The following is a 72,089-nucleotide window of genomic DNA, read 5'->3' as shown; positions in this document are numbered from 1 at the left end:
ACTTACATATCTCCTCTGAGACAGGCGCCATGTCCCTTTTGAGACAGGTAAGCCGCCAGACAGCCGCACGGGTTTAGACTGGTTTGTCCGCCCGAACCCCGCACTGTCCTCACCGTACTCATCCACGCTTTCTTCCGTTCCAACTCATTTAGCTACTTCCCTCCTCTACCTCGATCCCAATCCCTACCTCGATCCCAATCCCAACTCCTCCTCCTGTTAGAACAATTCCCTCTATCACTCCTTAGACTCCTCCCACAGCGACTTGGAGAACAATCAGAGGCGCATGTGGTAGGGCAAGTAGCAGAACAGTTACTCCTCGAAGTGGAGCTAGAAGCGGAGGCGATAATAACAGTTCGGGCGAGCTCGATAGGGAGAACTCAAATGCCTTCCTTTATTTATAATAAACACATAATAAATGCGTATTATATATGATATAATAAACATTACAATATATTTTTTAGTATGTTACACATAATTGCTACGTATATAACGTGATAAATGTGTTTATAATATGATAAACCTTCTCTTAGAACATGATAAACTCTCAAACAACGTGAGAAAGTAGGATAATTGATATAAAATAAAAAAAATAAAATACAATTTACTGTCAAGAGTATAGAACCCTTTATATGTATGTTAATACTGAATCGTAAACATTAAAGATTTTTTTAATTGTGAAATAAATTATAAATTATGTGAAATTCAAAATTTTTCTTTCTCACATTGTATATATGGTAAATTTACCACGTTATAAGAGAGTATTATCACGTTGTATATATGTTTATCATATTTATAAATATGTTTATCACGTTTTATATGTGGCAAATACGTACGTTACGTACTAAAAATATTACATAATATTATACAATGTAATAAACGTACAATAAACGTGCAATATATAATATAATAAGCATTAAAACATATTTTTAGTACATTATATACATAAGTGCTACGTATAAAACGTGATAAATGTATCTATTACGTAATAAACCTTCTCTTATAACGTGATAAACTCTCATATAACGTGGAAAAATAGAATAGTTGATATGAAATAAAAAAATAATTGAATTTACTCCTAAAAGTATAGAGTTCTTTTACATTTACGTTAATACTGAATCATAAACAGTAAAAGTTCTTTAAATTATGAAATAAATTATATGTTACGTTAAATTAAAAACTTTTCTTACTCATGTTGTACGGTAGATTTAACACGTTGTAAGAGAGTATTATCATGTTGTAGATATGTTTACTACATTCATAAACATGTTTATTACGTTTTATACGTAGCAAATCTGTATATTACGTACTAACATATCATATAATATTATACAATATAATAAACGCGTATTATATGACATAATAAATAGTAAACATATTTTTTAATATATTATAATATATTTAACAAGTTTATAATGTCACAAACATGTTTATAATGTGATAAACTTTTTTTATAACGTATTAAACTTTACTACAACGTCATAAATTCCACATAAGATAAGAAAGAAAAAATGAAAATAATAAAGTTCTAAAAATAAATATACAATTACTCTTGAGGCAAAAAGTTCTTTTTAAATTGATATTATTATTGAATAGTCAACATAAAAGATTCTGTAAATTACGTATATGAGAAATACGTAAAACTTTCTCCCCCATGAAAGTAGTAGAAAAATTTTTAAGCTAGTCTTAGATGTTTTAGGTTTTTACGTCGGGTGAAAACGTTTTAGAGTTTTGATTATATAAAAAAAATATGTTTACCCAGTATCGTCTTATGATTGTTTTTAATTATTATTATTTCTTTAACATCGCTTTGATAAAACTTATATATTATTTTTTTAATTCTCTAAAATTAAAAAACAATTCCAATACCCACAGTTTGCCGGCTCACCGGACACCCGGCCGGACCGGGACGTTTCAACACTCGGCACGATCCGGTATCGGAAAGCCGGGCACCGAACTGTGCTGGACCGGGCGTAGTTTCAGTTCCGGCCTACACCGGGCCCTGCCGGGTAAGGTAAATTTTGATTCGGAATTATGCCCCGCTGGAAAAAGAAATTAAAAAAGGAAAAAAGATTATATCTAAAAAATTTTTTTTTTAAATAAAAAGTTTTAATTAAATTTAATAGATTTAAAATTTATTAAAAAAAAATTTAAGTAAATTTTGAATAAACAAATTATTTTTTTAATATATGTATGTCTTCCGTTTATTTTTTTTTTTTCAATGATCCCGTATTTTCATTTAAATTGTGACTCTTAAGGTGTATTTTATTTAATGTTAGTGGGAAAAGGTGCTAGTGAATTTGTAAGTTTGGGTGTTTTTTTTTTTTTTTTTTCCTTTTTTCTTTTTTGGGTGTGTTTAGTTTCTGTGTTTAATTGGGCGTATGCTTGTGGTGCGTGCTCAGGCGTATCTTTAGGAGGTTATGATCGATCATGCGCCTCTCTATGTGGCACTTGACCTCGTGGCTGAGCTGGGGCAGCCAGAGCACGCGGCGACGCCCGCAGGCGTGCTGGCGCTGGAAGCGCTTGGGGAACCGCGGGCGTATGAAGGGCCAGGGCGGGTGGTGGCGCTCCATGCTGAGGCTGAGGCGGCACGCCACGTGGGGCTTCTCCGAATAGCTCAGGCGTATTAGGGGGCGGCAATCGTAGCGGCAATCGCGATGGCAAACCGAGCAGGGGAGGAGGCTCGAGCGGTGCATTTTGGGGACGCGGAAAGGGTGGTGGGGGCTCGGGTCGAGCCCGGGGAGGCAATTGAGCAGCAGGTAGTGGCAATCGCAGGGCTTGTCCTCGAAGACGTCCCTGCACGGGAGCCCCTCCAAAGGGGGGCGCTTCTTGCCCTCGGGCAACCGCTGCGGTAATGGCAATGGCAATGGCAATCAAACCCACTGCCGCAACCACCAGGGCGGCTCCGGCCACTCCTTCCCCTCCAACAACAACAGCTGCCGCGGCAAGGGCCGCGGCGGCGACTGGCTCTGGGGCGGCAACTTGCCCTCGTGCCGCGGCAACCCCGCGCGCTTCCCCTCGACCGGCAACTGGCGGCACAACAGCTGCTAGGGCCTCTGCTACGCGCGGCTGCCCAAGCGCGGGGGGTCGTGCAGCACGTACTTCTTCGACTAACCCCCGACGAGGCTGCGGCTGCGGCTGCGCCGCCGCAGTAGACGGTGCAGCCTGCTGCTTCACCTCCCCCGTCGGCGTCGTGGCCGCCGCCTACGGCTGCACCGTCTCAGGAGGCGGTACAGCCTACCGCTGCACCTCCCCCGCCGACTCCGTAGCTGCCTCTGCCCTTGGCCCCCTGGCCAAAATGCTCGCCTACGCAAGCGCCAGCGCCGCTGCCGCCGCCGCTCTCATTCCTCCTCCTCCTCCTCCTCTCACTTCTCTCCCCAACCAAACTCCCAAAGGTAACCCTTTCAAATAATATATATACTTCCACACTCATATATATTCGCAAACCGAAACGCACGCGCACACACATCATTCGAATTAAAACCCACACCATGTTTCGAAACAAAATCTCTCGCACACAACATATATACCCTTCGATCCCTAGCATATATATATATGTACGTACGTACCCCACTACTCCACCTCAACCTCACCAAATTCACAAAATCAACATCACACAAAGTTAACACCCACCTCAAAATGTTATTAAATCTGGATGAGGTAACCTTAATTTCTTCTTTTCCTCTCTCTCTCTCTCTCTCTCTCTCTCTCTCTCTCTCTCTCGCGTTAGATCCAAAAAACAACATAAACCAGTTCGATATTATGATGATCAAAGGTTTGATAACGACTCTAAAATGAACCTAAACATTTGAAACTAATTAAACAAAGTCACCCGCGAATTTGAAAATCTACAAGGTTCGAATCGTGGTACTAATCGAAGACAAAGGGTGTAACCGGTTTTTAGATTTAATTAATTAATTAATTGTACGGTTAAAAATCACAATTAAAGATCGGAGCATAGTTGTACGGTTAAAAATCACAAAGATCGATCGGAGTATATATAGTAGGTAGGTTCCTTGTTTGTAAATACATATATGAGGCTATGCCTTTTTTCCAATTTTGGAGATTAATTTGAAATTCGTTAAAAATCTACCTAGGAGATAAAAAAAATTAAATTAAATGTGGGAGAGATGAATGATTGCCAGCCTAGCTGAATCAAATAAGACAATCATTAAAACTATTAAAACAATCTTAGTTTTGTTTGTGGGAGACCTCTAGCTAAGTGCACTCGTTTTTAACGAAATCACTTTTTTTTTTTTCAATGTACGTATAAAGCAATTCACAAACTAAGGTTATCTTAGAGGTTTTAATGGTCATCTACCTCAAGTTAGTTTACTGACCATTTATCTCTTTCACGTTTAGTATGGTTTTTTTTTTTTTTCCCCAGTTAAAGTTTTAACTTATTAATTATTATTATTATTTTGCGTCTCTTATCTCTTTATTTACCTCCTTGTTAGGTTCTAGCCCGTAAAGTGTAATTTTTAAATTTTGTGATTAAAATTGAGATTAAGTACGTAATATATCCTTAAAGTCTGAACTTTAAATTAAAATGAAGTTTTTAATTAGTCCTGCCCCACGAAGTTTTCACTTTGAGTTGACTTTAAACTCTTGATCATAGTATTAACCACGGGTTAAACAATAAAACTGTGTAATAGACACTTTAACGTGGTGTTCTCGAATTCTTTTATGATACCATATATTTCGTACCTATATATACCGATCGACAACACATAATTGATAATTCGTTGACTTTCAAACAATAAAAGGAGGTTTAAGCCGTTGCTGCGTGGACCTTACGGCTTATACTTTTTCGTAACTCAACGGAAATGTCTCAGCCGCTGCTTTGTTCATTCTCACTGCTGAGCATGAGTTTCTTGCTCGATTAAAGCCACTGCTTTATGAGATTAGACGACCGAAGTTCCTTTAACTGGACTCTGCTTTCCGCTTTAATGTCTTTTATAGGAATATTTAAAAACGAAAAACAGAAACAAAAAAAAGACTGAGAATGCTTCGATGTGAAACCCGAGAATTTTAAAGTCTTTATAAAATCCCCATGCCATAATTACACCACTTCTATTTTATTTTTTGTATCGGGAATGAAGAAGATATTTATTTTTTTTTTTTAAAATTATATAAAGATAGTAAAACTCATGTTTAATATTTTGTTAACTTTGGGTGGACTTTACATTTAATTAATCCTACAATGTGCGAACGCCGTAAAAAACTCTCTCCATCGTACAGTATGCGAAGCAAATTTGAAATTGACTTTTACACTTAATTAATCCTAAGCTTGAACCCTGAAGCCTATGGTTAGTAATTTAGGAAACGAAGAACGCCGTCCCTGCCAGCCAATTATTGAACTTTATAATTCTTTCTCTTATTTTACATCTAAAATTTTTTTGTCTATACATCTGATCCCAAAGGATATTAAATAAGATATAGCTTTTGAATCACTTTTGGTTGTTGTACTGGCGTATCGCGTCACCTAATCGCGCAGACTGAAGCCTAGTCTTCCAGCACCCAAGCTGAGGGTGACACCAGCGTCGTAGAAGAATAATCCGAAAAAACTGGTAAAAATTGATGTAACAGAAGAATTGCTACTTTTTTTATATATATACTATTATTGATTTAACTTAAGAAGTGTTACAACTAATAAAAGAAATTATATTATAGTTAGTAAGAGAGGAACTTTTAACAAACAAATATTCTCTTTAGATAGGTAAAATTAATTTTCTTTACAATAGATATGTGGCTTTTTCAACCCTATTTAGTGTGTGAAGTGATCAGTAGATTTTTAAATATATGAAAAAAGCTAAAAATCATAATTTTTTCATCTCCACAATATTTTGATCACATAATTATACCTGATCACAACTTGGGCGTAAAGCGACGCCTATCAAATTTGCGATTATAAAACTACACTTAAAATTATACCAAAACTACGATTATAAAACTATACTTACAATTATATATTAATGCTTTTTCCTCTTTTCCTTCTTTTATTTTTATAGTTGTGTATAAATACATTCTCCTACATTTTCTTATCATCAGTTCTAACTAAACGGTATGTTTTATTTTATCTTACTGTTGTTTTATATATTAATACTTAATACGTTTGTATATAAATCGAACTAACTAATGATTAATAAAATTATATATATATATATATATTCATTAAACCTAACTATTGTTTTATATATTAATATATTATACGTTTGTATATAAATCAAACTTATCGATGATTAATAAAATTATATCTATATATATTCAATCTTCGTCATATGTTATACCTTACGGACGTTCTTCACATGTTGTGTGGTATATGTAACAGTGGGCTTTTATGCTGTCATTCTACGAAGGTTGGCTTTTTTGATTAAAAAAGTGAAGGCGTAATTCTACATAACCAATTTATATTGAATTTATTATATACTTTTATTCTTCCCTACTGTTATCCACTTTTTGTTATGTTAGTGAGGATGTAAGCTGTAATTAACTGTGTTTGAATAAAAATTTTAATTTTGTATTTTATTATATTGTGATTAGTATCAAATCTTTATCTCATTATTGATTGATTATTTGAAGTATATCTTGTGTAAAAATTATACTATTTGCATTCTTTAGTCGTCGTAATTAACAGTAAAGTGAACAGAAGTAAATCACTTCGAAATAGTTTACACGTTTAGTCAAACTTCGTAAATTTTGTTTAATAGAATATATATTTGTTACAGTAATGTATACTTTTATTTAGTTGTGATCTGTAATGTATTCCGCTGCAGAAAAAAATCCAACTTAAAGTAGATTCAGTCGTCATCTAACATGTCTCGATAAAATTGTTTTAATATATTTTTAATCTTCTTCAATATGTTTTAATGATATTGATATTTTATATATCTTCAATTTTAATCTTATTTAATATGTTTTAATGATATTAATATTTTATATATCTTCAATATCAAAATAAAGAAACTACTTTAGTACCGAGGACCACTACGGAGAAGTTTATTCAGAAGTGCTTAAATAAACAACCATCGTCTACTTAGTTCAACGAGAAGTGTAAGTTGTTTATTTAAAAACAACGTTCCCAGAAGGGAGAGTACAGGTTTAAAACTCATTTTTAAAAATTGTAAAATTTTCTTCCCTCTGAACTGGATTTAAAGCCACACAGCCCATGTTGAACGTTCTACACTAACAGTGGTTATTAATAAAAATGATTTCCCTCTTCTCATTTAAATAAATTTGGTTCATTTTACCGATCTAAGACTAGGCCTCTTGTTTGGTTTAGAACACGTTTGAAAGGCTTCTATCATTTTAATATGTTATAATAAAAGTTGTTATCATAAATTAGATATGGATAAAAGTCATTTATGCAATTTGTTATAATTAAAAACACCTTGTTTTAATGAGTTATAAAACTTTCATTTAATTTTTTATAATAGTTCTTTTTATTCTTGGTACCTTACCCTCAAACTAGTAAAAATGGTGTTAACTTCGTCGTTTTTCATATTGGTTGAAATCCGTCAAAACGTGTGGTGGTCATCTCTCTTGTTAAGTCATTAATCTCGTTGATACTCATTTGAAGTTGTCGATTATTTCGTTCCCTTCTTATTATGTCATTCATTTCGTTTTCGTACTCATTTCAACTTATCGATTATAATCCGGTTGTGGGAAAAAAGGGGTTTACGTACATTCTAATATTAAACTCTGTTTAAACTCGTTGTTATCTACCTTAGGATCGACTCAACAGCAAAATAATGTTAAGTCGTACGTTTATATATGGATAAGAAGAAAACCGTTATAGTATCGGGCTTTTAGTGTCGTACTCTTCCGTCTCAATATCTTCGTTTTGTTCACGTGCCATTTTTGGTGTTTTTATAATCATCTTTTATATTGAAATTCGTTCCTTTATCCAACGTATGATAGTTACCTGTGTGGTTCGTATTTAAATGTAACTTGACTTATAAGGTCTCCAAAACCTCTTCCGTGATTGGGTATTGAATTTATAATTTTCTTTTTCAGTTTCTAACCTTTTATATTATCTTATATGCTTTAAACTTTCGGTTTTTGACGTCATCCATGTTGTTAGTTTTATGTTGAAATTTGTCTGGTGGTGTATCAAAATTCGGTTTTATATTTAGACTTTACTCACCGCTTATTAAAACCTTTCCTGTTGTGTTTTTAGTATACACGTACGTACTAGTCCGTGTTTTACTCGTCGTCGTTTTGTACAGTGAAAGGAAACTTGCAAGCTGTTAATTAGGTTCCCTCGGCTACATGGTAAATTACCTAGTCAAATACATTATCCACCTTGCCCTTGGTTCGCTAATTAATGTCGTACCGTGAGAAGTTACCGTGCCCTATAGACATGGGCGAGCCAGTGCTTGAGTAAATAAACATGTTCTCATCACTGTATTGTTAGGAAGTGTTTCAATATGAGTACTTGGTTCAACAACATGACACGTTTATTGTGTTGTATGAGATATCGATCTACTAGTATATCTAAAAATATTTTCTATGATAGTAGCATTAATTGTAGAAATTGAACGTTTAGTTTAAGAAGGTGGTACGAGAATTATCATTCCACTCGTCGTAGCACAAGTCGACGTTGTCTACACCTCCTAACGCTGGGGGGTTGTAGCATGTTAAAATTGATATCTAAGTAAGACACCTTAGCCTTCTAGATATATACGCTCCATTCATGGAAAACGTCGCCCCGAGTGTTGTGTGACGCCACAAAAGTATACATCGACGAGTATTTAGAGTGTGTTGTTAGTTTCTTTTCTTTCAACCTGACAGCTGTATCTTCTTTGACGTTTTCTTTTTCCGACTTTTTTTTCTCTCCCTTCCCCTCCTTTTACTCTTCAGTAATTTTCATATCTCTAGTCTCACTTTTTTATAAATCATTTTTAATATTCTATTCTTTTCCGTTTCTGTCCAACCGGTTAAATAAAGCATTGTAATTTATAATTAATTTATACCTCTATTTTCTACGTCGATATTCTTTTATTAGCTTTGTTTTATAACCATTTGTTTCTTCAAAACCATCCTTCCTTCTTTTTTCTCTTACGTCCTTTTAATTCTTCTGCACCGTCGTAGAAAAATTTCTTTTCATAGTGATTGAAATATGTTACCTTCAGAGTACATCATCCAAACTAGGTAATAACTTTCATCCCTTCGTATATATAGTTTCATTCTTTGTTGTTGTAGATAGATTTGTTTTTTATTGTCTTATTTTATTAGATATTCCGAGTCTATTACATCCGTTTATTAAATACAGTACATTTCTGCGTACGTCGTCCCAACAAGAAAACGACTTTTATTCTTTCGTGTCGGGTATGTCAATCCCTACTATATGTCAACACATGTAGTGACGACTAATTAATTTGTCATCGTTCACCAACGGAAACTCTTCCGGGAGATATGATGAGAGACAAGGGACCGTTGAAGATAAAACCCGAAAGAACGGATAGTAGTGACGGATTTTTTAATCCGTCTTGGATTTCGCCGTCATATCTTTCTTTTTTTTTTTTTTGTAACGTTTAGAAATCTCTTGATTTGTTGTATACGTTCTCATTTGTAATTTCTTAATCTTCTCGATTCTTGTCAACCTTCTTTCCGTTTAAAGGTTATAGCTATTAACTCTCGAGTTTTTAATTATTTTATTTCTTTTTTATTAAGTCGTATCACTCTTGTTAACTTCGACTTTGTAATTTGACATTTCTTTTATTCTTTCATTTTCTAAGTTGGTCCTCTTTCATTAACTTTACTTTTGTACCTATTATTTCCTTCGGTTTTTTATTACATTTTTCATGACGACTTTTAACCCTATTTCTTTTCGGATACCTTTCTTTTATTCTTTTACATCGTCGTATTCATTAGACATTCCGAGTCCATTATATCCGTTTATCAAATACGATACTTTTTTCCGTACGCTATCCTAACTAGGTAGTCACTTTCTTGGTGGGGGTTCGGGTCAAATTTTTATCATTCACCAACGGATACTATTCTGGCGGGTTTGAAGATAAGTTATAAAACGAAGGAAATAAACAAGTACGGACGGATAGTAGTAACGGATATTCTGGCCGTTCTTTACTTTTATCATTCACCAACCGATATTATTCCAGCAGGTTTCAAGATAAGTTATAAAACGTGGGAAATACGTACGGATAGTAGTAACGGATCTTCTGACCATTCTTTATTTTGTCGTCAGTATTTTTTTACTCCGGAGTTTAGAAATCGCTTCGTTTGTTATTACTTCTCTTTCATCCTTCTCTTTTTAGTTTCACGCCTTTCAGTCGCGTTCAAGCTTTTCTGTTATTTCGCTTTCAGTACGATTCCTTATGTCCTTCTTTCTTGTTTTTTTAGTGTCAATCTTAATTTTTAAATGTTAATCATCTCAAATTGTCTTTGGTTTGTTATTCTTAGTATTTTTAGTCATTTTTACCGGATATTTCACTTCAGGACAGTGCGGGGCCCTAGGGAAAGTCAAATTTTCTATCGCCTTTTCGCAGACTTTAAAAAAAAAAAAAAAAAACTTTTGAACTGGGGTCTCATACGGTCTAGGCGGTGTTTATGTCCTTTAGGTGACAAGTGTGCCTGTCTCAGAGGGGACATAAACGTGCCGCAGCGTGCTCATGTTCTCATGTCGTCCTATGTTGGTGGTGATCTACTTATATTTCTATTGATATGTAAGTATGTAAGTGGTAAGTGTAGTGTCAAAATGTAAGTTACAAATTTGTCTTTAGGTGCTTTTTAGGAAAACTTTTGACACAGGATGTGCCTTTGGAAATAAGCAATTTTTGCGATGGTGCTCCCCATCTTTTGGAAAATGAAATGTTTTAGGTCTTTAGGCAAATAATGTAAGTGCTTTTAGGTGTAAAAGTTTACATTTACTTATGACTTGGTATATTCGATTGATAGTTGTCTTTATTATTCCCATTATTGATTTGGCTTTATTGGACCCAGCCTCCGAGATAGCTGGCGATGCATAGAGTGCAGAGCAGAGTTGGGAGTGGCGGGCGCTATGGACTTTTTCACCCCCTCCACTCTTGTACATTTGTACAGAGGGGAAGGTCACCCATGGCGTTCGGCTTCTTCCGCTCCTCATGAGTGGCCTAGTCCTTCTCTATTTGTTGTCATACCCATTCATTTCTGTCATCGTTGCTATTACTTGCTTACTCTATATATATATATATATATATATATATAAATTTATAAATTTTTTTAATTCAATCTAAATTGTTATTTATTTTTATAAAAATTTAAAATATATAAATAATTTTTAAATAAGTTCAATTATTTGTATTAAATATAAATTTTAATTAAGCTGAATAAAAGAATTATTAAAAATATATAAAAAAAAATAAGGAAGGAAATTTAAAAATGAAACATAAAAAAAGTGAAAAAAATAAAAAATAAAAGGATAAGTGTAGTGTTCCAGAACTTTGGATAGGATTGGCTTCAGTGTTAGTGACCGGTCGACACATCTGGAGAGTGTCGGACTGAGTCGGAGTCGTTTCTGTGCGAAATGGATGCAGAAATGGACTCGGCACACTCAAATAAGCAAAACTGGAGTTTTGCCAGATTCGGGCGCCTAGAACAGGTTTTGGGTCGCCCAGAAGTTGAGTACAGATTTGATCAGAACTGGAAGCCAATTCGGATCCATGTTTCGGGCGCCCAGAAGTGGGTCCGGAAATTTCATATCATGAATATCGTTTGTGTTGACACGTGGCTGGTGGTAGGTGAGTTCCGCCGAAGCCGGATTCGAGCGCAGCACACCGCGGGCGGAGGAATCGAAGGAGAGCATTTGTGCAGGCTGGAAGTTCTGGGCGCCCAGAACTAGGTTTAGGGCGCCTAGATCTCGGATTTTCTGCAGGGACATTATATTTCAGCAATTGTTCCTGAGGGTTTTCTGACCACTCTAGCACCCTATAAATACCTGGTATACGTCCCTTTGCTGCTCTTTTCCTCCCTTCTTCACAGAGAAGTTGATTTTAGCATCTTAAACCCTCGGATTGTCACAAATTGCAACAAACTTTCATTGATTTAGCTTGGTAGGTGCTGATCCTGCAGTTTTCCAGCGACGACCTTCGGTGTTTTGGCTTGTGTGCGACGTAGGAGCGTCGGATTGCAGCGAAACTTGGTTCGTTGGATTCAGGACTTCGAGAGGAATCCACGAAGCCCAAGATTTCTGAATTTGGTGAAGGTTAGCTTAGTCGAACTCCAATTCTTCTCTGCTGCTGTTGTATTGAGCAGATTTTCGAGTTTTTGAGTTTCTCTTGATGTAATTCTTTGAAGGGTCTGGTTTTGGAGCTGAGCTTGATACTCCAGTTTAATAACCTAGTATTGGATCTTTAACTCAACCAAATTGGAGTTTACAAGGTAAATTTTGCATTTCCAATTTGGTTAAATTAAGCTTAAGTGCTGAAATTGGTGCTAAGTGATGGATTTCCATGTATAGAGCTTGGAGATAGCTTGATTACTGGTCTTGGAAGAGTTCGGTTGATCCAGCAAGGGTTAGTATTGGTTCGAGGCCTCTTCGCTGCCAAGGATTTAGCTTTACAGGTGGGTTTCATCGGGTTTACTCCTAAGTAGAGATTAGTAAACATGTATAGTTCTGATTGTTTATACTTTGTACTAGCTTAAATTCGTTGAGTAGCTTATTGACTGAAATCTGAATTTGAAGCATGTTTTAGAATCTAGTTAAAATATACATATTGAACTTGGAAATTGAATTAGGAGAAAACCGGCGATTTGGACCCGTCATATTATTCTACTACCTGATTTAGCTCTAGGAGCCGTGGTTTGATTGTATCACCGCTGTTTCAGCGCGGTAGATATCTGGAGTAGTTTAGAATGCATTTACACTCGTACTGGGACGCCGAGCTTATTTTTACAGCAGAGTCTAGACTGTTTCGGGTTATCGGGTGCCGTCGGGGTGGACGGTGGACCCAGATTCCTGTTTTTGGTATCAGATTGTGCCAAGGGCACGTGGGTTCGGTTCCTTGAGCTGTTTTGACCCTAGTTACTTATCTTTGGCTTGTTAAAGCCTGATTGATCTCGACAGAGATACGCTTGCATACTCGGTTGGGTAGCGCCCACGAGTGCCGCTCCGGAGTCAGACTTTGTACGTTTGCGTTGTTGTCGTTCGTGCAGGTTGGACTTGCTCTCCATGGACTATTTAGTGTGGAGGTAGCTGGATAGTCGCAACCCGGCGGGACGGGTGTGTTCACAGTCCCAGGGACTGGTATGATTACAGTCCCTATTCGAGATTGGGTCTGAGTTGACACTGTTCTACAGTTGGTTAGATTAGAGCATGATAGTATAGAGGTAGATAGCTGTAGATATGTTCCAGCTTTCCTCACTATTTCTTACTTACCCCTGTAGACTTAGTGGGTGGACCGATGAGTTGAGGGCGGTACCCACTAAGGACTACTTTTTTTTGTAGTAGTTCTCACGCCCAGTTTGTTTCCACTGTTTTGCAGAGTCATCGTCTTCGGCTACTGCTGTCGCTGATTTTGATCGTGGCAAGGGCATCGCGAGTTCGAGCCCTTCCAGTCGAGTTGCTGAGCTAGAGGAGGACCGCTGCAGGTAGTGTAGTTTTGGTTTATACATACAGATGTTGTACTTTCACCAGTGCGAGTGCTTTTGTATTTGGATCTTATGTATGTATAGAACCACAATTTATATATGTATTTTGTTCTCTTCTCCTAGCTGCTCTATACTACTGTCTGTAGTGTTGTATGATTACGGGTACTTTTACTTTTCGCTTCGTATACAGAGAAAATATCTATGTATACGGCGGGTCTGTTAGCGAGCCCGGGGAAACGAGTAATCCGGGGCATGACAATTAGATAGATAAAAGAAGAATAGAGGCAAAAATATAAAAACAATAAATCATTTTTTCCTAAAATTATACATAATTATAATAATAATTATAATATATATAATTATAAATATAATTATATATAATTTCTTATTAGTATGATTTTTGTCTTTATTTTGTTTAATCTTTCTTATAATTTATTTTTATATTTTTATTACAGCAATAGTTGTTTATTTTTTAGTTATTTTTTAATATAATTTTTTGACTCTTTTTTTTACTATTATTTATTTTATTTATATATTTATTTCTACGGAATCATTCCGCCGCAACGTGCGGATCCTTCACTAGTAAATATACGAAAAGAGAGTTTGTTACAGGTGGCGGAAGAAAGCGGGGGTGCGGGGGCGGGCGGGGAGTGGGAAGGAGAGGGTTGGGGGGTGGGCCCAGGCGGGTGGGGCCTACCTTTCTCATATTTTTTATGTTTTTAATTTTTATTTCTTTTCTATTAATTTTGAAGAGCAGATTTTTTAAAAAAAAATCTAATATAACTTTTCTCTCTTATTATAAAATTTTAAAATATATGCGTACTTTTAAATAGTTTAGATTGTATGTATTAAATATAAATTTTAATTTTATAATATCGATCATTTAGATATAAATTGTATAATAAAAAATAAAAGAGCAATGGATGAAGTTTAAGTTAACTATTTATTTAATAAATTTAGTTGCGAAAATTACATGAAGTACTAATTAAATTTGTAAAACTAAACAATAAATTCAAATTTTGAAGTCAAATTATCATTAACTAACTCAAATCTAACATATGAAAAGATTAGATTGTAAAAATAAAATTTTGAAAGGTTGGATAGTTGATTCAAAATCTTTCATAGTTTAGAAAAGTTCTGTACGTTTTTACTTTGATTTTAATATTAAACTTCAATGCTATGTTTATAGTCTGATGAGCAATCAATTTCACATTTAAAATATTTTGGAATATCCAAAATATGATTGGCCGACTTTTAATTTTAACAATTGGACATTCTAAAATTTATTAGATAGTTTAGCATATTCTTTCGTCAAATAAAACTCAATTATATCCTTGTCTGATATTAAAATATAAAAAGGATAAGTTACGCTTTTGATTCTCAAACTATAAGACATATGACATTTTAGTTCTCGAATTTTAATAGATTATATTTTTTTGCTGAAAGTGTGTGGCACGTGAAAGTTTAGTTCTCAAACTTTAATGAATTACAATTTTAGACTCGAACTACTACTGTTATAAATATAATTTATTATTTTTATATTTTTTATTCTTTTTTTATTCTTTTTATATTTTTATTTTTATATTTTACTATAATAATAATTTTTTTTTAGCTTTATTTATTTCTATGGAATCGACCCGCGCAACGCACAGGTGACTTCACTAGTAAATACATAATTTGCCACTTCCATCGCATCAAGAATATGGCTATGCATTAAGCCATGTCACCGTTTAAGGGAGGAGCCAATGGGAGCATGCGAAACGTCCAAAAAGAATGTTGGGCGCTCTCGGTGTACCGTAAATTAACTCTAAAAAATATATAAAAAATAAATTTTCGTAATAAAATAAATCTTTTATAGAATACATAATTTTCCACTTCCATCACATCAAAAAAAGGCTCTACATTAAGCCACGTCGAGCCAACGGGAGCATGCAAAATGTCCAAAATGAATGTTGGACGCACCCGGTGCACCGTAAACCAACTCGAAAATATATATAAAAAATAAATTTTTGTAATATAATAAATTATTTAAATATTTTATATTATACATATTATATCATATATTATTTTGCGGTATTAATCATAAGATATTTCAACAATCATCATATACTATATGGCGTGTGAAGCTTTAATATATACCTTTTTCCACTATAGAGAGTTGGCTCATGTCAACAATTAGGAAGTGACACATGTCCTCTTCCATTCTCTCACTTCAACTTTTGCATGCACCCTATTTATTCAAATATAACATCCACTAAACATAATTTTAATTATTAAAATTTTTAAAATTAAATTATAATTTATTAGTTGTGATTCATATCATACAAAAAATCTGTATATATTACAGATTTCAAATTTTAATAAAAAAAATTTACTAGTGGTATATATAAGATATATGTATACACGGGTGCATGAAATAATTTTTCCTCTCAACTCACTTCTCAAGTATAAAAAATTATCTGCACTAAGTCTATAAATATTACACACACCTACCGTTACTTTTAATAATTCATATTATAAGATTATAATATAATTAAAATTGCCTGCACTAAGTCTATAAATACTACACACACCTACCGTTACTTTTAATAATTCATATTATAAGATTATAATATAATTAAATAAATGTGATCTACATTGTATAGAAAATCTATGTATAAAAAATATCAAGGTTTAAATTTTTATATTAAGGATTTTATGTTGAGGGTTTTAAATTTTTATAATATTTATTAAAACTTATAGAAACTTAAATATATAAGTTAACTGGAATACTATCTACCCGCCGCGAAGCGCGGCCTGCACTAGTGTCAAAGAAAAACCATGCACCTTGGATTGTGGAAAAAGAAGAGAGAAAAGGACAAAATGCTATCAACACTTTTACACATGTCCAAAGGACATACTGACTTGTTATTTATGAGGATTGGGCCCATTTTCTGCCCTCAAATCTAAACAACCTCCTCTTTGTTGTCATTTAAAATTAATCACCACTTCCATCAACAAAATTACATGAAAAAATGGTGTCCATTCATCATAATCCAATGAATATAGGCATTTATTGTATCCTTAACCACATGAGTTTGTCTCTTTCTTTGGAGTACTATTGCTATTAAATTTAAAAAGAAGGCTACAATATAGAAAATATGTTTGTAAATATTACTTTTTTTTTATTTTTCTTTTCTGACATTTAAAAATCTATATTTTGTTTCCTTAAAATTTAAAAAATATTTTCAATGGATAACAGCATTAATAGGAGGGTGAAATGATCAAATTGCTCTTTTTTAGAGAAAAAAATTAATATATTCTGTAATATTCAATGATATTTTTAATATAAATTATAAAACATAGATGGAACAGATGAAACCCTTATTGGGGAGGGAGGGGATAAAGTGTAGGTTTTTAAAAGTTCAGAAAAAAAAAAAAGTAAAAAAGTGAATATTTATAAGGAAGTTTTATGTACTTTAAGCTTAAAAGAAACAAAATTTGATGGGTACAACGACCAGTGAGACTGTCTTAAGTAATTTTTATGTTGATTTCATATTGTGTGGTCGTATTATCTATAGTTGATGAACATCAGTCTCACGCTTGACTATATATCCTATCCCCACCTACGATATCGGTATCACGCTGGGATTATTGCTACTAAATTTTTGTTTCATTTTAAAGTACCTTATGAGATTGTATAATGGTTTAGTTTGTACAAAATATCATAGGTTATATCAAGTCGCGTAAGGGATTTTAAGAACATTACTCATTTCTTTACAAAGATTACATGCCTTAAATGATAGGATTATTTACTACGTGCAAGGATTCTTATGATGAACCCTTGTACAGGTTTTTCAGAATGTTGTCTTTATGAGTTCACGATATGTTATTAATAAGCAGTATGAATCAAGTTGGTGTTTTAATTAGAACTAGTAGATGTCGAATACTAGACGGAAGTACAGGTTTTGCATGCTATACTAAAACATGGTATAAAATTATGGCCCGAATCTACTCCGACCATCCAAAATGGTTAAGCTAATGAGTTAAAAATTCTTACACATTATATATAGATTAAAATTCTTATTTCTATATATCTACCAAGAAGATCAATATATATTCTTACCACAAAATTCAACCAAAATAAAAAAAACAAAACATGAGTAAATTAATGCCAAATATTTTTGGCCACAACAGTTGATCAAATCCTTAATTAGCTAAGATATGTGAAATCAAGGAACAAGTTAATGCGGACCACAACTTAAGAGCACATATACATGTCCTTGGTGAGAGAGAGAGAGAGAGAGAGAGAGATTGACTGATTTAAAGTGTGCACTGCAAAATCCTAGGAGCCCAGATTCCTCCAACCATTACAACAGAATTAGATTATAGGGACACATGTTTGGAACACTTTTGAGTAAGTGTCCCATTTATGCTAAAATTTAAAAAAGCATCTACTAATGCCTAAATATAAAGCCCAATCCAACCAAAAATAAAAAAGTACTCTACTCAACCCACCACACCCAGTCCATTTGGCCCGATTACAAACAAAAAAGAAAAACAAAAAGAAAAATCAATTACCATCTTTTCTTTTCTATTCACTCAATCCACTGAAATTCTAGACGAAAAGCCTTTCCTGTCGTCCTCCTCCGCCACCGCAGCCAACAAGATAGAGTTTCGGCGGTTGCTAAATGCTTAAATAATGTTGCGTAACGTAGCCAGCACTCTTTTAGGTTATAGCGACACTCTTTAACTGTCACTAATACACTACGAACCTCACATATAGCAACACTTTTTAAAAAGTGTCGGTAATTTTAGCTAGCAGCACTTTTTGACATGTACCTACATTTAAAAGTGTCGCTATACACCGTTTTTGTTGTAGTGAACATCTACCAGGCTATTTTAACTTTCTTAGTTGTCTTTTGAAGAATTATTAATTTGCAAGCAAGAATTTCCTTTTCTTACTTTTTAGCTTTCTTTCCTATCCTATTGAATGTGTCTTCTGCCCACCACATATGGGATCCTAGCTAGAGGGCCTCTGGAAAGGACTTCAAAAATGTGGCCAGTCTAGACAGGCAAGCTCTAAACTACAGCTCATTGAGAAAAGGACATATACATACTTTAAGAATTGGTTTGATACATGCATAGATGCTTTTCTGCACATTTCTTCTATTTAGTTAAGAATCATGTAACTATTATTAGCTTAAGAATAGACCTAATTACATCTACAACATCCATATTACTTTGTGAATGTCCTATTGAATGTTCTTTACCTACCACATATGGGACACTAGAGAAGCCTCCAGAAGGGACTCTAAAGGAGTGTGTTAGTCTACACGGCAAAGATCATATAGGCTAATCTAAACTATAGCTCATTGAGAAAAGGACATATAATATACTTTTAAGAATTATTTGGATACATGCATAGACACTTATTCGCTACATTTCTGTTTAGTTAAGAATCATACAACCATTGTTAGCTAAAGAATAGACCTAATTATATTCTACAACATTACTTTTGTGAATCAAAAGCGCTAACCAATAATTCTTCCCTCCCGCCCCCGCATCCCAACCCCCCCTCCCCCCCCCCCCCCCCCCCCCCCCCCCCCCCCAATATAGCTTGCGAGAGAATCAAATTCATGTGACTGACTCTAATATTACTTGTGAATCGAAAATGCTAATCAATAATTCTAAAAGTTTGAGCTGAAGAGAATAGTGCACCCATCACACTTCAAGTGTACAGATGCACAGCACTCGCGGGTTCCAATTGTGACTCAATCGAATCTAACCTACGCCACAGGTAAGATGCTGGCTCATTTAATCCAACAACTTTGACTTTTTTTTTCCCTCACCCTACAACTTCTGATTGCTTAACAACCTATATATATACTACAGATTTATTTTTAGTTGTTATTTGTATTATTTTCGTCAAATATATTAAATGAGCCATCATTTACCTATCAAACGAATAGTCTAAAAATGAACGGCTAAAAATAAAATTTCATAAAAAATGATATAAAAGACTTGAATTTAAGATCAGAGATACTGATTTTACTCTAAATAGTGAAAAAAAAATTCTATAAAAAATTCATCAACGCATAACATCGACCATTAAAATTGTGAATTTTGAGACATTTTGATCACTATCCAAATAATGTCGAAAAATTATGAAATTTAGTTTTCAAATACTTTTAATAGTGTAGATCAAGTCTAACGGAGCCAATCGTCGATTTGGAAGCTACATCATTGAAAACAATTTGGTAGTACGGAGGGCTCCGTGCTACCGATAGTATACCAGCTTAGCTATATATATATATATATATATATATATATATATATATATATGAAAAATTTTATTAATGAAACTAAGGTAAAAATATATAAACCCTAATTTTTTTNCTATATATATATATATATATATATATATATATATATAGAGAGAGAGAGAGAGAGAGAGAGAAAGAGAGAGAGAGAGAGAGAGAGAGAGAGTTCGGCTAGGATATTATAGATAGCACTAAGGATTTGGTGCTATCGAATTTTCCACCATTAGATTTAACCATTTGATTATTTTTACCCATTAGATTATACTATTCAACCAACCACCCACTCAACCCTAGGGGGCCCACATCATTCTAACCGCATATTTCTCAATCCAAAGGCTAAAAAACTGCGGGCAATTGCTTATATATTCCTGAAAAGTTTTCGACTTTTCGATTTATCCCTCTTAGAAGGCTAATATTGAAAATATCCTTTCTACGTTCCAACCTATTTCTAATATACTCCTAGAGTTAAAATCTGTTAATTAACTCTATTATCTCTATAAAATTACTATTTTGCCCTTTCAAATATACCCTTCCATCATCACTGATTTTCTTATTTGCCCTTAAAGTCAGGGGTACAAAAAGTATTTTAACTTTTGGTCTTTTCCAATATACCCCTCTACCGTTACCAATATTTCTTATTTGCTCTTAAGTTAAGGGCAAAATTGGTATTTTAATTTTTTTAAACTGTGGTAGATATTTAACTCACGTTTAACCCAAGTTAACTTAACAGGAGATAACTGCGGGGGTATTTTGCAATAACGGTGGAACATATGAGGAGTATTTTAGAAAGAAAAAAAAAAATATGGGTAAATCGGATATTTTCAAACGTATGAGAAGTATATAGGCAATATCCCAAAAAACTAATAACACCAATAGCTTGATGCTATTAATAGGATTCCAACCTAGTTTTATATATATATATGTGTGTGTGTGTGTGTGTGTGTGTGTGTGTGAATGGTAATTATTATCTATTTTTTGACTATTGAATACTTAGGTGTTGGTGCAAAAAAATTACTCCGTGTTGAGGTATGTTTTAAGTTTCGGGAACGAAACTTTTTTTAGTGGGGGAGGATGTAGTATCCTTTTTATTTTATATATATATATAGTCGGTTGGTGATGCATGGGGGTGGCTTTGGATGCCACGTGCACCCCCATGCATTCTTATCTTGTGGCCTATATAGCTTTGAGAGGCAGAAAGGGATAATTATGATTTGCAATTTCCTCTCTCTCTCTCTAGATTGAAGTGGAGAGCTCGTGGAGGCCACATTGAGCTTGGAGCGACGTCAACTTCGCGCCGGCGAGCCGTTGGAGCGTGCGTATGTCGTGGTAGTGTCGTTGGAGGCCGAGCGAGCACGGAGATTTCTTCTCCTATCGACTTCTCGCTATTCTGAATTAGCTTTTGAGGTGGGTTTATCATCGGATTCCTACTCGTATAGTCTTGTTGGTCGACATGTATAGTTAGTATTACACATTACTATTGTTTTAGCTCAGTTTCATATTTGTAAATGTTGTTTTCATCTAAACTGAAATTGGAGCCTATTTTTAATAAATAAATTATACATGTTGGACCTGAATTTGACATAGGAGAAAACCCGCGTTCGGGACCTGACATATATGAAACTACCTGATTTAGCCTAGGGGTCGTTGTATTATTTTATACTGTTGCAGTATCCTCATAGTGAGTATTCCAGGTAGTTTAATTTTCAGTTACACTCATGCTGGGATGCCGAGTGTATTTTTACAGTAGCGTTCAGGTTGTTCCGGACTGTTCGGTGCCGTCGGAGTGGACGGTGGACTCGTATCGCCTTTTCGGCGTTAGATTGTGCCGATGGCACATTACCTGTTGGTTGTTAGACCAGTTAGAGTCGGTTACTTGACTTAGCCTGTGAGAGCGGTATGAACTTGACAGAGATACTTGTAAACTCGTTGGGTCGCGCCCGCGAATGCCATTCCGGAATGAGGTTTCAGTGCGATGAGTGTCGCAGTTTCTGTTGGACAGTTCTTGAGCCGGCTACCCTCGGGGTGGTGTACGGCGCAGCTAGATACAGGCAGAGTGGGTCCGTTTTGGGCAGCCCGGGTGAGAGAGTGAGTGATGTTTTTCCCTACCTTTAGTGAGGTTGTGACGTGAGTGGAGTCTTAACCATCCTGTTGGACCCTTTTCTGGGACCGACTACTCTCGAGGTACGGTGTAGTCTAATTAGGTGAGACGGATGTATTCACAGTCTTTAGAGAGTTTTCTCCGCCGATTACTCTTGAGATACGGCGTATTCTAGTAGACGAGACGGGTGTATTCACAGTCTCCAGAGAGTTTTCTCCGCCGGTTACTCTTGAGCTACGGTGTCACCTAATTAGGCGGGACGGGTGTATTCATAGTCCCTAAAGAGTTTTCTCCACCAGCTATTCCTGGAGTAGGATACGGGTTCGATCCGACAGGCGGGACGGGTGTGTTCACAGTCCCTAATGAGATTGAGTTAGTTGTGACTTTTACTATAGTTGGTTAGTGTAGATCATGCTAGTGTAGCGATATGTAGCTGTAGATTTCTTTCCAGCTTTTTCTGCTAGCCTTGTTACCTTCTGTAGACTTAATGGGTGGACCGATGATTGTTGAGGGCGGCACCCACTGAGGACTACTTGTTTCTATAGTAGTTCTCACGCCCAGTTGTTACCCCGTTTTTGCAGAGCCTTCGTCTTCGGCTGCTGCTGTTGCTCGTCAGGAGCTAGGCAAGGGCGTCACGAGTTAGAGCCCTACCCGAGGAGCAGAGCTAGAGGCACCCCTACTGCAGGTAGATGTTTTAGTTTGGGTTCATGTACATACAGACTTTTAACTCGCCAGTGCGAGTAGCTTTGTACTCTGGGATTCAGTGTATGTATATGGAACTCGGTTTTTTTTACTTTACTAATTCTTCTAGCAGCTCTATATTGAGAAGTGGGGCGTAACTTCCACGACTATGGTTACACCACTCCCTTACTACTAACAATCGACCAATAATGTGGGCTGAGAAGACATCATTATAAATAGTAACTTCGAAGCCTATAATAGAGCTCTTTCTCTCCATGAACGAGAAAACCACCGCATTTTCAATATTTTTACTTTTTGCATTTATCGTTTTTCTAGGAGTAGTCTACATATAATCTTCTCTTTTTTTCGCATTTACTGTTTTTCCTATGAGTAAGTTCAAGTTAGATCAACCGAGTTTGTATGCTCTCAGGCACACTCGTCCTTTGTACTAGTTTCACATATTATTTCTAATATATAAAGGCATTCGACTCTTCAGCTAACCTAAAATACTGTGCTTTTCGAACATTCGGCTCTTTCAGCTGAACCAAATCTACAGTAAAGATCTTCGAACTGGGCTGATCTAATCCCTCATCAGTCGAATCGCTTGATCAGTCAAAGGGTGCAAACTTTGAGGGTCACTGTTCATAGCCGTTCCACATCCCTACACTCTTTCCGAGGGAGATCTTTGACCAGGTTAAGGATCAGGGAATTCGGCTCCTAGCACTAGAGTTTAGTGGGTGATTGGTGCAATAGTAATGATCCAAAAGTAAAAAAAAACTGGGTAATAACTACTATTCATGTTTTATTAATAGTATCCTGGTTGAACTCTATACATGCGGTTATAATTATATAACCCTTTAGAAAAATGCTCCTATCGTCGTATATGAGTGTATATCTTATATGCAAGTGATCCAAGAGTTAACAAACCCCATTTAGTTTTAGTAAAATAGAAAAAAAAAAAAAGGGGGCTAAAATACAAAAACTCACGTATAAATATTTGCTTTTTCACTTTCTGTCCTAACTTTGAAAAACCTACATTTTACGTCTTTAAAATTTTAGAATTATTTTCAACAGGTCATGGCGTTAATAGAAAGTTGTACAAATTATTCGTTACTAGTTCTATAAAAAAATAATAATATATTTCTGATATTTTCAAGAACATTTTCAATATATATTATAAATAAATTGATGAAAAAGTGACGGAACAATGATGGAGGGTCGCTAAATGCATCAATCAAAAATTTTGAGGGAGTAAAATATAGAGTTTTGAAAATCAGGAAAGAAAGTGAAAAAGCAAATATTTATAGAAAAATTTTCTGTATTCGGCCTAAAAAATTGATAAAATAAATAAATTAATAAGAGTCATAAATATCCTACAGGTGTAAACTTTATATTTATGAATAGAGTGCACGAGTAACATTACTATATATTTTAACAACAATAATAATGATATAAAGTACAATAAATGTATTTTGGACCATGTCACAAACAATATTATCCCCACCTTACATATTGTCTCCCTCGAAGTTGTGTCATGGGCACCTCAAAAATGTACCCAAAAGTACGGTTGATGAATTAATGACGCAGCCGTAAAGCTAGGCTAAATTACAAAATACTCTCTTATAAATACCGATTTTTTCACTTTTTCTTCCTATAAATTTTTAAAAGTCAAGAAGGAAAAATAAAAAAGTCGATATTTACAAAGGGTTTCTGTAATTTAGCCTAAATTTTAATTTAAAATTTTATCTTTTACTTTAAAATTTTGTTATCTTTTCTTTTCCTCGTTCCCTCATCACCTCCCTCTCTTTTTCTTCCACCTGCTCTCTTCTCCTCCTCCGCTCACTTCTCCTCCTCCGTTCATTCTCTCTCCTCTCTCCTCTCTCGCCACTGTCTTGCTAACCCACTTTTGTAAAGTGCAATTTATATTTACTTTTGCAGACCAAATAAGCGATAAAGTTTTACTTTCTGAAAATTCTACTACTTTGGGTGTTTCACTCTCAGCCAACGAAAACATCTCCCGAAAAAGAAAAAAAAAAAAAAAAAAACTTTTCTGCCAGAGCAATAAAACATAAAATATGGTATACGGTAATTATGATATCTCATTCATGCAACGGTTAAGTACGTAGTGCTGTCCTTTATGGTTGTAGATCCCAAGGAAGCAGCAGCAGCAGCAGCAAATGGTATGGTGGTACCAGCATTCCAGCAATGGAATGGGGCTCTTTATTAATCATCCACTGCTCCTACGGATCGGGGATCTGACGGTGTTAAATTCCATATCTGTCCTAGCCTTTTCTTCTTTAAGTTTATAAATTGAAATTCTAATATGAGTTCGATATTTAAATTTTGATTTCAAATTTAGAATTTTATTTTGAATTTGAATTTGAATTATAAATTTAAAATTTTAGTTCAAATTATCAGTTGGAAGAATTTGGGTTCAAAATTTAATTACGTCCAAAGTTTAATTAAAATCTATAATTTTTAAATTTAAATTGGAATATTATTCCGATTCTTAACCAAACAAATTGGACTTTTAAACCTTCCGTTTTCAAATTCTTATTTCCATTCCTTTTCTGATGCAATTTTTTTTCTAAATTTATATAATAAAATTATGGTTGCAATCGTTACCAGAAAAGTATGTAACCATATGCTTCTCCGGAGAAGCATTAAGAAAAAGCACTTTCTAAGTTTTTTTTTTTTTAAATTTTTAGCCATCGCATTATCAAACTAGGCTCGAGCAGACTGAAACAACAACTAAGGCGGCCTGTCAAATTTATTCTTTTTTTAAAAAAAGAAATTCAAATTGCCAATTCATCCAAGACAAGAAATGGGAAAAGCAAGAAAAGAGAAAAAGTCGCTGCGGCCCACTGATAAGAACAAGTAACTTTAATGAGAAGGACACCACAATTCCTTTATCACAGAGCTTAGACTCTTCCTCTCTCCTCTCACTTTGGCTCTTGGAAAAGGTAGTAGGGATGGAAAGCAAAGCAATTCCCCTTGTTTGAGGACATCACCATTCACCACCCAAACTTTCTAGCAGTAGCAGCTGTCAGCCAATGAAACCATGCGAAGAAGAAGACAATTGTCGAATCCAGAATTCCCACGTACCTCAAGTAGGGCAAGCCGGCGTGTCCACGACGTGTCACAGTTGACACGTCTGGCACGGCTCGACACACACCCTCACTCTTTAATATGAAGGCCCAGTCAGCACAAACTTATCCGCGTGCGGAGACAGCAGTAATACTTGGAATTGAATTGAACTCAAGTACGGGATACCGACAATGCTGCGGCAAGAGGAAGGCCGTGGACACAGCACATATTTTACACACAACTGCACAAACTAATTTCGAATTCGCCTCAATTTTCGGCACTAAACACAGGAAGAGGAAACGGGGAGGAAACACAGGGAAGCAGGCAAAATCATGTGATAAATAATAATAATAATTGATTAACATCCGTCATAGAACACACATAAATAGCATCATCCTCTTGTACCTACTTTTGTACAAAATTTTGGACGGCGCCCGATTACGTTACCCTTAAAACTACGGTAATCCCGTTTGTTTGTTGTTAGCTTCTTGTTATGTACAAATATTTACGAGGAAAGCTTAAGCAGAAAAGAGGGTGATTTAAGTAAATTAGGCAAAAGCTAGAACCACGGGTGCCAAGTCGGGTCCATCATGCACAAGTTCCTGGGGGACAATGCCGCTTCCACCAGTTCCGTCACGCCTCTTTGTACCGACTGTGGCGGTTCCGTCGCATTCTCTTCCTGTGTTGTTACAAGGGAAGGAAATCTATGTCAAAATGATACAAAAGACTGAATAACTTGAAAGCTGGATTAACGCTACTTAGAGAGTTGGATCCAAAATACGGTGACACTAAAAACTAGGGGAAAAAATAATAGTAATATCTTCTTCGTCCACCAAATCTTACACGTTTCCTCCTACTATTTCAGGCTTCAAGACCTATAAATATTACCAACAATGTTTAAAATATGAATCCCGATATGAAATGCCCACCCAACAATCTTTTGTCAAAAGAATGAAGTGCTTTTTAGGAGTAAGAAAGGAGGGGAAGGATTATTCATTCCCACTTCTACACAAAATACAACTCGTAAATTACAGATGAATGCACTTATCAGTCATTTATTTCGAGCAACAAGTAGATTTATGGAAATATCATCTAGATACACAATTAGATGAACTATGATTAAATATAAAGATTTAGAGAAAGAGAGAGAGAGAGAGAGAGAGAGAGAGAGAAGAAACACTACCCCTTCCGAGAGAACCTGTGGTGCTATTCCTTTGATCCGGCTGATAACGTGCTCCACATTAGTCGTCACTTTCTGTTCAAAGTCCAGAGGGTTGATCATTCCCGCAGCGACCGGTACAGAGGGGATACCAAGTGGCCTCCTCCAGGACCAAGATAGTAATTCATCTCGGAAGAACATGGCTAGGTGATACCAGATGTGTTGAGTTTGCTGCAAAATAGACAAAAGCCCGTATGAGTTAATTACATCTTTTGTAGGCAGGAAATTTCATAAATATTAAACACCAACAAATGATTTAGAAACAACATAACATGCCCATCCATCTACTACCATCATCAACTAAATTATCAGCTACTGGCTTTTTTTGTTTCTGCTTTTGCTTGGTATGATGATTAAAATCAAAGTTGTGATATTCGTGTCTCATAATCGCATGCCACAGGTAGAATCAGATATCCAATAGACCACATTCGGTGTTGTTATTTCAATCAAGCTTGATGTTCCACACCACACAGGTTACGAACAGGGATTTGCAACCGTAAACTACTTCAAGAAAGCAGCTACTCACAAGAACCAAAGCTGCAACGAAGTGGTTACAAATCCAAGACTCTTCACCTCTAAACTAGCTCTTATATTTTATTACCACCAAAAGATATTATTTATGATCAGGTAAGAAGACGACTCACTTTAGGTGAAACTACAGACTGAGCTGCAGCACACATGGCAGAGACAATAAGGCCCTCGACGCCAAAATGTGAAAAGAAAGCTTGCATGTTACGCGTCAATCTAAACGGAACTGGTTCGTTGAACTCAATCATTCCATTCGGATCATAAGCTGACAAAAAAAATAAAAAATAAAATGAAAAATCTGCTAAAGATTGGAAATAAGGGCTCCACTAGGATAAACATACTATGCTTACTAAACAATACCTGGATGAAAATCAGTCTGGAATATCTTTCCAGTGTTCTTAGCAAACAGGATCTTGTTTGGGGACCTTCCACCAATCTGCAGCATGTACGACATAAAGCATGAAAGTGCCAGCTGGATGGCAAATTGCTTCTTGAAGGTCCAGAGGTGGTTCCCACTTGGTAGAGTTTTGTACATGTACTGAGAGAAGACATTGTCATTGACAACATTCTTTGTTATTTCGTTATACGCCTGTAGACGTAGATTTACTATTTCTTCAGGTGGGTATTGCCCTGAGATGGCTTGGTTGAGCTGTTCCTTGAAATTAGTGATAGGCGTATCAGCTTCCCGGTTGTGGCGTGCACAATTAATCTCGTACACCTCGAGGAATGTGCTATACATCACATCATCCTCCACCATCCGAACCTGAACAAAATAGTTTGCTATTCGATAACTTTAACAGACAGGAGGACGAGAGAAACGCTAACAGGATTTTGCAAATATATACTGCCAAAATCATCTTCTTGAAAATATCTCCTGTAAAACCTGAACCTATATACCCCTCAAAGAAAGAAGCTTCTTACCCAAAAGAAGTGGCAGGGAGCAATCCAACTCATAGGGGAAGATGATTACATATTGAAAAAGCTTTTAATGTGTGTATATGTTTGTATTCTTGTGCATCTGTGTGTATGTGAGGAATCAAGTCTACAAAGGACATAAAAAATTTAAGATTCTGAAAAATTATATACTTAGATGGTTTTGCAAAAGCTACTACTTAGAAGACAGGGAAACAATAAACCAAAAGCTAACGTTTAGCAGTAAAAGAGAAACGGAGAAAAGAAAAGACAATTTCACTTCACCTGTGACCAAACAGGAATTATTATTGGAGTGTGGATAGTCAAATGGCGCCGCCTTGCTTCCTTGTGTTTATCAAACATCTTGTTCAGCACCCGGAATAGCTGGAGCATACGTTCATCACTTCTAGCATTCGGAGTTAAGGAGGTCTGAACAATAAAATGTCGCTGAGAACCATCAGAGCCTATGAGCGTCAATCGCCGGAAGCTACTCCCATGTCTCCGTACAATTGGAATATCCGGGCCTACTCTGTCTAACTTTATGGTATGGTCAGGTGCAACTTCCTGGGAAGTACAGTCATAAATCAGAATATATACTTCGAAGACAATTTCAACAGCCCAAAAAGGGACTTTGCATATACGAGTATATCAGCACAATATCATTTAGTTGCAAACAAGCACCAGTAAAATAGAGAATTTTCATGTATGCCCCTCAAATGTAGTTTCTTACAAAATACCCTTAAGTCAGAGAGACATCCAATCCTTGGAGAGTGTTGGTTATGTGGACTTGAAAGAACTTTTTAAAAGATCAACAATTTGGTGAGAAGAAAGGTGCATTTAAGAAGTTAAAAGTTATCTAAGAGCCTATTTGTCTATCCATATTCTATATGGAATTATATACATAACTAGATGATTTTCCATGGGTATATGAAAGAATACTGATGAAGACTATTTTGACTAGACCTGGTCAGTGAAATACTGTCCCGGAACCTCCACATCAACCACATGAAAATCACGCAATACTTTACTCTCTTCTTCGAGTTTCAAGACAGCAGGGAACCTGTCTTCAACATTGCTCTGGAGAACATTCTTCCAGTGCTTTAATCGTTCCGTCAATTCAGCCAGAGTAGCTGGGAAAGTAGCTGTGCTTTCAGGATCGAGATCACGCTCAAAGTCCTGCTTATATTCCTTCACGAAGTCGACATGCTTGTTCACGGCATCTTGTGAAAAACAGGCTCGGCAAACGCCAGAGAGCTCCTTCTTCAGAGATTGTGGGACCTCACCAGTGGTGGCTGTTGGATACTTGTAGCATCGGTGCAGCAATGCATTGACCACAGCCAAGAGCCGTTCCTCAGGAAGAGTGACAAATCTCGAACCAATTTCAGAAAGTAAATACTGGAGGAAAAGAGAAATAAAAAGAAAACTCTGTAAGAATAAAAGCTTAACCAAGTTATTTAGTACAGGAAACAGACAATAATTTCCGGCCAAGCAAAAACTGTTAGGCAAATGACAAAGAATAGATCTTCTTTATTAGAAAAATATAGACCAGAAGTTAACAGATCTCTTGTATATAAATTATAGGCCAAGAACTTCTGGACAGAAGCTTATTAACCTCAAAAACAGTAATTATAGCTCAATAGGATACCCCAACTCCTCTCAATTAATTAATGACTATAACAAGTTAGGATACATCTTATTTCAGCTAGTCAGACTCCTACAAGTTCCACATTCATCCTCTACAAATTTGCACAGCTAATACCTGGACTTTACACACATGCTACAAGATACTAAATAGGAAACAAGCAAAAATGATGACCTATCTTATAAACAAATCTGGAAAAATCGTTTGCATTCTGTTCTTGCAGCGGTAGTTAGCAACTGCCATGCAATTTCTTACCTCAAGCTCGTTAGCCAAATTATTGTGCTTGTTTCTAAGAGCCTCCATTATGTCCTTCGCAGCCTCGAAGGCACTAGCAGCAGCAGCAACCCAAGAAAGAGCACCAGCGCCGCCACTCCGTCTCAAAGGAATTTGGCTTCCTTCTGAAGCAACTGAGCTCTGTGGAGGTTGATCATGGCTAGTAGTACCAGCACCTCCTTCAGCCGCAGACCTCTCAGTCTCTTGCCCTTGAGAGTTCCCTCCTTCATGAGGGCCGCTAGAACCACCTGCCGACTGGGCCCCTCCTTGGTGAACCTGGCTTTCAGGCGTTAAGTTACCGCTGCTAAGATGATTAGGGGCTCTGGCATTCCCATCAACCAAGTTTTGAGAGCCAGCACTGTTTACTGATGCAGCTTGCTGCATGCGTTGGGCCAGGGCAAAATTTCTTCCATATTCAGCTTTATGAGTAACATCACGTCGCTCCATTAAATACGTGCGTAGCCAATAATATAAGGCCTACAAAAGAGGGGTATTAGTTTTTTTAAATAGGAGATAATAAGCAGACAACGACGCAACCTCCGGATAATTTTATGTACCTGTGGATAAACTTGAGCAATCTTTAAAAGAACTAGCTTGCAGTGCGGTGCTTCACTTCGCTGCAAGGAGAGCAGTAGCTGTGGTATCCATGAAAGCCAAACCCAATGAGGCAATTGGTCAAGATATTTATCCAATGCCCTTCCCACGGTTTCATTCGGCGTATCAAAGCTAAGAAGATATAAAATTCGAGCTAGATGGCCCCTTGAGTTTGACACGCCATACTTGATGCCTTGGAAGAAGCAGCTGACGGCATATTCCAACCATACCTCTTCATGTGTTTCTTTATAAATCTGCAAAAAGGAGATACTTGTATACCTAAACTATTCTTGAAGTACATGAAGAAATTGTTTAGGTAGGACAAATTGCAACATACCATATCGCAATAGTTTCCCCAGCTGATCCACCCTTTTGGCAAATGTTTGTAAAGGCTTATTGCATTGGAATAAGCAATATTTGCATTCTCACAATCATTCATCTTTAGCAAAAAGTCGCCTTTGAGACGAAATATTTCTGCTTTATGCTTCACAGGGAAGTAGTCAAGATTTGTATTGTTAATTAAAGTAAGCCCACTAATGAGTTCGCCTTTCATTTCCAAATAAGCCTTCGCTTGTTCTCTTATTTTAACAAAAGCTTCCTGTAAGCAGATGGCAAACATAAATACAACAGGAACTAATCGAATGAAATCTAATAGTGGAATAAGGATGACATAAATGAATAATGACCTGAACTTCCATGGTAGAATGTCCATACATCTTATCAAGTATAGATACACAGACATCATGGAGTCCTTGCTTGCGAGCTATGTGGGCGAGCTTATTCACATTCCAAGCCTTGTCTCGATAACCCAGATGATGAAGTTGAGGATTTGTTTGAGCATAGTCCTTAAATGCATCTATTACAGCATTGTACATCTCATTCCTCCATTGGAGTAGATCATACCAGATAGTCATATTATCCCACTCATTCGGAGTCCGTAGTCTCCATGTCTCGAGGATATCCTTGAGATCAGCGAAGGCATTGTGAGAATTGGAACCCGAATTTCCTGAAGGTTGTTTGTTCCCATTTGCAATATCCACAAGTATTCTAGCTGACTCTTGTACTTCAACTAGCTGCTGAAACTGTTGTAGTAGAGGCATTCTTGACTGGACAGACATTTCAGGCAATTGCCACCAATTTTCTAGCGCAAGCTCAACACCCTTTGAAACTATGTCGCCAACACCATTGGCATTTCGATCGTGAAGAGAAAAGAAGGCCTGCACTAAACGCAACTTAGGTGTCTCCTCAACCTGAGCTTTAGGGATCACATTCTCCTTCATATATGCCCAGTCAGGTACTTTCCAAAGGCAATCGAGCAAAATTTCATAATTTTCCACACTTTTGCCAAAATCAGCCAAGACATCCCACTGGCTTAACTGAGATGCGCAGGAAAGCCACTGCTCTTCCCAAAGGCACATTTCTGCTTTCGGAACAGTGTTATTATACGTGCCCTGTGTTGCCTTGATCATCGCCTGATAGAAGAGACTTTGAGCTCGCTGCCAATAACCATGCTGGACTAGCGAAAGCCCAGCTCTTGTTTCGGCAGTGATCGATCTTCTCTTCCATAACCCACACCTCATGTCTTCTTCATTAAGAAGCCGATAAAGCTCAGCTAGTGATTCAGAACATTTGGCCTCATTCATGAAGAGCATAACGTGGTTCTCCAGAAGCGCCAGGGAGATATGCCATGCATTAAATGTTTTACCTATGTATTTGATGAGCTCACTTGGCATTCGAGGTTGAGGGTGGCTCAGGTGAAGCCCTTCGAGAAGAGCTTGCACGACATTAGGTCTGCTTCCTTGCTGCCTTTTGTGGTAATCTTTCGACAAAAGAGCAATCATTGGCTTAGCCAATGCCACTTGTTCTTCTTTCTGTAGAGTAACCCAAACAATAGGGAAGACTAAGACCCAGATGTGGTATGCAACATTGGCATCTGTATATGCAAGTTCCCTCAAGGGAATCACAAGATCGGCAACCTGCAAACATGAGAGAATAGCATACAGCTTTAGCCAGTACGTATGGTGGATTAATTTAAAAGGTCAGCCTGAAGTGTTTCTGTTCATTATTGAGATAATGACACATGTACCCCTAGAAATTATCTATTTATATACATAATACCTGCAAAATCTGAATTTTCAGATATGCCCTTCAAAAGCTTAGTTGTTTGCACATACCCTAAGGGCATGTTTGGAGCGTGGGATTGGGATTGGATTGATAATAATTCCAAACTTAAACTGATCCGATGTTTGGACTTATACCAGATTGGATACGCAAACCCGGTCCAGTCAATTTGGCCAGCTCACATGGGACTGACTCATCCCATCGAAACAGAGGGGATTAGATGGGATTGGAATAACCCAATCCTCTCACCCAACACGATCCCTCACAACGCTCTCCCTGACTCCTCCCAAACCCTAACCTAAGATGCAGTGATCTCTCTCTCTCTATCGCTCTCCCCGACTCGCTTTGTCCTCCCCCCTCACTTCATCATCCATGGCGGGAGGAGACAAGCAGAAGAAGAAGAAGAAGCAGAGGGAAGAGAAGGTGACAAGAACGAGAATTTAGGAGAGAAAAGGATGAATTTTTTTTATTAATAGACTTCGAAAATACTATAATTATAAAATAGTCCTCTACAAAATTTATTTACAAAACTAGGCCTATACGGTGAATGAATTGCCACTTTCTAAATGCGATAATTCATTCACCGCTTTCTTCAAAGAATTAAAGCTATTTGTAGTGTTTAATACCATACATCTTTTGAAATTTGGATGTAGGAAATATATAAATTAGGGTAAAAGCGGTGAATCATTCGCCGCTTTTAGAAAGCGGTAAATGATTCACTGCGTTTATCAACCTATATTTATAAATAAAAATTTGGATACCTATTTTTATATTTAAAAGGTGTTGTAGGCTTAGTAGCCCAAAAAACTCCGAAAAGGATAGGTAAAAATTTATGGAGAACATAAGTAAATTTAGATAGACCCCTGAACTTTTTTTTTTAATTAAGATGCTCTCCCTCTCAACTTCTAAATTTTCTTATTTAAATTGTTATAGTTAATTATTAAACTTTAATTAGTTTAATTTTATTTACTAACAAAATTAGAGTTAATACATTTGATAAAATTATTTATTGATTTGAGAGAACTCTCAAATTTTTCTGCCTAAAATCATTTATTTCAAATAATTAGAAAATTGAGAGGATTCCAATAAAAAAAGGTAAAACCTAAGGGATCTGTTTCACAATTTTCAATAATTGAGGGTTATTCTACAATTTTACAAAAAAGATAATAGACAAGATTTGCGGAATCCAGTGAGAATAAGCAGCATTTACTAAGAAGTTGGCATAGGCTTTGCTACCATTGCCAATGAGTGAGGGATAGGGGCAGGGGGGAGCTGGATAGGACGGTAAGAGGGAGAGTTCATAAAAAATAGTCCAATCCATATTCTCTCTCAGTACACCAAACATAGGAATAGAATTAGTTTATATAATCCCTAAACCACTGTTTCACCTAACGTAAGATTAGAATTGTATATATCCAATCCAATCCAATCCAACCCTGTCCAATCCTATTCTTGTAATACAAAACCAGCTCACCCAAATATATTGGATGACTCACCAACTTAAGATGAGGTAATTTTTTCTAAGCTGCACTTTACAGATTTTGCAATTATATGTAGAATTCAGATTTTGCAATTATATGTAAAATCCTCTTTTCTTTTCCCTACCTTGAAGTATTTATTGTGGCATAAATTCAGAGAAGAGCCAACTCACCTGAAGCTTGCACATCTCAGTTAAGAATTGGGCATGCTTTGCTGTAAGAGAGTCAAATGAAAGTGAAGCACCGTCTGAACAATCTGCTGGATCAGTTGCCTGCTGCTGCTGCTGCATTGGCGAACGTTCCGGACCAACTCCCCGTACCATTAGTGGAGGTACTCGTGCGGAATTTGGGGCAAGAGTGATCGGCTCATTCTCTACTAAGATAGCCAAGATAAGATCAAGACCCTGCTTCAGCCAGAAAACATCACTTACAGCTTCCCAGTCCTGAATTTGAATGATAAACTGAAGCCTCGCAAATAAGGTTTTTCCAAGGGATTCATGGTAAAGCATGAAGAACCGCTGTCTAACTTCTGGATCCTTCGCTCGTAGCCCAAGCATGAATTGCCTTTCAACCTTTTGAAATACTTCTTGGCGAAGGGTCAATGGAAACCTGGTAGCATAAAAGTTATAAGACAAGCAAAAATATTAATATACTCAATATTACAAGGTAAAATCACACAGACCTTTTCCCTGAGAAAGTGAGAAAGCAATATATATATATATATATATATATATATATATATAGAGAGAGAGAGAGAGAGAGAGAGAGAGAGAGAGAGAGAGGCTACTATGCTTTTAGAAGCGTGGAGGCTTCCGTACTTCCACTTTGTTTTCAATAATGGGACTTTTGAATCAACAATTAGCTCAGTGAGACTTGATCTACACTTTTTGGAATATCTAGAAACTAAATTTCATGACTTCTCGATATCATTGACCTTGTGATAGAAAGGTCTCAAAATTCATCTATTTTAATGGTCAATATGAGGCAATTACAAGTTTAACGGTGTAAAATTATCCAAATTGCGTGAAATTTAAAAAAAAAATCTTACTATCTAAAGTAATATTAGTACGTTTGGTCTAAAATTTGTCTTCTATCATTGCTTTTATGTGATTTTTATTTTCAAACTTTCATTTTGGACCTTTCGATCACAATATAGCAGATATCGAAAAATCACGAAATTAAGTTTCAATATATTTCAAATAGTGTAGATCAAGTCTAATGGAGCCGATCGTTGATTCAGATGTCTCCTCATCGAAACAAAGTGAAAGCACGAAAGCCTCCATACTTCTAAAAGCATATAGTCTCTCTCTCTCTCTCTCATATATACTCTCTCTCTCTCTCTCTCTCTCTCTCTCTCTCTCTCTCTCTCTCTCGCGCGTATATAGTCTCCCCTCCCTCCGTCCCTCCCTCCTCCCTCCTCTCTCTCTCTCTCTCTCTCTCTCTATATATATATGGCCTAGCTAGATTTCCAATAGCACATGAATAGTCCAACTTTTTAAACCCTTGGATATCTATGGTTTACTATATGGTGGTTGCACTAGCATGGGCCGAAGAGCCCAAAAGTCTATACCATGCACTATTTACGTACTTTAGAAGTAATAGAGAGAGAGAGAGAGAGAGAGAAAGTAGAGCTACCATACTCTTATGAGTACAAAGGCTTTCGTACTGATAAGTCATTTTGGATGGAACCTTTGAAGTACGGAGAATAAAATTGTTAAATATGATCTAGATCTAGGGATTTATGTATCATGGCATGAGGTCATACCGAAAACTTGCAAGCAAGATACGGCATGGTGCGTGCCGGGCTATGCCGATGCGTACCGGTCACAAAAAATGTGTGCCGACATAAAATGACATACAATATTTATTTTCTTTAGCAGCAAAATATCCTAATTGTTTATTATACATTTTTATCAAATCTTTTGAACTTTATTGAGAAAATACTTACTAATTTTTAAAAAAGAGAGTTCTAAGTCATGTCATCGGTACGGGAATTGCATCGTACTTATATCTTAATGGCACGATACGGTATGGTAGATACGGCTTGTGCCAATAGGCATTCAAATCCTTGTTTAGAGCATTTGAAGTATCCTCAAACCGAATTTCATGTTTTACAAAGATAATTATCAAGTCCATCAAGTGGATACATTGAATAGTCAAACCAATTGATATTCTAAAAATATAAGAATCTTTGATTTAAGATGAGAGTTACTGATCTCGATATAGATAGGGAATAGAATTTTCTATAAAACATTCAATCAAGCCAATTATACCATACTATTAAATGTAAAAATGTCTCGTATCGACTGCTAAAATTGTAAATTTAGAGGCCTTTTGATCGTAAGGTAAATGACGTGAAAAAATCTTGAAATTTGATTTCTAGAAGGTTTGGATGCTCTAAATCATGTCAAACAGTATAGATCGTCGATTTGAAAGCTCTATCATCGAAGACTTATGAGTATGAAGTTGACCGTACTCATAGTCATATAGAAGTCTCTCTGGCCGCCGAGGGAGGGGGAAGTGACAGTGGTGAGCTAGAATACATCTAGAAGTAAAACCCATTTCGTGGTTCTAACTTTTTCACCATTAGATCAAACCTTCTTTGGATCCATGATATCCTACCAATCACCATTAAACCCAGGAGGATTGATATCATCCTAACTCCACAAGCCTTGATCCAAGGGCTAAAAACCTAGAAGCACCAACCCTTTTCTAATTGAACAACAATCCATCTTCAAACAACCATCTGACCTTGTTAAAAAAAAAAACAATGTATTTCTATCTTTTTTGACTGAATATTAAGTGACCTTTATCTAACAAAATATTCTCTAACTTGATAAAGAATGTTAAATATAATTTTTTGTCAGACCTCTAAGCTCCAACAGAATTTGATGGAATTCCCAAAAGTTCAAAAGCAATAGAAGCTGAGGGAGCGGAGCGAAATCAAAATTCTACTAGTTAGGTAGCCTTTCATAATGCTATGATTCAGGTAAGGCTTGTATGTACACCCAATAAAAATCTATTGCAATAAGCTAAGCACTTACTTGGTTGAATCGGCACAAACTCCATATAGAAGCTGCAAATACTTCTCATCCCACTCTTCTAGTGCAGCAGGAGTGAAGTTTTTCCTGTCAACTAGTGATAGCTTCTGAAGATAAGATACTATCTCCTTCTGAGTAAGAGTTGCAGATGAAGCACCAGAAGGAGCAAGCTTATAGTCATCCTCAATCCATTTCTTTACTGTATCGAGTATGCACAAAAGCACACTGGTGTCTGTCCCTTTCTCTGAAAGAAGAGCATGAAGAATTTGGCCTATTTGCCGTTTATATTCAGCTGATTGCATGACCCTTTCGCTAATTAGTTGTAAGAGGCATTTCATGTTAGAAATGATGGTAGAAGAGTCAGCTGTGGCACGTGAACTGGCTGAGGAATCTATATCAGCCCTCTGCGCCTAAAAAAGGAAAATGGAAATAAAAAACACATAAGATCTATGCAACGATACAGGGGAAAAAAAAATTTAATCATTATAGATGATTAAGGAATGTAAAAAAAATGTTAATATAAGCTCAGGCATCATAAAGAAACCCCAATACTGCGAACAGCTACTAATGAAGTGGAGAAACAACGTTAAAGTCATGACATTATTTAAAGCACATTGTGATTACGATATCAGGAGAGAAAATATCGAACAGGGAAATCCATACATCACTAGACAGCAATTAGGCAACTTTAACAATTTACTTATGTAAACCATTAGTTACGCAAGGAAAAAGAAACAAGTAATTTGTTAAGTCACATAACATAAATATTGAGAAGTGAAATTACATACTACCACAGGAAAAGGAACCAGAACCAAAAAAAAAAAAAAAAAAATTCTACCAGAAGAAAATTAATACACTCCACAAAGTAGATAAAAGCCATACTTGTCTAATATGAGAACCAGCAGAAGATCCCATGTCTCGTGCAAGGCGTTGGAGGACTCGGAGCAGTAAAGGAATGAACGGATCAACAAAGTTCTTCTGTACTTCTGCAAGGGATTTAAGAATAAAAAGAGAAAAGCTTATGATAGAGTTGGCATTGCTAACTTCAAGTGATATCTGAGGAGTTGTCACAGCAGCCAGATGCTTTTGAATGAGCTCGGCAACTCTTTGATATAACATCTTTACTTCCTGCGGCGTAGTAGTAGCTTCAACCGGAAAAGCACTGACGACCATTTTCAGTAAGGAACAAAGCGACTTTCCAGCATCCATCATCTTATTATTGAAGCAGGGCTCTAGTATCTAAAAATATAAAATTTCCCAAATGAATGAAGTGACTAGCTCATTATTACTTCATTAATGTATAGCACAAGAGTACAGCAAATCTAGCATACCTGAGAAATGTGATTAATGTTATTCCGGATGAAAAGACGGGGCTGCTTCTCCAAAACTTTGTTCATGACATCAAGGCCCTGAGCAAGAGCCGTTGCTGGGTCCTTAGACTGGGAAGGTGTTAGATTTCCAAGCAACTTCTCCAAATAATTGAACTTAACATTGGCATTTGGCCAGACTTCTAAAGCTTGAGTAAGTAGGTCTAGAGCTTGCTTGTACATCGAGGTAGATTCCTTATCTTTAGGTTCTATCACCAGTGCGACCTGCATTATGAAATGAAAAGAAAAACAGTTTTATATTTTATTGGAATAAATTGAAATTTTTCATATATGCTGTTTTGAAACTCAGCCCTACAATAATCACGAGCATATATTTCATGCAAATTTTACTTCCGTATTGCAATCCCATAGCCTCAATGAGACTTCCAGCAAGATGGAGACAAATGTGAATTGAAATTTGTGCTATACATAATTAACAGCATCATTCATAATTTATGATGGCCAGTCCAGCTTAGATAGCTCTGTACAAAAAGCACTGTTTGCCTAGTATAAAGAACTATAGTTCTTAACAGAAGAGCTAAATAGAAAAGCATTTCCCTAGTGTTTTGATCTGACACTTAAAATGAAAGGAGCAAGTAATTCTCCACAGCATACCTGAAATTCCATTCAGGATAATAAGTAATCAAGACCAATAAGAGCAAATATTTATTCTCTGTGACATAGAAGGATTATCAAAAGTATTGTCAAAAAGATTATCATTTTCTAGCTAAGTTGCACCAATTTCTAGGGCTACTATTGACTCTCTTCATAGAGATGTTGAATGCAAGACTAAAACAACAAATTTCCAACGGAGAAATTAGGTGCTAAGACTGATGCCTATACTTTCGCAAACATTTTAAACCGGTCCAGTAAACATTGAATAAAGAGTTTGATATCCAACATTAAAATGTATCACACAACCTAAGCATTACTTTCACAAGTTCAAATAGGACTGACTACCATTTTCAACTTCCAGAAACTCATGCTTAAAAGTAAAACCAAAAGCTGCCAATAAATAATTGTCAGATGAATAGAGGATTAGCAATTTAAAAGCTATGTAAACCAACATACTTTATCAGAGAAAAGAAGCTCTTTTTGATAGAAAATATCTTGTCTTGCACACCCAATTGAGTCGCTTTTAAATGACATTGCTAGAAGAAAGGATTTATGTATATCACACCCATTTATGGCCATGTTTGGCCCGGTTTCAGCTGAAGGAGGCTGCACTTCAGGCCTCCTTCAAACTGTTCGGCTTTGGCCACTTTATGTTCTGCCGACGCACTAACTGCGGTTAGGGAGAAAAATGCAACAGTTGAATAATCAAAGTTTCTGCATTGGAATTTCCCTTGCTGATGCCACAACAACAGAAACATACCAACTTTTTCCCAGATTCATCATCAATCCATTTTACTTAGAAATTATTGTATGCACCCTGTCCACGGGGCACCACTCCTCTAGCACCCATTTGGTTCAGGATTAAGAGGTGGAATAACTCCTTAACCCCGAAATTATTCCCAAACACCCAATTTCGGGGGTGGGATTAGCTAACCCCACCCCACCCCACTACTCCAACCAAACAAAATACTATTTTACCCACTATCCTTCTTATCCCACCTACTCCAACCAAATACTATTTTATCTATACCTGGACTAAACCCAATTCTCAACCAAACACAAAATTACTCTAACCCCATCTTAACCCCGAACTTAACTCTATTCCTGGAATAACAAGTTTTTACTTAACCCCGAACCAAACGGTGGCCTAATGTCCTATTATAACCTTAAATAAAATTGTAATTTTGTAGAAGTATTTTATAATCAAGGTTTTAAGTGCCCGTCGGCACAGGCCGTATCCACTGTGTCATACCGTACCAACAAGATACCGGCATGATACAAACCCCGTGCCGATGACACAGCTCAAAACCCTTTATTCTTTAAATTAGTAAGTAATTTCCTCAATAAAGTTCAAAAGATGTAATAAAAAGACATAATAAATAGTTAGAATATTTTGTTGCTAAAGAAAATAAATATTTCATGCTATTATGTGTCGGCACACGAGAATTTTTTTGACCGGCACGCATCGGCACGGCTCGGCACTCACCGTGCCGTACCGTACCGGCAGGTTTCCAGCACGACCCCGTGCCACGGCACTTAAATCCTTGATTTTATAACATTCCAAAGATTGATACATCCAAACAACTTTTCACCTAAAGCACAAAATGTATCTTTATGAATTATTGATTTTTAAACTATTTGACGTCTAAATAACAACTTTTCATAACTTATGATTTATATATATACTTTTGCATGCCATAGATCACATACAGTGAATTAAATTTAATTTTAGATTATTCATCAATTATTTACTGCATAGAGTAAAGTGCAAGAATACACTTGGTGCAGATAAACCCTACTACCGAATGACATTATGAGTACAAAAATTTTAAGAATAAAGTGAAACAGCACTACATCTAAAACCCTGGCCAAACAGGCCTCCACCGGTATGGCACAACACCCTCCCCCCAATACAACCAATATTCAAATGCCTAATAGGATGTAATATTAAGAATGCTAGCATATCTTAACAAACTCAAGCTATTTGTCCATGATTCTTAAGCAAGAAGTATGAAATTGAATCAAATTTACATTTCTTGACTAGTTAATGTCCGGAAAATAAGTGAAAAAAAAAAAAAAAAAAACTCAAAACAATAATATCAACTTATTTTACATGATGGAATGGCAATGGAACAACTACTAAAGAGTCAACTTTAAAAACCTAGAGAACAAGAGATGAATGCAAAGTCCAAATTAATCAAACCAACCTAAAAATACCAATTTTAGATGCTAAATAATGCTCTTTTCCAAGAAAAACAAAAGAATATTAATAAGTAATACAAACCCTTATGAGAAAAGTGATAATCATCTCCTCCATTGCAGCATTAGGTTTATACTCCTCATCAGGTTGGCCGCTTGATCCTGGTGTTTCAATGTTTGGAATAGAGGATGGACCACTTGGTGACATAACACAGAGAGACTGCAGACCTGGCTCAACTTTTACCCGCTTACTCAAATCATCAGGGAATGCAGAAACATCCGTCGACGGGCGCTTTGAATCAGCACTAACAGCAGTAGGATTAAATAATTCAGTCATCTGATTATGGACGTCGGTTTCTTGTACGACCTTCATTTCATTCTGCCTTTGCCTTTCCCAGGCAACTACTAATCCAGCAAGCTCAATGGCAAGACGTCGGTTTTCTGGGGTTGTGTTGTACGGCAACCCTAACCGACTAAGAGAGTTAACCATCTGAGGAACAAACTGTGCTCTGCAACTATAGAAGAGGTCAGAATGGCGTACTATAAGCTGGAAAATGTGAATCATGTTAGGGATTGAATGGCCTTCTTCAACAAGAATTTTCTTTGTGTATCGAATCCATATTGGCACACGAGTATCTCCAGGAGGCAATCTTCGAGGCAGAGCAGGCATGAGTGTATCAAGAGCTTGTTTGACCAGCAACTTGTTTTCTGGCTGGCAAGTTCTCAGTAAAGCGATAAAAACCTGCATGAAAGACAGGTGAAAAACTGAGAATTAACAAATCATCACATTCAAATGCAATGTCCAAAAAGGAAGGAGCACATGTGACTTGCAGTAACAACCTCTATAGAACATTTGGCAAAGAGAAAAATCTGAAACTTCTACTGCAACCAGACAGTAAGGAGATTTAAAGCCTCAAAAGCAAAAGCCACAATTTTGTTCATTTGATTTTACCGCAAAGAGAAACTGTTAGGGTGTATTAGTAGTGCTCCTAATAGCAATGCACCCTACAGCAGGGGTGTAACAGGCCCTTATATAGATCTTAATTACTTGAAGCTAGCCAAGTTGAATTGTCAATGTAGTAAACAAGCATGAAATGGTAGTATAACAATCATTGAATGTGGTACCTGAAGAATAATCTTCTCAGGAGCTTGATATGCCTCCAAGAAGTGGCAGACATTGACAAAAGCCCACTGTTTACTAGAATTATCTTCCCGCTTGAGATGATTCCATCCAAATTTTATGAGCTCCTTCCGATGATGTACAAGATCATTTTGTAGATACTTCAACAGTAAGGTGGCAAGCTGCAGAAGTTCTATTCTGAGAGGCTCATCATACTCCGCACTTACCTATAAAGACAATCCTTCAATATCTTTAAACAACTACTACCAAGTTAGGGAAAAAAATGTACAATGACAAAAAATATTTGATTCAAATAAATAACCTCCTCAGGGGGATCAAGAAGCTTCTCAACAATGGTTTTTATAATGGAAGGATCAACAACTTCCCAACTTTGGCCATTTTGAAAAGAGTGTGCTAACATTGGAAGTATAAGTATTTGCATGGCAACAACCAAATGATCTTGTCCGTACTGTTTTGACTGGAAAATACTTAAGAAATGTGTGAGAATTGCTTTCTTTAAGTTGGGAGCATATCCTTCAGCAACCTATATCCAACAGTAGAAAGTAAATATAAGTAGCAAAGGAAATTGATAGAAAAAAGATAAATATGATAGGCAGGAATTCAAAAATTTGAGGATGGTATTAGCTACCTCAATGACATAAAATTCCTTGAGAAAACTGTAATCAATACGGCTGTGGAACAAGAATATTGATAGCATGTCAAAAAGAGCACCAACTTCAGTTTTATCATGCCTTAGATAATTCAGGAAGCATTTTACAAGCCACTTACTTTCCATCACCTGCACATTTAGAAGGAGCATGACTCACAAACAATCAGTACCAGCTATGATCAACAACAGAAAGGATATGTAATAACCAAGAATTAGACAACATTATAACTCTCTTGACAGCTCATGAATTACATCTTTAGTGAGACCCTAACGCATTCAATCAGTGCTTTACATTTTGAAGGGAAGGCCTACAAGTAAACTAGAACATACAGCAATATCTCTCACACTTTAATAAAATGGTTAAAAGTTTAACTACCATTTGAGAAATAAAAATTTAACATATCCTAAAAAAATATACTAATCAGTTGCAAAAGCATTGCTGAAACATTAGATCATTCTGAATCCTTGTGCTAGTAATTTGAGTTTGTTTATAGATTTGAGACATGGATGGAGTAAAGCATGCCAAGTCCTTTGAAGCACAGCACTGGAACTGGAAAAGAACATAATACAATAACAACAAAGTGCAAACCAAACTACAAAAGCCAGGAAACATACAGTGAGGATTCAGAAATGCGTATGCAAAATTAGGTAGTAGTAGACATACAGTAGTATAATATTATTATACATACATATATATATATACATATATATCTGCAAGTTAAGAAGAGATTCTCAGCATTTATTTCCATGGAAGATCAGCCAACCATCTAATGTACAAGGGAGGGAAGTTTGAAAGGGAATGACACTTCCGCTGATGCTAAGCAACCAAGACTCGACTCTCAAAGTAGAGAATTACATAATGACCAGCTAGCAAGGTGGATTTCGAATAGAGGATCAAGAGGTGCGAGGTCTTCAGGCACCTACGTCAAAGAAAGTGCCTGATCATCCAGGCATTTTTCTCTCCAACAGATAGATTTTGAAATTAAAGATACAAAGAACATGTGCTCAAATAGCTTAATACCTAATGTGCATATAACATCAGACCCAAAAACTCAGAACTAGCTACAACAGATATTTACAGTTTAACAATTTTTCACCCTTCTATGAGACAGTCAATAACAAATTGTGAACTGCTACTAAGCATGGCAATGATGATATATTAGAAGCAGCATAATATACCTCACTAGATAAAGACTAAAATTTTTTACTAAATAGTTAATAAGAAGTACATACAACAAGATAATGCTCAATGAAGACGGTAATAAGCGGAATCTTCATAGACAGAGCTAACAAAGCCATGTTGACAGAATACTATGGCGGAAAGAACTTAAGATGCTTAATAGGTAACCATAAAAAGGAAGTAAAGAATTTGGAAAGCGAGAGCTCAGTAAGGAAAACTTCTAAATATCTTAAACAATGGGACTATTACTTGAACAAACAGCTGGTGAGATGCATTGCACATTTGCCCATAACAATTATGTTCTGTCATTAACTATTCAAAGATAAGTATATTTTACCAAGTACAATGCAAATATATTCAGCATTCAAAACTATATTAATAAAGAATTCAAAGATAGTGCTACTGTTGCACTAATACAATAAAAATGCTCAGATTTTTTCACTAAATCCATATCTAATGTAGCTTAAATTTAAGTATCATAAATGGAAAAAACAAGGAGTCAGGTTTATAAAAGGTGATATAACTAAAGAGATTACCTGAAGCAAACTAAGTTCTTGTTCATTTTGTAGTCGAGCAATTCTCGCAGGTGACTTCCAAGCAAGTAACAAGGTATCAAAGACCACACGATTGTTATGCAGCCAGTCAGGCATCAATTTCACAAGGGTGGAGATAAGCTCAAGCCCATGAAAATAACCATCAGAAGATGTAGCTGCACTTGATGAAGGTTGACTAGCAAAACTGTCTGAGATGGGGCCTGTGAGGCCTTCATTATTCATTGAAGAAGGCTGTGCTGCAGATCCTTCAGCTTGCGGAACAAACTGAGGAAAAGCATTTGTGAGAATTTTTTGCGGCGATTTTGAAAGTTCCTCTCGCAACGGCTGGCCGGCATCTGAACAGATTATATACATAAACCTGAAAAGACAAATTTCACCAAAAGATGTTTAAAACATTAAATGTTTTAAAATGAACAGACAACCTAAAGGAAGTTCTAACATATATATCACAATATTGTCTTAATAAACATGTTTCACATGAACAATGGTAACCTGACAAACAAATTAAACATTGCATTGAATCAAAGAAGTGCACTCACTGAAGTCAGCACAAGCACACAAGTACAATAAGGGCTTCAGAAACTCAAACATATTAATTTATAGAACTGTCTACAATATCCATCCAAAATCCTTGAATATATGCCACTCGAAAACAGCGCAAAATGCAAATATCTTTTGCCCAATGGCTGGATAACAAACTTGACATAAAGAGATCCTATACAGGTTCCCAGCCAATACACTTAAAAGAGAAGTGAAATTTGTCATCTGTTAACCCAAATAAATGGTGCATAAATAAAGTCGGCAGAATCTATAAAGACCGCACATGACATCCTCTTCATTGATGCTTTTTTCACATCAAAATCACAAATTTGAAGGCATGACATACATTTAGATGAATAAATGATTACGCCACCGTGCGGATTGGTTCCAAATTGTGTAATAAGAAAAGGCAATGATGCTTCCATGAGTTGCAAAAGTGATTTCAAATTGAAAAAAGTAAACAATAAGATAAAATCTGATGCTAAAAATATTTTTAACCTGATAAAAAAAATGAGTAATAAATATCAATTCTTTAAAGAGAAATGAAGCAAAAAATAACATGAAATAAAAACTAAAATATTTCAGTTTCTTCAAGGCCTTCACACTCAAATCTAAAAAATGATGGGAAAAGGAAACATGAAGTTGAGCATACCCAATTAGGACAAGGTTTTTTCCTACAGTGATGATAATTTGATAATCAAACTGCAGTAAACAGATGAAATCAGAACCTGGCCAAAAGGCTATACCTTCAGTAGGACATAGAGCTAGAAGAATTGACCATACATTTTAAAAATTGTCAAGTCATATTAATAAGCCTAAAAGAACTAATGCTAAAACAATAAAATGGGAAACAATAAGCTGCAACTATGTAACTACAGTTCTTCTATTGAAGGAACATCTGATTACAGCATTGTAAAACCCCACTTATTCTTTGTAATACCTATGTAGGCAAAAAACCACTAATTAACATTTCTTCACATAATTACCTTCTAAAATACTTTGGATGACTTAAGCGAGCAAGAAAATAATCAACAGCATCAGTTGCATAGCGGTTTAGAAATTTCGTAAGCGGAAGACGATAAGGACTGTTAATTTCACTATAGAATTGTCCTGGTGGAAGTGCCCCTTCCAGATCAATTACTAGAGTCACAAGTTCATCTAAAAACTTTCCAGCTGCCTGAGGTAGAAGATGGAAAAGCTCAATCATAGCTGTTCACAAGGAAAGCAAAAGAAAAGGGTAAAATTAGCATAAGGATACAAAAAAGAGGAATAACAAGTGAGAAAATTGTACAACGAAAATGATAGCACACCTGCAGCAACCTTTGGTTCATCCCCAGGTTTCCACGACTTCTGACTCTGAGCAAGCTTTTCAGGTTCTAGCCATTTCTTTAAGTGGTCGAATAATTTACCACCCAAAGTGACATTAAACCAGTTTGCCAAAAGTTCAAGAAGACGAGCCAACCCCTGTAGCAAGGGCATGGTTAGGCTTTTCGTGTGTGCCAAGTTGACTAAAATAGGCCGAAGGCTACTTTGCAACAGATCCTTTGGCATCCTTTGCTGCTGAATAACCTGTAAGACATGTTTGGACGAGATAATAACACAATTACAAGTTGTAATAGTGAAGCACATGCACAACAGTCAACATTTAAATGTGCTGGAAAGCAGTTTCCAGTTTTATGTCATGAAGTAGAAACCACATCGAACTTCATTAAAAAATAGAAAAAGAAAAAAAGATTTGACGAAACAAGAAAATGACATAAATTCTGACCTGCCGTAGCCCTTCCTTTGCAACAGCAACGATCTCTGGTGTCCGACAGGTGAGAGACTTGAAAAACATTGATATGATCTTAGACCGTAGCTCAGCGTGAGCAGGTGTTTTAAGATCTGCCCAAGCCATTGCAGTACAAAGCAGCTCAATACACGCTGTTCTAAGTTTGTTAAATGTCAGGACTATTTTGGGGCTCATCAACTTTGTTACCCACACTGTCTCATCAGCCTCAGCAACTTGTAATGCTTCTTGTAAGAAATTGACAAGCTCTGGACTTAATTTCAGAAGAGGTGGCCTCAAGGCAAGGCAAAAATTCAAAGCAGTAACTGTACCCACCTGTAAAAGAAGAAAAGAATGTAAAACAGCTGTAGCAAACATTGAGTAGCAGTTTTGAGCTAATAAGCACTTCTTCACAGACATTCTATACCTGCTGCTCAACATTTCTGGAACGCAGAGGTCGTGTAATGAGAGGTTGAAGGAATGGTTGATAAAGAGTCTCGAGCAACTCAGACACTTCACTGCCTGTTCTGCTAGCAAGCAGTGCCAAGCATGACTGCACATTCTTTCTCACAACAGTAGAAGCATTTGGATTAAAAAGTTCGATAGCAAAAAATTCAACAACTCCCTGAAAGCTCTGCCGGCGTGGTTCACTATTTGCTTCATCAACATTATTCACTACTCGAAGAACCTGTGTAAGAACCTGGCTTGTCTCTTCTTGCTCTTTATTAGCATGGATAGGTAGCCTTTTAAGAACGTAAATAAGACCACGCACAATTCTCACTTGGAAAATGCATAAAGTCTCAACAGAGACTTTCCCAACTAAAGCTCCAAGGCCCATAACACCTCCCATTTGAGCTTGCCAAGAAGTACCATAACAGCAATGCAAAAGACGAGGCAAGAGCTGCTCAAATACAGGAACCCTGACACTAGGGGGAGGTGAATATACGGGATTTAGAGATGGACTTGATACCATCATAGGAGTACCAGGGCCGCCCCTTACTGTACCAGCATGCTTTGCTCTTGCAAGAAACAAAAGAGTTTCAGCAAAAATATTCAAACAATTGAGTGCAGCCTTAGCATGATTTCGATTTTCGCTGGAGAGTACATCCACCACTGCATCCAAAAAGATTAGAGGGTCCAACTCCTTGAGATTGGAAGTAGTACTGCTTCTTAATCTGTTGCCAGTGTTACCACTTGATGAGAGCGAAGATCCGACATGCTGTCCGAATGTGACTGAGGAACTGGATGGCAAAGAACTATCAACATGGAAAAGCATTGCAAAATGACGGCAAACATTAATGACAAATTCGTCTTTTGCATCCTGAAGCTCAGGATCAGCAGTTGCTGCAATAGTGGCAACCAGAAGTGTTTTAAAAACAGATCTTTCGGCCATCAGTTGAGTCTTTGTCTTCACACCCAAATCAACCTGCAAAATGGAATAGGCTTCCAGTCAATGAATATGACGTGAAAAATGACACTAATTTAAATATACCAAAGAATACAAAAGATAGATATAGAACACTATTAAAATTAAAAAATTATCAGCATCATCAATCGGGCCAAAACTATCAAGAGTAAATATGATAAAACATAACATTTCCATGACACTACCCTGTTGATAAAGTAAGTACAGAGAGGCAGTGAGTCAATGCATTTGAATTCGAAATTGATATGGAACATGCCAAAGAAATTGAACAAATATGGCCCTCAGACAGTCTCCACATATCGTTACATTTACGGCATTTTCTTCAACACAAGAAGGTCAGCTAAACCAGCTTATTAAAGAAACAGGAATTTCCTAGCACCTCCGCCATCTTTTCTCTAGATGACAAGTGCATTCCTAGTTGCAAGTTAAGAACAAGATGCCCAAATATCAAGTAATTTCACTTTTCCTTTGGCAATAGGGAGTCACCTAGAGCACAACTAAGAGCGGGTACGACTCCAAAAGAACCAACAAATTCTCATGACTGGATACAACAAACTGTTAGCCCTCAATAAATAGTATCAGAATCATTACCAAAATGAACCTAAGAAAGGGCTTTCCACAGAGTCTAAAGCAACAATATTACTTGCCTTCGTGCTTGCAGCTTTAGGTCATGCAAGCAGGAAGCAAACCCTCAAAAAATCCTTCTGAAACAGAAAGAGTCTAAAGGAGAGAAATAATAGATGAGAGCATTCGATTTTTAGAGTTATGTGTATGGCTAAGCCACCAAAGAGCAATAATATTGAAGAGCCAAATAGAACAAGGTGACACAAATAGAATATATTGAGTGTGACTCAATAAAATCGTACTTCCTCAAGCTAGCTATGTACAGATACATGCAAAATCTTTCTTTCCACAATTAGTTAATTGCTCACAGCAACATTTTTCAAAAATCAATAATGTACACAGACGATTTTTTCCTGACTACACAAGCAACCAAAGAATGTATGAAACCATAAGATTTCATGCTTTATTTTGTACAGTCAGATTTACATTTACTGAGAATTGAAATTACCACAATATATTGAACCAATACATCTCAGACCCATCATGACTGACATTGGAAGGATTTAGTGACGATAAAAGGAAAGAATTAAACATACTTTCACTAGAGTTATACACCATTATTCCACATAAACAATGTTTAGCTACATTATTCAGAAAATTAACTCCACTCTTAATGTCAAGAGTAAAAAAAATAATAATAACAAACTGAACTGACCTTCATATCTGAAGTTTCTGTACGACGAGATGAAGGATCTACAGAAGAAATTAATAATGACCCAAGCATACCAGGCATGACTCCCTCACCTGTCACATTTCCACGTAAATTCAGCAGCGACACCAAGCAGACTCGAAGAAACTTAAGAGCCTGCTTCTTGTAGAAAGCATCCATGCCACCACTCTGCATGACAGCAGCCACAGCAAGGTGTATGAAACGGTCCAGAGGCACTAAAAATGGTGTCGAAGGTTCGAATGTGAGAATCAAGCGAAGCCCATGTTCAGGATTTTCTTTGCATTCAAGAGCAAGGGGTTCCTTAAGAAATCGTCTGTTCCGGCCACCAAGCTTACCTAACAACTGCAAGGCCTTTGTACCCCACGGGTAAGGTAAGGGCCTTAAGTGAGACCAGAGGGCAAGAATAACCTCGGACATAACATTCGCCATACTTGGCTCCAAAAAGTCAGGGTTCAGACTGTCAATCCAGAACTCAAGTGTCCGTAGACCTAAACTCACAAGATCGCCACTTCCTTTAAGAGCCAAAACTAACGGCTTCATGAGACGAGGAATGTGGGGAAGCAAGGAACTCAACCGAGCAGGCAAAGTTAGGCAAAGCTCTATGGTGAGGTCCCTCATATCTTCACCTGTAGGCCCCTCAAGCATCGATAGCAACATATTCAAACAGGGCTGGAGGGATGGTATGAGATCACGCAGCAGGGTATCAAACTTTGCACCATTCAGTGAACGAAACATATTGCGAAGAAGATGCATATAACCAAGAGGCTTTTCAACTTCAGTAGCATTCTTCATGCAAGCCTCCATTATTACAGGTATGTGAGGTTGCAAAATTCGTTCGCACTCTGTTGAAGCCTTGGCAGCAGCAATAAATAAGAACCTGAATAGCTGTAAGACAAGTTTTGCTGCTGGTGTGTCTGGCTGCTTTAGAGCATCGAGTTTACTGCTAACAAGAAAATTGATCAGAACATCTGTAAATGGCCTTAAGACCTTCGGAGCTTGCAGAAGGGTGGAAAATATGTGAAGCAACTGAGTATTTGTTATCATGCAATCAAACAGTTCTGGCATACACAATGAGAACATGTCCATTAAGTCTCGTGGTTCCATTATAGCCAATATCTGCGAAAAGTACTGCAACATGTCCCTATCTTCATCTTTTTCCTTAAAGAGAGCCAAGCAGTGAACGCCACTCTTTAGAACACCTGAAGCTTTGCGAACCTAACAGAAGTGGCATACAATTAAACAAGTAGGAAACCTAGCAATAAAAAAAAATGAAGACAAAGAATTTAAGCTCTGTTACCTCATCCTCCCGCAGTCCTTTAAAGGGAAGTGGCATATTGGAAGATGGGGAAATCTGAACTTGCTGATGCACACCATGTGATGGTGGAGAGACCTGAAGAAAAACTTACATATAAGATAATAAGAATATCAAAACCACAAACTTAAACAGGAAAAATTATATAAACCTGTGGGCGCGACATATGGGCATTGGTGATGCTCCAGATAATTGTTTTCATTCCTGCAGCAAGATAGTTGATAATAATTATAGAACAATCACATCAACTGCGAACAATCACATCAACCTACAAATTATAGAACAATCACATCAACTGCACATCTAAAGCCATGCAAGCACCTTCTCACAACTCTAATGAAACATGAGGAAATATATGTGAAATCCCTTAAAAAAAAGTAGGTAAAAATGCAAAAAACTTACCTGAACTATGGACCATTTTGAAACGAATACCCAAACTTACAAAATTTTGATTTTACTACCCAACCTTTCAATTTGTTTGATTTGAATAATTCAACGGCATTTTTACTTTAAAATTTAAATGCATTGTTTATTTTTACAGATTAATTGATATACTTCATGCAATACTCGCAACTATAAAATCATGAAAATAAGAAATTAGCTTAAATTTAAAAGTCAAAATGTCATTGACTAACTCAAATCAAACAAATTGAAAGGTTGGGTAGTAAAATCAATTTTTTAAAGGCCGGATATTAGATTCAAAATGGTCCATCGTTCACGTAAGTCCTATATATTTTTTTACCAAAAATTTAATCAGCGATTCAGTATATATGCCATTTACTCATGTGTAAAATACATGTACCATCTGATTTCCCAAAAAGTTTAGCATAAAGTTTTCAAAGGGCTATATATGCAGGTTTTTGAAAGAATAGTCTTCAAGATTTATAATTGAAAAGCTCTACATTCTTTCCAGCGCCAACCAGAAGCAAACAGCCCATTTGATGGCAAGACTTAAGTCCTCAGGAAGCTAGGTAACCACAATCGACAGATACATAACAACAAAATATTGAACTTAATTGTCATGCTAAAGAAATTTCTGGGCATGCAATAAGTCAATAACTTCATTAAATAGAACGACCATCATTAAATGAGATATCCACACAATAAAGGAAGATTGCAGGTCATTGAACCAAGGTTTTAAATGCCCGCCGGCACGGACCGTATCCACCGTGCCGTACCATACCAACAAGATACTAGCACGATACAGACCCCGTGCCGATGGCACAGCTCAAAACCTTCTATTCTTTAAATTAGTAAGTAATTTCCTCAACAAAGTTCAAAAGATGTGATAAAAAGACATAATAAATAGTTAGAATATTTTGTTGTTAAAGAAAATAAATATTTCATACTATTATGTGTCGGCACACAAGAATTTTTTTTGACCAGCACGCATCGGCACGGCACGGCTCGGTACGCACAGTGCCGTACCGTGTCGGCAAATTTCCGGCACGACCCCGTGTCACGGCACTTAAATCCTTGCATTGAACCATCACAAAAAATTTGTTTACTGATAGTTAAACATTTTATAGCCAAATAGAAAACACGTGCAGCACAGAACAAAAAATATATCACAACCTTAGATCAAATAAAATGAAGAGTTCCAAAAACCTAAACCATAGAAAAGTTTATAAGTGAAAATCCATAGTATAAAAATATGACTTGCAAATTGGCAAAACAAAATTAAGTTTCCATCTTTCTATAACAATTCTAAAAGCTATATCATCAGTACCCATAACGAGAGTCTTTATGAGATTTTTGTAATCATTTACTTCCTTAGAATGTTCCAATGGGGCTTGTAAATTGAGAACAGCCTGCAAAAGAATGTGCGAGTTTAAGTCACCAAAGGACTCAAAAGGATCGTAAAAGAAAATGGGGAAAAAATTTACAATAAATACTCAAGAAAGCTATACAGCAAGAATGGACAAACAAAGAAATGTGGATAAAAAAAATGAAGAAATACATTAAATCAGCAAAGCCTACCAATGACCAAGTAATGATTTCCAGCTTCTTTCAGCAATGGGGTTTTATACAGCAGCTATCTACAGTTCATATTGCAACAAAAAGTTCACAACTAAGTTTACAAGTTCACTTGTGCCATGCTGGCAGTCCACTGTACATAGATAGCATTAAAACACAGAATGCTACACTAACAATGAGTTAGCTAATAGATGCTGGCAGCCCTCCGAATTGAATGAGAACCCCTTATTTTGGGACTAGTTCGGTAGCTAAAACATAGTCTAGATGCGGAAGTTCTTTTAAGCACAATTTTTTGTCAGCGTATTCAGTAGCTCCGAGAAAGTAAGAACAAAATTATCTGTCCGCTACATAAAATTATTAAATGGCCATTAAGACTGGAAATTGCCCACTTGGTGATTGAGAAGTCTCTAACGCCAAACTAAGCCAAAAAGGCTCCCGGTAACCCAACAATGATTAGAAGAAGAACACCAAAGTTATCAGATATAATCCCCAAGAAAAAAGAAGAAAATTACAGATCAGAAAACAGAGGTGGTGTAGTTCAGGACAGAAATTTACAATTTAGTTATTCAATGATGGATAATCACTAGAAGTAATCTGGAGGCACAAAAAAGTCACTGTATAGCCAATATACAGATTAACAGCTTTCAAGAATCCAAATTATTAGTCTAGAAATTGGAGAAATTGGAGATCTATAGGTTCAAAAGTCAAAGGAAACAAAAGAACACATTAGACCTTCAAATCAAGTTATTCTATCATATGGATCTAATACATACGGATCTAATACATCGTAGCTAAACAATTGTGGATGTTATCATGGTTTACTATTTGTTACAAGTGCCATGCACCGCAACAATGTCTACTCAGTTGGCCACCTCGGATTAGGCTATTTTGAGTTTATTTTCAAAACAAGCCAAAAGAAAATCATATTATTGACAATCCCAACAGAACAAGGCACCTGTATGGGAACTTCAAGTTTCATCCTCAAATTGGAACGCTCTTTCCCTTCCTCGCCTTCTTCAAGAAGCTATTGCCCCAAAAAAAAGAAAAAAATGGCAGTACGTTACACAAAAGTTCATTATTATGGATGAAAATTGAGAACATGTTTAGGACCTAACAAATGGCATCAAAAACGAATAAGATTGCAGAAAAGAGATGTATACAAAAGGCAGCTGTGGAAAGCATGGCGGATATCCCAATGGGCCCAGATATATACCTGAGGGATTGTACGCTTGAAAGTTCCAAATTTACCAACAAAAGCATCCAAAATGCGTCCCTGAAGATGGAAGCAAAAGAGTTCAGTGTCTCACTACTTGATTATGAAATAAAAAAGAACTATATAATCTTGATTCAATTAAACAATGTTCCACAGTAGTACTGTAGTAAAGATTGCTACCAATAAAATCCGCGCTTCATCCATGCTTGCTTGGTCAACACCTTTGTCGTATATAGGCTCCACCTAATAATAACAAAGGAAAAATAAAAATAGAAATGAAATAAGAAAACTTTTTATACTTCATCTAATCTCATAATCACCCATGTTCAACTAATGTGCATTCTACGTATAAACCAAAACAAAGAAAAACAGCACCCGTGACATTACAAGTAGATTTAGTTTATTTAACCAAAAAAAGGCACACCAGATTAAGCATCAGACGAGCACAAGTTGTATGAATGACAAGGGTCAAGGACGAATCATGCATGTTTCTTGAGAACAAATAGATAATCCGAGACAACTGCATAGAAATAAAGTTTCGTTAGTCTTCATAGACATTAGAACATAAAAAGGCCAGAGTTATATCATGATTCATGATAGTTAAACAGTTAAAGGAAATATAATCACTTTTTATGCAGCATGCAGTAGACAGTTAAAGGAAGTATAATCACTTTTTATGCAGCATGCAGTAGACAGTTATAGGAAGTATAATCACTTTTTATGCAGCATGCAGTAGACAATAATATAGAAGAAATGGTTCTCTTCTATCACAATGGCTGGTGGTTTAGACTATTGAGTAGCTAATCTGATCTCTTGTAGCTCTAAGAAAATGCATCTTCTCTATTAAAAACATGATGTTTTATACAATGAGAAGGAAATCTAGTATAAGTTATGTAAATAACTGTTTATGCAGAAGTGCAGCTTGCATGATTGGGATGTGTATATATTGGGGACTGCATCGGTGGGGTATTGAAGGGTTCGGTAGTTGTAATGGTGGTTAGGGGAGTAATTGATGAAACCTTGCATATGTCACAATTCATAGCTTTTAGCATGGTGCAAGTTTATGTGATACAACGAATAAAAAATGCATTATTCTTGTTGGCATCTTTTATTTGTTTTCCATCTAGCATTATTATTTTATCTCTTTACTAATCCATTCTTTAAATTTAATGTAACAAAGTCTTGGTAATATATGTTTCTCATGTCCAGTATGTGATCATAAATTTTATAATATATAACTTTGCAAACTTAAGTTTGAACCTGCATCCAGTTAATTAACAAAAATAAATCTGGCATGGCCAAGAATTAATGCATGCCAAATGCATTCTGTAGCCCTTTTTCTTGTAGCTTTAATTGAAAATAATATGAACTATATTTTCTTTGATTGACCATTTTGTGGCCCAAATTTCAGTTACGACATAAGATATGAAATCTCCTGCAAATGAGATCTCCACAGAAGAGACCTATTAAGAGCCGTGGAGTTACTGGCTGACACAGTAGGTATTTTAGTTGTCAGTGGGGCTGCTGGATTATCTTTCAACTGTATCACCCACTTCTAGTGCAGTTCAGGGATCGATAAAATTTTACAGATCATTTTCCATCCTCAATTGGTTTCCTTTTCCAATTAGTTTAGATCAAGGTTTTAAGTGCCCGTCGGTACGGGCCGTATCCACCGTGCCAACAAGATACTGGCACGATACAGACCCCGTGCCGATGGTACAATTCAAAACCCTCTATTCTTTAAATTAGTAAGTAATTTCCTCAATAAAATTCAAAAGATATGATAAAAAGACATAATAAATAGTTAGAATATTTTATTGCTAAAGAAAATAAATATTTCATGCTATTATGTGTCGGCACACAAGAAGTTTTTTGACCGGCACGCATCGGCAAGACTCGGCACGCACCGTGCCGTACCGTGCCAGCAAGTTTCCAGCACGACCCCGTGCCACGGTACTTAAATCCTTGGTTTAGATTTAGATTTCAGATTTATTTGTCTTTTTTGGTAATTTGTTTTGAGATCAAATCTCTAAAAATGAGAGAGAACTGCTTTAGGCTCAAGACTAGAAGTAGGGTTTAGACTTTTAGACTAATACAAACAAGGCCGAAGACCTAAGGCAAGCATAATATAAACAATCAAACATGGAATTAAAGGATAACCTGAGGAAGGGAAAGGTCTCCTCGAACATAATGAACCATCTCTGCAAGAAGACTGTAAGCCAGCGGTCTTAATGTCTCAATACAAACTCGACCTGTGCCAATCAGAACCCTAATAACAAAAAAAGGAACCCATATTATTAATACAAAGCACAAGGAAATGCAGATTTACAACTCAAAAGTATCACAAGAGAAGAATTGAAAAAACATCAAGCATAGCATATATTATTCACTAAAGAAAAGTAATTGAACAAGTAAGAAGATACCAGTAACCAATACTCAGCTGCAAATTAGCATTTTAAGATTTGATTAGGGGTAGGCATGTGACCGAAAGAAGCACAAAAACAAAACCAAACTAACAATTTAGTTCCACTGGGTCAGTTTGTGGTTGTAAGTGGTTTACGCGTAGTTTGGTACTATGGTGACTAAAAACACTATTTTTATACTATAAAAAGCCTAAAATATTCAAAAGCGCTTATAATTTTTCCTCCTCCAATGTTTAAAAATAGCAGTTGCGACCGCTGCCGGAGAAGCATGTGGCTACATGCTTCTTGAGTAGTGGTTGCAACCGCAATTTTATAATGTAAAAAAAAGTGCTTTCAATCAGCCATATTACCAAACAAAGCATTATTTTTTAGTTTGAGAACTTCTCAAGATGACAGTTTTGATTTGGTTTTCGGTTGAATATTTAAAAAACGAACTCAAACGAAAAAATCAAAGTGAAAGTGTACAGTTGATCATGCGTAGATATTTATATTTATATGTGTACATATATGCACATGTACATATGAATAGAGTATAAATAGTGTTATGTATATGCAAATATCAATATGTTAACACTAAGCTATCACTTAATTCACCGAGTCAACTCAAAAAGTGAACTTGATAAATCATACCAGTTGAACCAATCAAATCAGTAAACTATACAATCCATTTTCAATAATCCAAGTATTCCAAACAATAAATTGAACGGAAACCAAGCTGAAATTTTCAGTTTGGTTCGGTACGGTTTGTCACACCATCTGATTGTTTTGGTTTCAATTTTCTGACACCAATTAAGATCGGATCGTTTCCGATTTATCATGTAACCCAAAGCATACCAAACCAGACCCATCCCTAAATTAAATGACATTTGATGCTTGTCCAAAGTTGTCCAGATATCATATTATCTAGCTATGATTTACGATCAATTACATTAAGCCATGACAAAAGAAATAAAATTTACTCAGGCATGTCTATTTCCATCTTGGTGTCCAGGGATTATACAATAGTTGTCCTTGGGCAGCACCTATGCTGCAACCTCTAAGGTGATCGACCTACCTATCACAAAATTTGAATTATTCACGCAAAAAATCTGCATTTACCAAATTTTCTTCTCATTAGAAGGAAAAAACAAAAACCTAGCAGCAGAGCAACCTAAAGAATTAAATTTAGATTGTCAAATACAAGGAATTAAGTGCCGCCCGTGCCATACGGCAAGGGGCTGTGCCGTACCGTGCCCNAGCGCAAGGTTTTAAGTGCCCGTCGGCACGGGCCGTATCCACCATGCCGTACCGTGCCAACAAGATACCGGCACGATACAGACCCCGTGCCGATGGCACAGCTCAAAACCCTCTATTCTTTAAATTAGTAAGTAATTTCCTCAATAAAGTTCAAAAGATGTGATAAAAAGATATAATAAATAGTTAGAATATTTTGTTGCTAAAGAAAATAAATATTTCATGCTATTATGTGTCGGCGCACAAGAATTTTTTTGACTAGCATGCATCGACACGACTCGGCACACACCATGCCGGCAAGTTTCCGGCACTACCCCGTGTCACGGCACTTAAATCCTTGGGTCTCAGACCCCCCCTCTATCTCGCGGCACGCACATGCGTGCCGCTCGAGACAACGCGGCACGCAGGTGCGTGCCGGCGGCACATACCGTGCGTGTCGCCCTTTTTTTTTACTTTTTGGCTTTTTGTTTTTGCCTTTTTCTTTTTTCTTTTGTTCTCTGGGGTATCGAGCGCCCCCTATATTGTCATTTTTTTTCACTTTGTTGTCTTTTTTTCAACTTTTTTTTTACTTTTTGGCCGATGCCTTTTTTTTAACTTCTTATTTATCAATACAGGAGTAAATTTTTAATTGACATATCCAATCCATACTGTGGGAGGCTATTGGCCCGAGCCCCCCACTTCCACCACAGACATCCTTTTTTTTTTTTGCAAAATTTTTTGTCAAAATTTGTCGCACCGCGAAGCTTTCGGTGAATCTGGGGAGCAAAAATCGATCTCCTAAACAAAGTTTGATCATATATTTTTAAAAAGAATAAAAGAACAAAAAATATGGATGAAATATCGGGAATATATGACTTTCTCACAATACCAGCAATACTTATATCAACATTGTCAAATAAATCTTATATCTGCAGATGACAATATACCATATAATCAAGCGCGATGATCTATGTGGAATTAAGCAGTAATCTCTATGTAAAGATGTAATTTAAATAATTATTGTACTTGTGAATTTTATTATTGTATTTTAATTTCTATTCTACGTCAGGTATAGTTGTACTTTACTTATAAAAAGCTTACATGCATGTTAATTGATGAGTATAGTAAGGTATACATAGTAAATATTCATAATTATTTATTTAAATCTTTCAAAATAATGTTATAAGAGTTTATTAAAAGAAAAAAAACTAAAATAAGTCCGTGCCAAAGCGTACCAGTAGGAGGTCATGCGTATCTATCGGCACGCAAGCATGCCACGTGTCGGCACGCAAGCGTGCCTGTGTCGTACCATGCCAGAGACATAACGGCACGCCCCCGTACCACGGCACTTTAAACCTTGGTCAAATATGAAATATGTCTATTTTAAAAAAATTAGTTCTCATTCTTATATATCCTGTCCAGCAAATACGATACGGTTGAAAAAAGAACAAGATGCTGATCATGATTCACTACTAAAGTACATAGTACACTACAAAGCAAACCACAACAACGAAATCAAACAGTGGTTGTTATAGGCAGTGATTTAAAAGGCGCGCCTCGGGCGCGCGCCTAGGCACCTAGGCTCTAGGCGAGATCGCTCGCGCCTAGGCAGCTCCCAGGCGGGCGACCTCGCCCAGGCGCGCGCCTCTTGCGCCTAGGCGCTCGCCTTTACTGAGGCGCAAGGCGCGCCTGATGCCAAAAAAAAAAAAAAAAAGAAAAAAAAGAAGCCCTAAGTTGATCGAACTCCCTCCCTGAGTCCTCCGCTCGAGCAACCATCCGCCATCTTCGCTCTCTNAGTAAAAAAAAAAAAAAAAAAGAAAAAAAAGAAGCCCTAAGTTGATCGAACTCCCTCCCTGAGTCCTCCGCTCGAGCAACCATCCGCCATCTTCGCTCTCTCTCCTTCTCGCTGGCTCTCCACGGCTCGAGCAAGCAGCCAAGCGGCCCAAGCATCACCTCTATCTCTCTCTTTCTCTCTCACTCTCTGAGGTTCAACCCCGAGCAAGCAGCCAAGCATCTTCTCTCTCTCTTTCTCTTTCTCACTAACTCTCTGAGGTTCAACCCAGAGCAAGCCTGGGCGACGTGCGATCTCTTTCCCTCCCACAATGGTTTTTAATTTCTCTTCCTCTCTCACTCTACAGTCTCTACCTCACGTTTTTTTTTTCTTGTAAACACTAAACAGAGAAAGGGCTTTCTCTGTTTTTTTTTTTAAATAGTAGATACACTCTTTCTCTCTCTCTGTTTTTTTTTCTTTTTTTGTATAAAAGAAAACACTTAGCTTTCTCTATTTTTTTTTTATAAACTGTTTTCTGTTTTTTTTTTTAACAGTAAAGCCTTGCGCCTCAAAAAAAAAAAACTATTATTCTCTCTTTATAGACAAAATAAAATAAAAAGATAAAATAAAGCTGAATACATGCTTAGCTTCCATTACTTTTTCTAGCGTTAAAATAAAAAAGATATGTTTTAAGTTGTTATGGAGCTTCATAAGATCAGATACAAGACATTGATCGAGAATGAGTTTAATAATTCTCTTGAAAAGAAGAATTTATCTAACCATTTAAAAAGTTTTAGGAGATCTAATTGTCAAAATTAAAAGTTTAGGAGCCCACTTGCTGTTTGGAAGCGAAAAACTGAAGAGTAAAGAGTTTATGAGTTTCACGAACTCGACTTCGCTCCTTATTTGATCGAAATCGAGAGGCTTTCTCTGTTTTTTTTTAAGAATAAACTGTTTTCGATTTTTTTTTAAACAGTAAAGACTTTGTTTTTTCTATTTTTTTTCTTTTTTTTTAACCAGAAAACACTGTTTTCTGTTTTTTTTTTTAACAGTAAAGACTGTTTTCTTTTCCATATTTGTAGAGTGCCAACTTGCTGTTGAATTTCTTGAATGGATTCATAAAATATCTATTGTGTAATATGATTTTTAAAGAGTATTCATTGCCCTTTAATAATTGTTAAAAAGTATATTTGTTTATTTCAAGTGTGCGCCTCACCTCTCTCAGGCGCGCGCCTGCGCCTTGCGCCTAGGCTCTAACAGCCTTTTGCACCTTGATGCACCTTGGGCTTTTTAAAAGACTGGTTACAGGCAAGGGCATAGGACCAAAAGCAATCAGATCAGAAAGAAATAACACACATCCTGGCCACCTAAGCAACACGGTACACACTATTTCCTCTGCGCACTATTTCCTCCAATGCAATAGACTTGGTCTACTAGCTGCATCTAGACAGCTGCCAGGCCAATTGGGCATCCTATTTGGCAATATAGCATTCTTCCGAATGATAGACCAAATAAACATATTGTTTAGGTATGTTTAGGTCCATATAAATAATCCAGTTGCTTAAACTATGTTATCTTTGGATAACAACTGCTTAGGCAATTAGGCACCCACTAATGAACATTTTGGCATGCTTAGGCCCACATAGATGTTGTTGTTGCTTTAACTTAGTTTCCCAGGGGCGTTAAGCATCTGCCTGCATGATTGAGCCACAGAAAAACAGTGCTTTCTTATTTTTAGGTCCGTGTGAATTTTATAGTTGCTTTAACTTTATTTTCATCACTAATTGCATGTTCTAGTGTTGGACATTCATTGTATTTGACTAATTAGTCTATTAATGAATAAATAGAGACAACCATACACATATAGTTCTGCTCCTCATTTCGAGTAGACATATATTTGTTTTCATGCTTTATTCTGTTTGGGTACATATCTAACGGCTGATTTGATGATTCAACTATTCTATAACAAAAGAGTTAAAAAGTTCTGCATATTTGTCATATTTGTCACATATGAAACTTGAAACCATTCTTGTAATGGATGTTCCACCTATTCAAGCCAAGACAAATAGGAATTTGTATGACTATATTCAATATTCATACAATTTCACAGCCAGACTGCCTCGGCTACAACAAGGTTTGTCTCGCATGACTTGGGCCAAACAGATTATCCAATGGACTTACGTCAAATCACAATAGACAAACAAACACTCAGTAAAACAGATAAGCTGATATGTTAAATCACAACTTTGCAGGTCCCAAGTGACATGAATATCATTGCCTTATCTTTTCAAGATACTATTATGAACCCTCTCCATACGAGTTTAAAGGATAGGTGAATAATAATTTCCCTGTTATTACCATCCAACATGATAATGCAAGCCGTTTGACCGCCAGTTTTAGCCAGTAAAGGTTATAATAAAATCCAGTCAAAGGTTATAATAAAATGACAACCTAATCTATATCATGTCTTGGGCAGACTTTTTGACAGCAAAAATAGAAATTGACAAAGTATTGCAGCACAATGCAAAAAAGCCGCGGCAGAAATTATAGTTCCATGAATACAAATCTTCCACGAATACAATTCTTCTACCTAATTTCAGAACAAATAATTAATCAAGGAGGCCTCTTAATGTTACAGGCCTGGAACCAATGCAGTCATAGTGATAACACAAATTCTTAACTTGCAAAGGTAGCAAGGAAAGGGGATCGCCTTCTATCATCAAGCATGATCGGAATATACAAAATTAAAAAAAACAAACTCTATCACAAAAGAGTACCTCTCTTCTAGAAGAGTGTCAATCAAAGGAAACAATCCCCGTCTAAAGTCCGAGTTGAGGACATGCTTCAATGCTATCAGCAGTTCCTAAGACCACACACGACGTAAGAAGCACTTGTCAGTCGAAAAGCACAAAGCAAACAAATAAATTAGCCAAATGCAATGTCGCCAAACCCTCACCTTTCTGATGGAGACAGAGTCAGGACACGTAACCAACAAGTTTACAATGCTCTTGCAGATACTGTCCTCATGAGACCTGATGTAGTCGGCGTAACTCTTCAGCAAGTATGTCAAGAATGATAGCGTCTGATCATACAAAAGAACCAAAAAAAAAAAAAGAGCAAAATGAGAAATTCAAGTCGATTCACCACCCAAGCCAACAAGAACTAAAAGACGAGGCACTGCACTTCATATACCTTAACCTGTGCACCTTTCAACTCAATGAACTGGGTCTTGAGATGGGCCGGAACCTTGTCAGGTCCCGGGATGGAGATTGCGGTAACCATGAGAGGCAAGAGGTAGGGTATGTTAGTCTGTACAAGCTTAGTATAAAGCTGGAAGAGGAACATCACAACAAGGGGGCTCTCTGTGACGATCTTGAACGACCGGGTGCTAGGGTTGAGCTGTGCAGACCCAATGAACGGCCCGATCAACCCAGGCCCGCCACCATCGTCCCCACCAGGTATGATGCTAGAGTTAGTGGGATTAGAACTGCTAGGGGGATTAGGGTTACTAGGGTTCGGGTTAGGGTTGGGATTGTTAAAGAAGTGGTTGACGGTGGCGGGGAAGTTGCGGTAGATGTTGCAGACAAAGTCGAGGAAGGGCTGGACCTCAGATTCAACAGTGGGGCGGAAGTTGCGGAGGAGGTCGAATATGATGCGAATGGAGATGAGGGCATTGTCCTCATTGTCGTGGGTGAGTACATGAAGGGAGAGCTTGAGAAGGTCCTGAACAAAAGGGCGGAGCACCTCGCTGTGGGGGAGGCGGTTGAGGATCTCCACCACGACATTGCGGAGCTTGTGCTCTGCGCTCTCTGCCCACTGCGGCGTCGTCAGCTGCTCCAGGATCGCGGAGAACGCCCGGAAGTAGCATTTCAGAAAGTTCAGGTACTCCGACGTGTGCGCAATCTCCAGGTTGTCCCGCACCTCCATCACCATCTGCAGCCGCACCTGCGCAGCTGCATCCGCCCATCCCCAAAACACCAAAAAGCAAATCGAATCACACAGATGATTCCAAAACTAAAACTATCAGTATCAAGTCAGAGAAAAAGAGGATATGGATGCGCTATTGCATCCACCAAACCCAAATCACATAGACAATTCCAAAACCTCAGAGACAATTCCAAAACCTAAACCTTTAGGTCCAATAAAACATCAATACTAAGCTCATCGCCAAGAGCATCCCAACAGCCAAATCGAATCACATACAAAATTCCAAAACCATCAGATTTTCTGAACGGAAATCAAGATTAAGAACGCATGTTTCCCAACAAAACCAAATCGACTCACATAAGCAATCTCAAAAACCAAAAAAAGGGTCTAAAACGACATCAAAATCAAGATCAGCATCAAGGAAACCATTCAAACCATCAGATTACACGGAAATTGAGATCAAAAAACGAGAATGAGGAAGAGGGAGAGAGAGCGTACGGAGATCGGGCTCGATGAGGCGCTGGGCGTGTTGCTCGTAGTTGAGGATGGGCGCCATGGCGGAGGGAAACCCTACCTAGGGTTTAAGAAGGCGGAGGAGGAAGGGGATGAGGATGAGTCGTCGTCGTCTTCGTCGTCGTCGTCGTCTTGGTTAGGGTTTTGGTTTTCTCTCTCCTCGCCGAGCTCCTCCTCCCGAGAGGGAGAGGAAGCGTCGCACCTGTTCGAGGAGTGCGGGGTTTCGAGTGGGGAAGAGGAAAGGGGACGGGGAGAGCCGAGGTTTATACAGAGAGAGAGAGGGTCGGGGACTCGGGGCATTTGGTTGTATAAGTGATCGGAAAATTATGATCAGGGAGTCCCTAACCTTTGCTACTCTTTTTTCTTTTGATCCCTCTCTTCTCTAAAAATTAAATTAATTGCGCAGTTTGTCACAAACCTTTACCTTCTTCTCACTTTGCTCCCTAGGCAGGGTTTGGATTGGGGAGAAGGGGGGAATAACCTCTTATCCCCTTTAGGGTACATTTGGTTCGAGTTATCCTGACAGGATTACAGGCAATCCTGCCAGCATAACTGTATTTAGCTAATCCGCTATGTAATCTAGTCGTTAATATAGCATTACAAATAGAGCAGGATTACATCAAAAATATTAACGGGAGGGGGGTCGTGAATCTTGCATTACTGAAATCCGTTAATACTACATATTATGTAAAATGACAATTTTACCCTCCAATAACCCCAAATCTAATTAGCAGCATTATTTTCATCTCTCTCGCCTTCCCCCTCTCTCTCGCACGCCGCTTTCTCTCGCTCTCTCTCTCTCGCACGTCTCTCTCTTTCTCTATCTCTATCTCTATCTCTATCTCTTTCTCTCTCTCGCACGAACACCTATCTTCTATTGCGTCGTCCTCCCAGGTCTTCCCTCCATTCGTCATTTCCGCAAAAAATAATATTCAAATAACTACAATAAGGGCAATTTTGGAAAAAACTATACTTTTATGTCAGGATTACTAAATTTTATAAACTGAACCAATCGTATTAATGCTATAAACACTGTAATCTAGTATTACATTACTGCATTAAACCCAACGTGCTAATGCAGCATCAATAGTAATCTCACGCCGAAATCCAAGATACCTGGATATGTCGAGATACTTTGTAATATTACATAACTCAAACCAAACGGGCCCTTATACCCAAATGCAAATTTTTTTACTGGAGAATGGTAGTTCTCGGTACCTGAAATAACCCGGTAAAACTATCCCTACTAACACCTCTATTTTCTATATATAACTATCAACTATTTTTCTTATTCCCTATTATCTATTCAAACGCTATTTTTCTTATCCCCAGGAACAACCGAATTTTCATCCAAACGCTATTTTTTTTATCCCCATACTTGTATCTATCTCTGTAATTACTAGTTGTTGCTTATACCCGAACCAAACGCTACTCTTCTCTTGCGATCATCTTGATCTTACACATGGTATTAACTATCTCTATTGGAGCATCGAACATCTTTAGTATCATATCGGACGTGCCACCATGCTCTTCTAATAACTTAAAAATGTAAGAGTCGAGACTAATCGAAGGCCTACGAAATCATAACCATCATGACTATATAAGTAGACGGATTTTAATTGGAGTTAACATGACTTATTCTATCAAAATTAATGAAAATTTAAACGATTGGGACATAACTACAGCAAAATGTAAAGGTTAGAAATGTGATTAGCAAAAATAAAAAGTTAGGAATCATAAGTGAAAAAGTGGGGGAGGGTTAGAGATTGCTTGTTTGGTTGCCCTTGAAAACTTTTAGTTGTATAAAATATGCTTTAGAATTGACTTCGCTGGTGGATGTACATCCCAAAAAAATTTGCTCCTCTATTTATTGCTTGAATAGCTTTAAAATTTTTATTTGGATTTTTAGTAGAAATTATAAAATTGTATGCAAATTATAATAAAATAAAAATTATATAGAAATTGCTATAGCAAATCAGACCCAAACTTGAACCCGAATTGATTCTATATTATATAATATATAAAAATGTTTGATATTATATACGCATTTATATTTTAAAATTTTAGATTTAATGTAATATGTTTTGAAATATAGTAAAGAAAAGTAATTGTTTCGGATTTGAGTTTGGGTTTTAGATTTTTTGTCAGGTTTGGATTTGGATATAGATTTTCAAATTCATCGGATTCGAGTTCAAATTCGAATTAATTTCAAATTTGGTAGTTGGATTCAGGTTCGAGTTTTTGAAAACCCGTCCCAAATCCGACTTGTTGGTATCGTTAATGGCTAGTATTAATAAAGACCTCTCTCTATTATAGCCTATGTATCACGAACACTTCTATAAGCCTTGTGTATCCGTGGCATACTCACGTTCAATGTGGACACTCTTTATACTCGCGCTTCAATGCCGATCCATAGCACATACAATTAAAAAATATATACATGTTTTTATTTTACTTTTTTGTGCATATATAATGTAAGATGATAAGTATTTTAGCTTTTTGATGAATGCATTTAAATTTTTTTAGGACAATATAAATAAATTGTGTATAGTAGAGAATTTTTTTCTTAAAATATATGAACTTTCAATAAAAATTTTATCAACTTTCATTCGTATGAGAAATACAATAATAATTTACCAAAATTAATATTTTATATAATAAATATATATGTCATTATATTAATAATATTATATTTTATTAGCGATGTCTATGCCGTATCTGTGTCCTAATTTTTTAAATACTACTGAGTCACCATGTTCGAGTCATGTTGTGTTCCGTATTCCGTAGCATGTGTCAGTATCCATGACATTTATTAACCTATATGAATTCCCAATATTTTTTGCCACATGGCAAGTTTTCTTTTAACCTCACCTCCTATTCAATGACCTTGGTTTTTCCCCTCCCCTCCTCTATATTTAATGACCTCTAATCAATGTTGTCTTTAATTTATACGTTACTTATTTTCCTTTTCAATATTGGTCATTTCTTCTCCCTCAAACATCTTTTCAACGCCAAATCCTTCACCTCCCAGTCTTTTGAAATCATGAGGATTAATTAATCCAAAATTCAACATTTAATTATATACATCATATTCCACCAATGAGTGGGTTTTGTAACTTTAATTCACTTCCCACCTCCATTAATGCCCCGCCCCCCTTTTTTGCATAGCCTGATATTTTTCATGCAAAAAAGAATATCATCATCTAATATCCCACCCTACACTCATCTAGCTCTCTCTCTCATTGTGTTAATGAAGATGACAAGGACGAAGAAGAAGAAGAAGAACATACAAAAAACGTTATCTCCTTCGAGAAGCATCGTCCCGCAAAGCCGAGTCGCGGCCCATATAAGTGCCAGATGGGTTGATTCAGCTGCGTTGGAGTTAGCTCTTTTTTATCTTTCACAACGGAATGTTCAATAGGCACATAATACGGTAAAATTGTATGTCTCTTACTGTATTTCGATGATTTTAAAAAAAATTATATAAACTTCTAACTATAAATTTATTTTTTTAGCAGTTGAATTTAGTCATACAAATTGACTGTGCTTAACATGGTATAGCTTCATATATATTAATAAGCTGTAAATATAAATTTTATTAAAATTTTAAAATTTTGTTTCTATTATCTACCCGCTGCATCGCGCGGGTCTTTATACTAGTTTAGATTATAGTGCAATCTCAAAACAATCCTAAGCTACATTTTTTTAAGTAATACTACTCACACACCCTAACTGGAGTGTATATTTTACACTCCACTCATTTAATGAGTGAGAGTCAATCACTTGTCACATCAAGTGACTAGTATAAAAATTCCATCGTTGGATTGGTGGGGTATAACTTATACATCCCGATTGGGATGTATAAGTAGTTTTTTCCTATTTCTTTTTTGCGGAGATTCTTTACCTTTTGAATTTTTAAAATTTAATGACTTTAGACATATGAGAATTGAGAATTTTATTAAATTTATTGCTAGTTTTATCAGATTTTATGATTTAAAATATTTTATAAAAAATAAAATTAAATAATAAAAGTAAATTAAGTAACTACTAATTACTAATTGAACCATTAAATTTAAAGTTTTAACTTAATTAACTAGAAATACTTAAATAAAAAGAATAAACGTAGATATTGTCAATAAAAAAAAATAAAGTTGAGGTTTTGTTTCAGAATTTCCTACAATTAAGGGGTCTCCATGCATTTTTATCCAAATTTGGTTATTATATTATTATTATAATTATTTAATTAAGAATAAATTTACGTCTGAGTTGACCCGATTGACTTATTAGGTCCGAAACGTGATAATAATAGTTGCATCAGTAGTCCCTATCCTTTTGCCAAATTTTAATTTGGTTCCTAAACTTTCAAGTTCGTTATTAGAAACCATAAACATTTAAAAATGTTTCAATTTTAGTTTTGTACATATTTATTATTTAAGTTACAAGTTTTTCTATAAATAAAAAAGGCCAATTTGCATAAAAAATTCACTAGTTTTGGACTTTTGCAAAATCGGACCATCTTTTTCATTTTTGCAGATTCGGTCCGCCTTTTCAGCCACCTGACCAAAATACCATTATTACTTTTTCTCTCTCCTCTTTTTTTCTCTCGTTCATTTTTTTTTCTCTTGCCGAAGAGGCAGCGGAGGCAGAGGCGGAAGCGGAAACGGCCCGTCTCGCCTCTCACCCTCATACTCTCGCCCTCGCCCTCATCTGCGCATCCCCACCTTCCTCACCTCCGACCCCACCGAGGCCGCGCCGCAACTCTTTTTTTTTTTTCCTCTCCGACTCTCCTTCACCATCTCCGACGACGACACCTCTCTCGCCCTTCCCAGCCCTTCTCGTCCTCTCCCTCTCCTTCCTCCTCTGCCGCCTTCGACGATGACACATCTTCACCGACGCCGACACCGTGGAGGTCGCTGCGGCGCTGCAGCCTCAGAGCAAGGGTTCTTAGCGGTGTTGTTGCCGACGCTGGCAGAGACGGGTGACAAAAAAAAATATAGAAGAAGCAAGAAAAAAATAAAGATAAAAAATTATAGAAAAAGAAATATGACGATAAAATTGCACCGTTAAAATAAAATCACTGTTTCAAAAGAACGTTGCACTATTAAGATGTAAACTGCAGCTTTAAGATTAAATTATACTCTTCAAACGAAAATTACACTATTTGGGAGATATTTACACTGTTTCTCCTCTTATTGCACTCTTTCAGATGTAAACTGCATCCATTAAGATGAAAGTTACACTCTTTAAACAGAAAGTTGCACTTTTTGAGAAATATTTACACTATTTTTTTTTCTTGCACTCTTTGAGATGTAAACTGCATCTCTTTAAGAGATATTTATACTGTTTCTTCTCTTGTTGCACTATTTCTCCTCTTGTTACACTGTTTCTCCTCTTAAATGGTGCAGTTTAAGAGAAAATTACAGTATAATAAGAAAAAAAATAGTGCAATAAGAGGAAAAACAGTACAACAAGAGGAGAAACAGTATAAATATCTCTTAAAAGGGTGCAATTTACATATCAAAGAGTGCAACAAGAGGAAAAATAGTGTAAATATCTCTCAAAGAGTGTAACTTTCGTTTAAAAAATGTAACTTTCATCTTAATATTTGCAGTTTACATCTGAAAGAGTGCAATAAGAGGAGAAATAGTGTAAATATCTCTCAAAGAGTACAATTTTTGTTTAAATAGTATAATTTTCATTTTAAATCTGCAGTTTACATCTTAAGTAGTATAACTTATGTCCAAAATAGTGCAACATTTTTTTAAAACAGTATAATTTTTTTTTAACGGTGCAATTTCATCTTCATCTTTCTTTTTCTATAATTTTTTTTCTTTGTTTTTTTTTCTTGGTTCTTTTATAATTTTTTTTGTCACCCCTCTCTGCCAATGGCCACGGCGTCGGCGACGACGCGGCTAAGGATCCCCGCTCCGAGGCTGCAGCGCCGCAACGACCTTCACGGTGTCGGCGTCGGCGAAGATACGTCATCGTCGGAGGTGGCAGAGGAGGAGGGAGAGGGAGAGGACAAGAAGGGCGAGGAAGGGCGAGAGAGGCGTCGTTGTTGGAGCCGGTGGAGGAGAGTCGGAGAGGGAAAAAAAAAAAAGGAGTCGCGGCGCGGCCTCGGTGGGGTTAGAGGCGAGGAAAGTGGGGGGTGCGCGGGCGAAGACAAGGGCGAGGGCGGGAGCATGAGGGTGAGAGGCGAGGCGGGTCGTTCCGCCTCCGCCTATACCTCCGTTGCTTTCTTCGGCGAGAGAAAAAAAAAATGAACAAGAGAAAAGAAGAGGAGAGAGAAAGAGGAGAGAGAAAAAGTAATAAGGGTATTTTGGTTAGTTTGTTAAAAAGCGGACCGAATCTGCAAAAACGAAAAAGGTGGCCCGATTTTGCAAAAACCAAAAACTAGTGAATTTTTTATGCAAATTGACCAATAAAAAACGAGTCATTAAATTAAAAATATGAAATAGGATAAAAAATCAAAGAATTTGTAGTCCATAAATATTCAAATGAGCTATGTGTAAGCAATAATTTTTACTCTTCGATAATGACTAAAATAAAATACTGTTTAAAGTTGAAGGACTAAAATAGAATCATATTGAAAGTTGATGCCTCAAATGTTAACGTAAAAAGTTTTAATTTAACTAAATTTAAGAAGAATTTTGTGTAATTATGTATAATAACTCAAATAAGAAAAAAAATAGGGCGGGTTTTGATTAAATCAAAATTAGGTAAGGTTATGTCAAAATGGCCTAGTTGAGGAGGTGTTCATACATTCTTACTAAAATTTTAAAAGCATTTAAAGCAATAGTTAACAATAAAAATTATCAATTTAGGATTATTTTATTTGTTTATATATTTGGTGTTTTCCTGTAATATTTTAAAGGCCATTTTGGTATTGAGGTTCATCTAATACCAATTAATAAAATTGAATTGGTGTGACCAATAGGTAAATTTGAGTCAGTGCGAAAGCATATAAGGATATACTTTTGTATTTTCTGTTCAGACCGTAGGAAATATTATGTAACCAACTTATTGCGATATGTGGAATATAATATTGCATACGAAACAAATAGGGTATTTTTCTATTATACTTCTTTGCGCAACACAATCTCCCCATAATCACTAAACAAAATCTAAGAATAAAATAGTTCCAAAAAAATTATGAAAAAAGAATAAAACAAACTATATTATAATCACAATCAATACCAATACATTAAAGGGCAAACCGAAAACTTGCTCCACAGTGCATCCGCGTTTTCGGTTTGGGTGGGTCCCTCATGTTTGCCTTTTAGGTTCCACTCTCTCCGCCTTTTCCTCTCCCTGTTTTCGGTCCTTTTTGTCCGCATTTTCGGTTCCCCCTCTCGCCCTCTGTGTGGCTTCGTACATCTTCGCTGGCACTGTACTTCTTCCTTACCTCTCATCTCCGCGTCTTTCCGCTGGCACTGTACTTCTTCCTT

The 72,089-nt window shown here is 36.6% G+C and overlaps 1 protein-coding gene across 1 annotated transcript; it reads right to left on the bottom strand.

Annotated features, from left to right (window-relative positions):
* On the bottom strand, window positions 26,072-64,935 carry LOC109723843 (transformation/transcription domain-associated protein-like). The gene is made up of 36 exons (XM_020252329.1): window positions 64,627-64,935; window positions 63,394-64,154; window positions 63,158-63,283; window positions 62,979-63,064; window positions 56,956-57,064; window positions 55,220-55,315; window positions 54,976-55,038; window positions 54,796-54,855; window positions 54,538-54,606; window positions 53,335-53,416; window positions 51,757-51,809; window positions 51,591-51,683; window positions 50,279-51,508; window positions 48,001-48,999; window positions 47,574-47,909; window positions 47,116-47,374; window positions 46,792-47,014; window positions 45,248-45,623; window positions 43,511-43,660; window positions 43,184-43,405; window positions 42,867-43,088; window positions 41,827-42,483; window positions 38,892-39,152; window positions 38,443-38,799; window positions 37,564-37,970; window positions 34,693-35,128; window positions 31,607-32,896; window positions 31,258-31,518; window positions 30,884-31,174; window positions 30,309-30,803; window positions 29,375-29,806; window positions 28,697-28,975; window positions 27,860-28,262; window positions 27,616-27,764; window positions 26,936-27,142; window positions 26,072-26,431 (listed from the first exon to the last, which is right to left on the bottom strand). Exons 1-36 carry the CDS (start codon window positions 64,682-64,684, stop codon window positions 26,312-26,314), a joined length of 11,718 nt encoding a protein of 3,905 aa, XP_020107918.1. The 5' UTR covers window positions 64,685-64,935; the 3' UTR covers window positions 26,072-26,311.

This window comes from Ananas comosus, linkage group 18, assembly GCF_001540865.1.
Source record: "Ananas comosus cultivar F153 linkage group 18, ASM154086v1, whole genome shotgun sequence".
In the NCBI taxonomy this organism is placed as follows: domain Eukaryota; kingdom Viridiplantae; phylum Streptophyta; class Magnoliopsida; order Poales; family Bromeliaceae; genus Ananas; species Ananas comosus.
This window is presented reverse-complemented; position numbering and strand designations above follow the sequence as displayed.

Excerpts from the sequence above, each read along its gene's own strand:
- LOC109723843 (XM_020252329.1), bottom strand. The coding sequence starts at position 64,684 with ATGGCGCCCATCCTCAACTACGAGCAACACGCCCAGCGCCTCATCGAG. Across the intron at positions 43,661-45,247 it reads AAGAACTTAGTTTGCTTCAG|GTGATGGAAAGTAAGTGGCT; the intron begins GTAATCTCTTTA and ends CTAAATGTGCAG. Across the intron at positions 35,129-37,563 it reads GTTTGTGCCGATTCAACCAA|GTTTCCATTGACCCTTCGCC; the intron begins GTAAGTGCTTAG and ends TTATGCTACCAG.